General features: G+C 34.2%; 6 protein-coding genes across 8 annotated transcripts; 4 read left to right on the top strand and 2 right to left on the bottom strand.

Annotated features, from left to right (window-relative positions):
* Positions 1 to 19660: 19660 nt before the first annotated feature.
* LOC126655779 (uncharacterized) lies at positions 19661 to 23479 on the bottom strand. Its single transcript, XM_050350081.2, has 6 exons — positions 23135 to 23479; positions 21966 to 22165; positions 21669 to 21809; positions 21478 to 21558; positions 20822 to 20949; positions 19661 to 19813 (listed from the first exon to the last, which is right to left on the bottom strand). Exons 1-6 carry the CDS (start codon positions 23358 to 23360, stop codon positions 19774 to 19776), a joined length of 816 nt encoding a protein of 271 aa, XP_050206038.1. The 5' UTR covers positions 23361 to 23479; the 3' UTR covers positions 19661 to 19773.
* A 12086-nt stretch (positions 23480 to 35565) lies between these two features.
* Positions 35566 to 42075, top strand: LOC126655777 (cytochrome P450 CYP82J17-like). The gene is made up of 2 exons (XM_050350080.2): positions 35566 to 36597; positions 41259 to 42075. Exons 1-2 carry the CDS (start codon positions 35647 to 35649, stop codon positions 41880 to 41882), a joined length of 1575 nt encoding a protein of 524 aa, XP_050206037.1. The 5' UTR covers positions 35566 to 35646; the 3' UTR covers positions 41883 to 42075.
* Positions 38859 to 40622, bottom strand: LOC130014870 (protein Asterix-like). Its single transcript, XM_056103839.1, has 6 exons — positions 40405 to 40622; positions 40230 to 40282; positions 40051 to 40101; positions 39640 to 39811; positions 39439 to 39539; positions 38859 to 39085 (listed from the first exon to the last, which is right to left on the bottom strand). The coding sequence occupies exons 4-6, from the start codon at positions 39796 to 39798 to the stop codon at positions 39076 to 39078; spliced, it is 270 nt and encodes an 89-aa protein (XP_055959814.1). The 5' UTR covers positions 39799 to 39811; positions 40051 to 40101; positions 40230 to 40282; positions 40405 to 40622; the 3' UTR covers positions 38859 to 39075.
* A 444-nt stretch (positions 42076 to 42519) lies between the features above and the next one.
* Positions 42520 to 44541, top strand: LOC126657116 (cytochrome P450 CYP82J17-like). Its single transcript, XM_050351749.2, has 3 exons — positions 42520 to 42633; positions 42772 to 43644; positions 43874 to 44541. The coding sequence occupies exons 1-3, from the start codon at positions 42520 to 42522 to the stop codon at positions 44501 to 44503; spliced, it is 1617 nt and encodes a 538-aa protein (XP_050207706.1). The 3' UTR covers positions 44504 to 44541.
* Positions 44542 to 46234: 1693 nt separating this feature from the next.
* On the top strand, positions 46235 to 49553 carry LOC126657115 (uncharacterized). 3 transcript variants are annotated; one of them, XM_056106457.1, is made up of 4 exons: positions 46235 to 46310; positions 47059 to 47125; positions 47287 to 47351; positions 47523 to 49553. In XM_056106457.1, the coding sequence occupies exon 4, from the start codon at positions 47557 to 47559 to the stop codon at positions 48166 to 48168; it is 612 nt and encodes a 203-aa protein (XP_055962432.1). In that variant the 5' UTR covers positions 46235 to 46310; positions 47059 to 47125; positions 47287 to 47351; positions 47523 to 47556; the 3' UTR covers positions 48169 to 49553. The 3 variants fall into 3 exon arrangements, with proteins under 3 accessions (XP_055962432.1, XP_055962430.1, XP_055962431.1); XM_056106455.1 differs by having other exon boundaries at positions 47059 to 47351; XM_056106456.1 differs by lacking the exon at positions 46235 to 46310 and having other exon boundaries at positions 46785 to 47125.
* Positions 48258 to 59383, top strand: LOC130014844 (uncharacterized). Its single transcript, XM_056103798.1, has 13 exons — positions 48258 to 48685; positions 48727 to 48794; positions 48837 to 49085; positions 49175 to 49363; positions 49473 to 49541; positions 49646 to 49852; positions 50160 to 50242; positions 50585 to 50618; positions 55895 to 56478; positions 56680 to 56980; positions 57233 to 57519; positions 57592 to 57975; positions 58177 to 59383. The coding sequence occupies exons 1-13, from the start codon at positions 48258 to 48260 to the stop codon at positions 59293 to 59295; spliced, it is 4002 nt and encodes a 1333-aa protein (XP_055959773.1). The 3' UTR covers positions 59296 to 59383.
* The last annotated feature ends 12127 nt before the right edge of the window (positions 59384 to 71510 follow it).

The following is a 71510-nucleotide window of genomic DNA, read 5'->3' as shown; positions in this document are numbered from 1 at the left end:
GCTCCCAAATTTGAAAGGATGGAAATTTTATTAAAATATTTTTCCGGATTTACAAATATTTTGAATACGTTTTCTAAACGATTGTTTTGGGTTCGACTTGTGTCACCCAATTTTAGGAGTTGAGCTTGGTAGTTGTAATGACTCGGCTAGCTCGATGACATGCTTAAGTGAATTACGGTTCATAGAATTCATAATATGTTGGTAATAAATTTGTTGTATAACTCGCTTGTCTGTTGGACTAAGTTGATTGTATTTGTTGTCATTTCGTGTGGAGTAACACGTGAGATGATTTACTCACGTGGTCAAGGTTGGCTTACCTTAATGTATGATTTGTGGATCAAAATCTTTTGGTTTCAATATCGAGGAAGATGGGGGAAATATTCCCGTGAATTGGCTGATGATTTCCGGTTATCCTAGAACGGATATTGGAAACTTTGAACCGAGAAGATAGACCGGTGTATTAATACACCGGTGTTTCCATCAAGTCTAAGGATGCGATGCTGGAGCTGGCAGTAAATTTTATAGGAACGTATATTATGTGCTATATTCTTTGGGGATAAGCTCAGTATAAATTGAGGTTAGTGGGATGTCCTATGTGGTAGAGTTGTAATGAAGCTATTAGGATGAGTTGTTATATAGCATCGAGTGTTGCTAGGTTGCAAGCAAGGAATTTGAGGAATTATTTTAGGATATCGAGTGCACATCTCACAGAGTGTAACGTCTAGCAAATATTTTATTGAGAAGTTGATTTCAAAGGTTGAACTGTTAAAAATATTTAAAAGATTTTCAACACGTAATTGTGCCAGACATATCATGAACATGCATCTTGAATGTCACAAATAGGTTTGCATTGAACACTGCATGCATAATAGTACATGCATCACGTGCATAGAAATGATTAGGGTTGGATGCAACTCTTTGGGGATGAGAGATGTCATCACCCTGGCGCACAATTATGTAAAACAGATTTTTCAATAAAGTGTTTTGAGAAATATATTTTGAAACGAACTCGCGAGTCACATTATGATAAATGTATTTATAAAGTTGTCGGATTTCAAATGATTTTGGAACTGCTACCGAAAGGTAGCTAGACAAATACTCTGTGATGATGGTGATGATTATTGGACGTTACGTTGTGAGCAATTGGTCTGCAGTTTCAGAATCTTGTGGTTAAAAGTAAGAATGATTTTGAGGCTGCACTCGAGATTTATTCATACCAAGTGCGGTGTATGATTAGATTTAGAATAGAAGGCTTTAGTGATAATTTCCAATTTGTGATTTAAGAATTTGTGGATTCAGGATGTTGGTTATGCTCATGTGTGTGTATACACTACGTTTTTAAAAAGAAACTTTATCTTTCCATATTTGAAATTGTCCAAAGTATTTTGGTGTATTGATATAAAGGAATGTTTATAAACAAGAGATTTACATTGCAAATTTTACCCTTCTAAGGAAAGGAAGGAACTTTATCAAATTGGATTCAAAAGGAATGATAGTTTTGTGGGCTTAATGATTTCTTCAAATAATGATTTTTTTTACAAATTAAAATTTGTAACTGACAATAAAATTTAAATGTTTTGAAAAAATTAATGGGTATTTTCAATACGAAGGATGTTTCCACGATTTATGTATTTTCGAAAAGGGGATAAATAGATTTTTGCAAGTTTGGTTTAAAGAGAACATAAATTTTGTCAGTTGAACTGTTTTATAAATTTACAAACGTATCGAAAATTAAAAATGTGGATATTTTGAAGATTTTTAAGGGTCTATAAACCGATGGATTTTTAACGGTAAAGGTATTTCGATTTTGAATGCAAAGGGAGGTATAAGACGTACAATCTTTTAAATAAGGTGGAAAATTTTGTATATAAAAATTTTGTATTAAAAGATTTTAAACCAACAGGGGTTGGTTTTGAGCATAACGGACAATCCGGTCGTAGTAAACTGGTCGTATTGATTTTTCAATGTATACGAGGATATAGCCAATTGAAAGAATAATTTTGAGAATTGAAGTTTGATTGGAATATATGAGTTAGTTGATTTGAGAATCGGGAATCACGGTTAATAGGATTCGACAATCATAATTGGTTGATCAATTTTGTTAATTATTGTAATGTTTAGGTCAGTGATTAAACCCTTGGTATGAGCGATAAAATTTTAGGTTGTGTAATTAAGTGAGATGCAACTGGTGTTTAGCTTAGTTGGGGCGTTATGTTTCTGAGTGATTGGGAGAATCAATTGATGGATATTGTTTATCACTGATATAGAAATTTTGTTATCATGAGAGAGGTTCGCTTTCTTCGAACTGCGATATGAGTTTTTGTGTTTTATGATTTACTAGTCAATGATATTATCGAGTTGGTACTAATCGTTAGGATTAGATGATTTATTATAATGTTTGTTTTGGAACCGAGATATTATCTAAGTTTATTGGGTTTTGTTATCGATTATTTAATGTCGAGATGTTATAAGTGGAAGTAAGAAATTGTTTTAGAACGATAGATTTTAGCAGCTATGTTTGCGGTATCCTTGTTTTTATTCGAGGCGAAAGAGTTTGGAATTGTAAGAACTGTAGTCGAGCTTGGTACTTGATCTTGTATTAGATGAGTTTCGACCTGGTTTTGAAAAACCATTCCGGTAAAGAGTAATTGTGACTCTCAGTTGGAAAGGTTATTGTTTTATAATAAGGAGAAGTTAGCATTAAGGCTTTTAGTGATCCTTGAGATCGATCATTATATGGAAAATTGTTAAATAGTTTAGTAATGCTGAGTTTCGTTCCTTTTCAAACTTCATGTTGTTTTATAAAATGAATTTCAGGATTTTAAACATTAAATTATATTGAGGTTTCTTTGGTTCGGGTTTGACTTGGGTCGCCCGACACGTGAATTAAGCTTAAAGTTTTGGCTGACTTAGATAAATACTTTTTGTTTTCTTTTAAGTTGTTCTACCAAATGGTTTGAAAAGGTTTCCAAATTATGTTTTCAAATGGAACTCGTTGGGGCTTAACTGCTGTATGGTTTGGGTTTTATTGATTACTTGGTAAAGGAATGTTCTTAAGAGGCAGTGTTTGTTACGCATAATAATTATTGTTGTTCTCCTTGTTTATCTTGAGTATCTGGTTCGTGAGTTTTAAGCTGGTTATGTGCGTTTTGTATGTTATTAATGTTATGTTTTCCGTTAGTTGTTTTTGTTTTAAATTCGAGGACGAATTTTATATAAGTTGGGGAGAATGTAACACCCCGTAATTTTTTTTTTTGTTAAATTTTTCGATGTGTTCTGAAAACAAAATCGATTCATGGCGGAGTCTTGGTTCGATTTGGAGTTTAGTTAATATTTCTTTGGTTGGTTGGGTTTGGTTAATATTTTTTTTGTTAAGGTCTCGTTCGAGACACAAGGTCACGAACGAGACCTTTGTTTTGATGTTGTGTATCGTACGAGACCTCTCAACTTAATTTAGCTGGTCTCGTTCGAGACCAGCAATCGTTATTTGAGGCCCTGTTTTGGCCTTTGCGTGCTGCCCTCTTCAACTGATTTTCTATCAAATTAATTCCTATAAATACCTAACGTGTTAACCCTAATCTTTTCCCCAATCATCAAACAAACAATAGCCGCCATTTCTTCTCAAATTTCTCTGAGATTTATTGTACTCTTCATCCTCCAAAGTCTTGTGATCATCGCTGAGTTTATGTACTCTTATCTCAGTTTTGATATTTATAAACGACACCTCCGTTCTTAACCGATAACTCTATCGTTTCAGCGCCAAATTGCATTCCGTTTGTTTCCTGAGATTGTAGACTCAATTCTCTACGATTCCGAACTTTATTTTCGCAAAAAACGGTACGTAATCCATTCGTTTCGCTCGCTGCCGTTTTACCGTTTTAAAGTTATTTCTGTTTCGGCTCTAATACGATACTTTCGTTTTTCAATTCGTTTTCCAGCCGTTTGGAGATCGAAATCAGTTCCGTTTATTGCCCGTGATAGTAGACTCGTTCCTCTACGTTTCTACACTTTTCATTCGCCAAACGGTACGTAAACGAACCCGTATTAATCGCCGCCGTCTCGCCGTTTTATTTTGACGTTAACTGTGAACATTAATATGCTTCTGCCGTTTTCTTATTGTTTGGATTCACTGAGTATGATTGTTGATTCTTGATTTATAAGTGTTGGCTGTTTTGATGTGTAAGCTATGGTTATTATTTGGTTTTGGTTTCAAGTTGTTGGCAGGGTGATTAGTTCAAACGTATATAGGTTGTTCTGTTTTTGGTGGATGGATTATCATGTTTCATGGGTTATGGATTTAATTATTGATTCATAAATATGATCTTGTTAATTGTTGTTAAGATTGATTTGTGAATGTTGGATTTCTTGGAATGGTTTTTGAGGTTACTGAAATTAGCTTGAGGTTGGCGGGTTATGATATTTTCTTAAAGTAAAGAAGATGGTTAATATACAAATGGGTCATGTGACTATTGTTTTGTTAATGGAATCATTATTATTTTATAACCAATTTAGTCCTTAGAGTTAATTGTTAATTTATTCAAGTTGTTGTTATTTCTAATTTAGGAATTTTTTTTACAATTTGAAATATAGCAACTAGTCAATATTATTTTAAAATTTAAAAAATAATATTTAAATTTATTTATATTTAAATTGCCTCTTATTATCATAATGGAAATTTGGATATTTATATTTAAATTATTTTGATATATTATTATTTATTGTTTATAATAAAGTGATAATATTATTATTTACAAATTACTTTTGACAACATCTTTTTTTTTAATCTAAGAATAATGTTAGACTTATTTATTAATTATTTTATTTCGATTATTATATTCGGAGATCGATAATTATATTTTAATCAATAATTTATAATTACTCGGGTAATTATTGATTCTGGAATTTTTGATTAGACGTGTCAATTGAACGTTTTAAGATTTTAACTTTTTTTTATTTACTTCAATAAAGTAAATTATTTGTAACTATTGATTACTTGAATTATAAGTTACTGAGTTCCGATTTAGATTTGACTTTTATTAATTAGTTTTAGTTTTAATCTACGGGTTTAGTTTCGACTAATAATTTGACAATTAGATAATATTATTATTTATAATATTTTAACTACTTTGGTATCATTAATTAAAATCTAGAATATATATTAATCTTATTATAATTTAAACGATTTGGATTTAAATTATTTATTTGATTTAATATAAAGGGAAATTTGATAATTTATCTAATATTTAAATTTTAGAAAATCTGCCTTAGCGTGCCAATTTGGCTAAATTTATAATTTAGCCTTTAAATTATTTATTGATTTATTTAAGGAAATATTTTGCCGGTAATCTTTAATTACTTGGGTTTCATGCTATTGAGTTCTATTTTGATATTAATTAATATTTTATAAAATTATAATTATAAACTGTGGTTTATAATTCTGAAATATCAGTTGGGTCGGTTTAGACTTAGGTCACCGACATGTGGGTTTAGGTTGGTAGTTTTAAGAAACTCGGTTAACCCACTATTTGAGGAAAGGATTTTATTTATTAATTTAATATTATTTAATTAATATTTTCGGATTGGATTTTTAAATATGAACTCAATAGGCTTGATTTATTTTCGGCATTATGATTTTATTGAGTATTGTGTTCTCTGTGTGATATTTAAGTCTGATTGTTTGTGCTAGTCTTACGTGGTGTCTAATATTCTTAGAGTTAGGGGTTGGAGCGATTTTAACGTATGATTTATTTTTAGACTCTTCGACTACTCGCGCTCCAGAGTCGAACCAGGGTTAGCTGTTTGCCGAAGTTTCACGTGGATAAGCAAGCAGTGAGTTTGTAGTGCTATTTACCGCTTTATTAAGTACCGCAATTTATTTTAATATTATAAATGCTTTTGAACTGTTTTAAGCGATTATGGATCTGGATTGAAACGAGCTACTCGATAAGCTTGTATCGAGACTGTGTGCACCGGTAAGTACTTTGGGAATCGGCAGACTAAAGTCTTGCTTACGCTGGTATATATAAATGACGAGGATTTGTTCCCTTCCACTCTGGGTTTATATTTTTCGGTATGATATGTCATACTCACGCTGGGATCATTTCAATACTGTATTTCCATAATCATATTATATTAGTATAAAATGTTTTGATTTAAGGGTTTTAAACTTAATAAATGTAAATAGTATTGCGAACTCATCTCAGTATATCTGACCCCGTTGTTTTCCCAAATTTTCCAGGTTTATGATTTGAAAGCTGGTCCACTCCGATTCTTTTGATTCTTCGGAGGTTTTTTTTTTACGTTATTTTAACTAGTTACTGTTTTCGAACTCTTAGACCGCAGTAGAACTAGTTTATTATATATATTACATTGATATTACACTCTGGGATTATCGATTTGATCGATTAATTATTATCAGCATGTTTACCCTGGATTACTTTAATATTATATTTAAGGCATGCTGTTGAACATTTTTGGATAATTAAGTTATTTATGTTAGAACTGTAATATAAATTGCTATACTTAGGTTGGAGTCTCGGTTGCCCCGAGCAGTTTTATGCAGGTTTAAATATTTAATTATTTTCTGCAAGGCTTGCTACGGGTTTTGGTACTACCATACCCATACCCTAGCGCCGGTCACGATTCATGAAATTGGATCGTGACAAATATATACAAATTTATTTATTTTTAACTGAATAACTTAACATAAACTTCTAAGCTAAATGCATGTAAGTTCATATGTATTAATTCAACCATAAAAACTTAACACTATTAACTCATGCTAATTTAAGCCAATGTTAAATAATTACGTTTATTAGTTAAATTTATTTCAAGTTTAATATCTAACATCCTCCTGTAAACTTGAACCTCTTGTAACTCCAAGCATCATTCTCATCTTCTCAAAACTGTCAAACTTCAAAGGCTTCGTGAAATATCAGCAATCTAGTCATTGGTTCTCACATACTCCAACCCAATTTCTTTGGTTACAATACACTCTTTGATGAAATGATATCTCGTACCAATATGCTTGCTTAGATTGTAAAACACGAGATTTCTTGCTAATGCTTGAGCAGACTTGTTATCTATCATACTCTTGGTCGGTTCTTCTTGCTCTAAATGAATTCAGTAACCTACATAATCAAATTGCATGACACGCACATGAAATACCTGCAACAAAGATTCACATGATGAAAATGCCACAATCGGTTACTTCTTCGAACACCTAGAAATTGCAATATTCCCTATTGAGAACATAAAACCACTAGTGGTTTCTCTATCGTCAATGTCTCCAGCAAAATCACTACCACAATAACCAATCAAGTAGAAATCATCAAACGCTGAATAAAAGATTCCATAATCAAGTGTACCTTTCAGGTATCGTAAAAAATTCTTGGCTGCTTTCATATGAGAAGTTGTGGGTTTCTCTATAAACCGACTTACAAGTCTGACCGTAAATAAGATGTCCAGTCTCGTGCAAATTAAGTATCTCAAATTTTCAAAGAGACTTTTGAACAAAGTTGAATCTATTCTTCCAGCATCTTCTTCCACTTTTGAAAGTTTTACTCCAATCTCCATAGGGGTGCTGACAAGCTTGCAGTTTGACATATTGAACTTCTTAAACCTATCTTTTGCATAATGCTCATGTGAGATGAAAACATCATCTTCCATTTGCTTCACTTCCATTTCCAAATTATAGGACATGATTCCCATATCACTCATCTCAAATTCACGTTCCACCGCCTTCTTAAATTCATTAAACATATTGGGATTAGTACCTGTAAAAATTAGATCATCTACATAGATATAGATAAACAATAAATCTCAATCATGCTCATTCACATAAAGAGCATACTCATGCATGCATCTGCGAAAGCCATTCCCTTGAAAGCACTTATCAATTTGACTATTCCATGCTCTCGGTGCTTGTTTGAGCCCATGCAGAGATTTGTTAAGTCTTAGCACTGTCTCTTCACAGCCTTCAACTACAAATCCCTCGGGTTGTTAAATATAAACTTCCTCTTTAAGAAACCCATTTAGAAATGCTGACTTAGCATCCAACTGGTGTATTTCTCGATGATTTTAAGCTGCAAATGAAATCAACAGTCTGATAGTCTCTATGCCAGCAACATGAGCAAAAACCTCTGCATGGCCCATGCCATGTCTCTGCTTGTACCCTTTTGCCACAACTCTAGTCTTGCATCTCTCTACTTCATCATTTGCATTCTTTTTGACTTTATACACCCATTTGACTCCAATTGGTTTATGAGTACTTGGATTAGAAACAAGGTTCCAAGTATCATTCTTTTGGATAGACTGGATCTCTTCATTCATGGCTTGAATCCACCTCTCGTCTTTATAGTTTCTTCAAAACTTAAAGGTTCAACATCAACAAGAAAACATAATAATTTCATGTCATCTAACCTTTCAGTTTTATTATAAATGTCTTCCAGATTTCGATATCTCCTTGGCATGTCACTTGAACTTGATGAAGGTGATGTTGATGTTAATGTTTGGGATGAAGGAGCTGGTGAAGCTGGTGGTGTGACTTCAGCTTCATGAACTATTGGTTCTCCATCTTTAAAGTAAGGTAGGAAATCATATGATCCTTCTTTTTGCAAACTCTAGTCCCACGATTGTTTTTCATTAAACTCGACATCTCTGCTAGTCACTATGTTTCCATTGTCAGGATTGAACAGTCTATAACCTTTTGAATTCTCATCATAACCGATGAAAAAAAACTTCTCACTTCTATCATCTAGCTTGGATTTTTGTTGCTTTGGAACACGTACATAAGCAACAAATCTAAAAACTCGCAAATGGGACACACTTGGCTTCTATTTACTCCAAGCTTCTTGAGGGATCACATCTTTCAAAGTCTTAGTTGGACACCGATTTGAAAGATACACAACACATGCCACGACTTCAGCCCAAAACTCTTCCAACAAATTTTTACTCTTCAAGATGATCTCTCCATATTTAGAATCGTTCTGTTCTTCCTCTTTGCTACTCCATTTTGTTGGGGTGATCTTGGAATGGTTAAGAACCTCTAAATTCCATGCAACTCACAGAAGCTTTTAAATTCATTAAAAGTAAACTCTCCTCTTGTATCAGTCCTCAAAAATTTTATTTTACAACTACTCTCTTTCTCAATAAGAGCTTTAAATTTCTTGAAAGAATCAAAAATATCAGATTTATTCTTTAAGAAATAAATCCAAGTCTTTCTAGTATAATCATAAATGAATAACACAAATAAAAACTTTTACCAAGCGATTGAGAATTAATTGGACAACGAACATCTGAATGAATAAGTTGGAGTGGCTTGGTAGCTCTGAATAGGGATTGCTTTGAAAAGCTCTTTCTTGAATGCTTTCCAAGTAAACATGCTTTACATAACTGTCCTGATGATCAATAACTGGAATATTCTTCATGATTTTCTTTCTTCCTAAATCTTTCAAATTTTCAAAATTCAAATGTCCGAATCTCATATGCCAAATCCATGATGTATCTTCCACACAAGCTTTCAAACACATAGATTCACCTGTTTTCATATCTAGAATGAACATTTTATTTGTCATCGCCACTTTGGCAATAAGATTACCATCACGATCTTTGAGCCATAGAGAACGCCCTTTCATATTAATTTTACAACCATTCTCCAAAGCTAACCAATAAAAAAAATATTGCTTTTCAATTTTAGAATATAATAAACATCTTGGAGTACTTTATGATCGCCATTTTTTGTCTCAAACAAAACTGTACTTTTTCCATGAATTTCCACCCTTGTATCATCGCCAAATCACACATTGCCACTAACTTTAGTATTGAGTGTCACGAATTTTCTTTTATCTCCAGTCATATGGTTTGCTTCATCATCTTGGCATTCTACAAGCTTTGTCTCCTCTTCTACTGCTTCATTTTGGCATTCCCAAGATTAATGGCCATACTTGCTACAAGAGTAACACTGTATTCTCGTTCTATCATTTTTCCTCTCGTAATTACTTCTTTCTTTGCCACGGCCTTTATGAAAATTTTTATTTTTATTTTCATTGAAAGAGTTTGTTCATCTCTTCCTTAATTACATCCATATCCATGACCACGGCCTCTTCCATGGAGTTGTCCACGACCACCTCTAGTTGAAGATTCACCTTTTGATTTGCTAAAGAATTCTGTTAATAAGGCATGATTAACATGTTCTTGTTTTCCACGATTCATTCTTTCTTCAAGGGCACACAAAGATCCACATAATTGATTAGTTGTCATGGTCTCAATGTCTTTCAACTTTTTAATGGCAACCACAACATGATTAAATTTCATATTCAGAGATCGCAAAAATCTTCTCCACTACACGGACATCATCTATTCTTTCTCCAAGTCTCTTCATTTGATTAATTACCACCAACACTCTTGGTATAATCTGATAGGGTTTCACTCTCCTCCATAAAGAGTGATTCAAACTCAGCCCTTTAAGTTTGAACCCAAACTTTCTTTACTTTATCAACTCCCATGATAGAGATTTGAAGAGTTTCCCAAGCCTGCTTTGTGGTACTATTAATCGCCACCTTTTCGAACATATCATCATCCAAACCTTGATAACTGATTGTGAGATTACTTTGATCTCTCTTTCTCTCCTTCTCCAAAGCATATTTTTGGACTTGATTTAATGCCGCCTTATCTTCGGTCGCCTCAAAATCATTTTCAACTATATCCCACACACCTTGTGATTCAAAGCTTTCATTCTATTTGACCAATTCTCATAATTGGTATTAGTGAGTTGAGGGTATTGAAAAAAAAATCCTCTCGTTGCCATTTTGCTATTATGGATTGGATACCACTTTGTTGAAAGTTGGTAGGCCTTTAGAATATAATACTCACAAATAATTAAAAACTCTCATACACTAAGAAAGAAAGAAAGAAGCAATATGTTTAAACTATTTGTATTTGCTTTTTGCTTGATCTTGAAATACATGCTTACATTGGTATTTATACTAGTTTGTAAATAGAACGTATACAAATTTATTTGTTTTTTACTTAATGACTTAACATAAACTTCTAAATTAAATGCATGTAACTTCATATGTATTAATTCAACCACAAAAACTTAACACTATTCACTCATGCTAACTTAAACCAACTTTAAATAATTACGTTTCTTAGTTAAATTTCTTTCAAGTTTAATATCTAATATTAGCCTTCTAGATAAGAATATGTTTCCAAGTAGGAAAGTGATTCTGCGACATATGGGTCCTCTAGAATCTTTATGGCATTTTACCGAATCTTACAGGATTATGTCTTCCTGTGGATTCAGGTGAATCTTCTTGAATTGTCTTTAGTCACGACGAATCCTCCATGACTTGGATACAACTAACTTAGGCGAGTCCTTGAATTCGCTCTAGTAAGAGGAACCTATACGACTCGGTTCATTATAGAAAGATTTATGTATTTACCTAAAAAAAGAAAATAATTTGAATAATTACCTCAACACGTAAAAGTTAATAAAAATACTCCATAATTTGGCCACTTTGATGTTTTTACTCTCTATATTTAACTTATTAGACTTTTACTCTATCTATATAATAGGCTTTCTCTGACACATTCTTCTCTCTTTCTTTCTCCTTTTCTCTCTCTTTCTCTTTCTCTCTCTCTCTCTTTCTCCATACCTGACGTCTCTTTTTTTTTCAAACTTTTATTTTGTTTACTTGTTTCAAACTTGTTTCAAACTTCTTTGAATTAGGTACTTTTTATTTTTTCATATTTCAAATTAACAAATTTGCTATTATAAATTACCAATAATTAAATATATTTTTTTCATTTATTTCAGTATTAATAAATATTTTATAATTTAAAAATATATACTACTACTTAGATATTTTATTATATTAATAGCATATTTAAAAATTGTATAGATTAAATAAAAAATCACAGTATCACGTTATCATATGATTATCAATATATCATTTTATCATATGATTATCACAACTTCATCTTAGCATGTAATTATCAGTGTCATCTTATTATCATGTCATTATCAGTATCGTATGTAACATATTATTATATTATTATATGATAATGTGATGATACTGCTGGATAATATTAGACAAAATCATATTATCATATGATTATCATAATATTACATTATCATATGATTATCACAGTTTCAACTTATCATATAATTATCAATATATCATATTGCATTGTCATTTTATTATCATTTCATTATTAGTATCATATGTAGCAGATTATTATCATCTCGTTATCAATAATTTTTCTGTAATTTTTTTTCATGTAGGTATCATATTATCATACCATTATCATTTTATTATCAATAAGAAACTTATCATACTATTCTATCTTCACATTATCATCACGTTATCATAATTTTTATGCATTGTTTTCCATATAGGTATCATATTATCATACTATTATCATAATTTTATTATTTAATTATCATCTGATTATCACTGGTATCATGAATTTTTTTGTAATTATATTTTCACGTACATTATCATCCAATTATCATAATCTTATCATATTTCATTATCATCTAGTTATCATACTGCAGTGTTATATGATAATATTATGATAATAACATGATAATCAGAGGTTATTTTTTTCCTGCGGTGTTATGGTAACGAAATGATAATACAATGATAATAACATGATAATCAGAGGCTTTTTTTAATTAAAAAAAATTAATTTTCTCTGCAGTATTATGATACTTACATGATAATGCAGTAATGATACTCATACGATAATCAGAAGCTGTTTTTTTTTTTTTGCAGAAAATCAATTTTTGTGTATAAAATCGTTTTTAATGCTAATTTTTAGATCTAAATATGAGAAAATTCAAGAGTAATTAAAACAAATCGAATTGATTACCACAAGTTGAGAAAAAATTACCAAAATTAAATATAAAAAACGACGGAGCGATGAAAGAACGACGGCGGAACGACGACAGAGCAATGAAGGACGGCGGTGGAGCAAAGAAAAAAAATAGAGAAGGAAAAACGAAATAAAAAAGAAGAAAAAAAACCAGAGAAGAAGAAGAAGAAGAAGAAGAAGAAGAAGAAGAAGAAGAAGAAGAAGAAGAAGAAGGAGAGAGAAAAAGAGATGGAAATATAAAAATATGTCAGCTGTAATATAATAGGAGTAAGAAAAATACACTTAGAGTAAAAACTTAATAAATAGTAGGTATAATTATAATATAAACATGTTTTAGAGTAAAAAAATAAAAACACCAAAATTGTGAGGTATTTTCTCTATCTTTTCCCTGTTGAGGTAGGAAATCAAATTATTTTTAAAAATGGAGTATTTATCCTAATTTTCTCTTCATTATATTACTCTAGAGTTTGGTTTCCATCAATATTGTCAAACTCGCTTTTCTAATCTAAAATCGGGATGAGTATTATAAACTCGTAACATAAAATCGTAACATAGAATCGTAAAATTCTACAGATTATATGAAATATATTTTTTAGAATATTAAGGCACAAATATTAAAGAATGATAATTAATTTTTGGTTCTATTAAATTATATTATTATTTTTATAGTTATTTTCTATTAACAATATGACTTAACTATTCCTTGCTTTTACATATTAAATGAATAAAAATTAAAAATCCATTCATTGAAATAATAGGCTATTAATAATCTATGACACTCCAACTTAGAGCCTCCTATCATCAAACTCCCTGAACTTTAAAATTGTCCGCTAAACCTCTTAAACTTTACCTAATGATCAATAAAACCCCTTTTGGCATAAAACCGCTCCAAAAAATCGCCCCAAACCCCTTTTTTCTTCTTCAGAAATGCCCAAATTACCCTTAAAATAAAAAAGAAAAACCAAGCCAACCAATCTAACCAAATCTAAAGTCACTCATTCAAACAAATCAAACATAATTCATCCATTCAATCAAATCATACCTAAATTTCCAATCCACCCAATTAAATCAGACCACTCAACCAGAAACCACCACCCGTCACCGCCGATTTTTCCGGCCATCACGGAAAAAAAATCGTCCAAAAATTAAATTTTTTTTTTATTTTTTTTTAAGATTGGATCCAGTCAACAAACCCACGCCGGCGTCACCGGTGGGTCTGTTCACCGGAATAATTTAAAAAAATAAAAAAAATTATTTATTCAAATTTTTAATATTAAAAAATAATTATTTATTTATTTTTGAAATGAATTTAGGTTTGGTTTTATCATATCTGATTTGGTTGCGTTATGTTTGATTTGATTGGATGTGTGATTTTAAATTTGGTTAGATTGAGGTTGTCTGGTTTATTTGTATTTTCTTATAGATTTGAAGGGTATTTTGGTCAATTTATGCCAAAAGAAATTTAATTGATTATTAGGTAAAGTTTAGGGGATTTAGCGGCCGATTTTAAAGTTCAGGGGTTTTGGTGATAGGGGGGACTTAATTTGGAGTGTTATAGCTGATTAATAGCCGGAATAATAGAAATACTTGGAGATAGTTTAAAATTAAAATTTGATATTAAATTTATTAAAAAAATAAATTCATATTAGTGTTAAAAGATTAATTTATTACATCTCTGCTTTTTGCAATGTAAAAAATTCTGTATATTTTCGTAAGATTTAAAATTATAAGAAATGTCTTGTGGCTAATAAATAGGAGTAGTATGATTAATTTTAAGAACAAAAATAAAATAAAAAGGAAAATAGTAATGAAAAAAGAAAGAGCATGGGCTTTTTTAAGTGAAGTTTAGGTATTTACTCCAAAAATAAAAATATTTGCACTTTATACCTCAACACGGAAAAGTTACAGAAAATACCTCATATTTTTTTCAGATTTATGTTTTTACTCTGAGTATTAAAATATTTATAATTTTACTCCGTTATCATCTGGTTATCATAAACACTTATGTAATTTATTTTTTTCGTAGGTTATCATACAATTATCATAATCTTAGCATACTTCATTATCATCTAGTTATCATACTGCAGTGTTATGATAACGACATGATAATGTAGTGATACTAACATGATAATCAGACATTGTTTTATCATAACATAATCATATATATTATCATAATATTATCATCTAGGTACCATAAATATTATCATCTCGGTATCATATGATAATATTATGATAACAACATGATAATATTATGATAACAATATGATAATCAAACATTATTTTCTCCAGAAAATCATTTTTTTTCTTGCAGTGTAATAATAACAACATGATAATATAATGATAATCAGACGTTGTCTTTAAAAAAAAATCATTTTTTTGCAGTGTTATGATAATATTATGATAATGCAGTGATACTCATATGATAATCAGATGCTGTTTTTTGTGCAGAAAATCGTTTTTTTTCATCATAAAATCGTTTTTTCATGCAGAGTTTTATATCTAAAATTGAGAAAATCAAAGAGTAATTTATTTAGATATAAAAATTAATGTAGATCGTATTAATCACCACGAATTTAAGAAAAACTAAAATCAAATATGAAAAGAACGACGGTTGAGTGATGGCGGAGTGATGGTGGAGTGACGACGACCGATGAAGGAGGGGCGAAGAAGAAGAGAAGAAATAAAAAAGAAGAAAAAAAAAGAAAAAAAATAGCGAAGAAAAACCAAACAGGAAACAAGAGAAGAAGAAGAAGGAGAGGAGAGAGGAGAGAGGAAAGAGAAAAGAAAGAGAGAAAAAAGAAAATAATGACAGCTGTCATTAGTTGTCACTTGAGAGTAAAAAAGTTATGACTAGAGTAAAATAATAATAAAATGTAGGTATAATTATAATATAAATATATGTTAGAGTAAAAAAATAAAAACAATAAAATGTGAGGTATTTTCTTTATCTTTTCCTTATTGAGGTAGGAAATCAAATTATTTTTAAAAATGGAGTATTTATCCTACTTTATCCCTTTTTTAATAAGCTTTTACGTCCATATTAAGTTAAGGAACGTGAACTTGTTTTTGTTTAATTTTAAACCCTAATTAATATAGTCATGGCCTTCCGTGATTACACACAAACTTGAAATCGTTAAATCAGGTAGCAAAATCGTTTTTTTAAACCGATTTTACCAATTTAACTCTCAATTTTACCCGATTTTATCAAAAATCGATTTTTAAGACTTGTTAAATCGTTGGATAGTTTTTAACTCGTGTACAAGTTAAAACGCGATTTAACAACATTAGTTTTCATCATTAGCCTCCCCGCAAGTAAGCTAATGTGTTGATATTTATGCCTTGTTTAATTTTAGCTTTCGTTTGGCGAGTTGTTTCATTTGCAGGGCGAGTTGTTTTGAATCTCCTTGTTCTTTTGATTTCTTGACACGTGTTCGCTAGAGACTTTGAATTCAAGCCAAATGTCAATTTGGTCGACATGAGGCGTTCATTTGTTGTCAGATGTATAATTTTTCCTTTTAAATTGTGCCTGCTCTTTTATCTTTTTCTTCGTCTTTTCCATTCTCCTTTTTTACTGGTTCTTTAAATTTCAGGAATTTCTTTCATTCTTTGCTAATTCTTTCAAGTTGACATCTTTTTATTTTCCTTCACTCGATTCCAGATATTTTTTCAACCCTTCTTGCATTTTGGGAGTGTTTTAAACCATCGTTTTCCCCTGCATTTGTCCCGATCTCTTAATATTCTTAGTGTTCTTTGTTTTTTCCTAATTCTTTCCTTGCTTTGGTCTTTATTTTCTTTTGAACTTTCAACTTTTGCTCTTTGTTAATTTTCCTCCCGATAGATGTCACTGAGGAAGGTAAATGTCGAGTTTGATTGCATGGCGTTTAAATAATCGTCCCTATAGGAGAAACATGTTTTAGAAATTCATTCTAAATATAACTTTCCTCCACATTATGGGGCTAAAACACATGCCTCTCTTTTTAAAGCACACAACTATTCTGTCTCGACCCAAGAGATAGTTCTCTTTAGGAGCAACTTCTAGCTCATATTAGGTCCCTTTAAATCCCTTTATTTTTGAACTTTACTATAAATTAAACGTCGCCATTGGGGAGCTTCATCTTTAGACAATCCAGTATCCAGGTTGTATAGGAATTTAAGATGGTAAATCTAAATTTAATTTTACATTTACATCCGGTTTAGACTTTATGCATGCAAATGGAAGAAAAATCCACATCTGTCTATTATATGTTAGAAACCCCAGGATTTAATGCTTGCTTAGAATTACATGCTACTTGTTCACATGCCAGTCCAAATCGAGTCATGTGCGCGTCTTAATGTAATGCATGTTTACATTTCCGCATGTACTCTCCAATCCTTTACTTTTTTTAGTTATTTACATTTCCAGATACATATTTTCAAGTATGCTGTTATTTGGATTTCCCGATTTGATGAGATGTTTTCTATCTGAAATATGTCTTTTAAATTGATAAAATCAATAAGTTAAGTACAAGATTTTTGGTTGTGCTCACGAACCTGATCTTTTGGTCTGACACACGATTTCTCATCCATAGGTGTGTGAGAAATTCTAGTCGGTATAAAAGGTGTTTCCTAACTGAGTTAAGTGGCGACTCCATTATTTCAAAACTAACGAGACCGAGGTCAAATATAAAGTTGGACGAGCGCTCCCGAAACCCGCTTGGCTCACATTGCCGTTTGTCGAACCCACACTTTGGTGCGACGGATTAAAGAGACGAATGGCAGCAACGTCAAATCATTGCCGCCGTTTGTCGATTGATAGTTAAACAAAGAATTAAGAAAAAAACAAAGAAGGACAAAGTTCCATGTGTACAGACGACAGAGGTGGTTAAAATCGTCGTTGGCGTGTTGGGAAGATGAAGAAGACTGAAAATTTACAAAGCGTAAAAAGGTCCCTAGATTTTCAAATAAAATTTTATATGATATTTAAATTTTTAAAATTTTAAAAGTTAAATTGATATTTGAAAATGATAAAGTGTTAGTTTGAGAAATGAAACCTTTTTCTATTTCATAATGGAGGGTGCAACACACTAAGAGGGGTGTGACTGACGAGAGGCTGAAAATGACATTTCTTATACAAAAATGCCAATTTCTGGATTGAAATGATCCACTTTACTCGAAAATGACGTTTTTGATGTTTTGTGTCAAATTGAGGAAGTAAACTGCTAATTGTTTATTTAATCTTTAAATTAAACCACTTTATTTATCACACTTTCAAAATTTTAATTTTGCTTATTGAAAATATAAACTTCTAAATTCTCCTATTTAACCTGTCACCGTGACATTTATTGAAATTATGAGCTTAATTGGTCCAGCATGAAGTTGGCTTTGTTTAGGAGAAAAGGCAGTAAAGTAAATTACAGATTTTTAAAGTAAAGTTAAGTACAGTAAAGGACGGTAAACGAAGGTAAGGATTGTGTTTAACCTTCCATGTTTGAGAAAATAATAAAGTAAAATAAGACTTTGTTTGGGAGAACGGGTAGTAAAGTAAAGTACGGATTTTTAAAGTAAAGTAAAATACAGTAAGAGACCGTAAAGGAAGGTAAGGGTTGTGTTTAACCCTTTCATGTTTGGAAAAATAATAAAGTAAAATATGTATTTTATAAAAAAATTGAGTTTAAAATAATTCAACACCCCAATTTAGAGGGTTGACATATGAGGGTTGAGAGAGGTTGCGAAATATTTTTCAAACCTTCAAAACCTTTAATTTTTTTTTCCAAACAGAGTTGAAATTTTCCAACTCCTGTCAATCTTTACTAACCCTCCTCAACCCTCAATCCAAATATAGTGTAAGAATTTATAAAAAAAATTCAGTTGAAAATAATCAACACTCCAATATGGAGGGTTGGCATTTTAGGGTTGAGGAGGATTCAGAAATATTTTTCAACTCCCAAACCCTTTAAGAAAAATAAATCCTAAATAGGAGTTGAAATTTTTCAACCCCCTATCAACCTTTACTAACCCTCCTCAACCCTCAATGCAAACATAATATGAATGTTTCATATACCAAATAAGCAGACATTTGCAGGCTAAATTACAATTAATTTTTTTACTTATAAATAACACGATAATGTTGTACAACCTAATTGGAGACAATAAAAAAAACCTAATTGGAGAGATTTCTTATAATCTTCTTCATTTATTCAAGATCAAATTCATGATATTCTTTTCTTAGTTTCTTCTTCTACACTGATCCTTCAAGCCTTCGTTTTAAAAATTTCTGTTATCTTTGGCTGCTGAAAAGGAGGAAGCAGCATTTTCACTTTAATAATTTTTTTAATTTAAATTTTAAGAAAATAAAACTTTCATTATAAAATTAATAATATTATACCTATAATTTAAAATAAAAAAATTATTTATTAATTTATCATTTGTTTGGTCCATATTATTAAATGTCTGCATATTTAATTGCTCTATATTTTAAAATAGTTACGTGCTATATAAATAAAAAAAAGCACGTTGATTTAGAAGTATTTTTTTTATCTCATCAGTTTTGTCTTTTAGCGCTGGACCCACCTAACGCTGGACCCATCTAGCGCTCAACCATAGACTGAGCCAAATGATATTATCACGATCTCTCTTTCCGCACCACTGGAAATTTCATCAACTTCTCCCTTCAATTCATCTTGTTTGCAAATGAATCAATGAGTGATTATCTTACTGCACCAACAGTCTCATATCTCTCAATCATAAATGAAAAAAGAGTAGAGAAAACCACAGCGCCACCACGTATGAAAAACTCATAAGCTTAAATTAAACTTCACTAATTTTCTTTTAATGAGAACAAACTAAAATGGAGACGAAAGGTACATAACCATCCTGTCTAAATAAAATTCTCATAATTATTAAACATCAGAGATTCTAAATAGGCATTCTCATCAGTAGCTGGCCTCCCATGAAACTGTCAATAATAGAAAAGAAATGGAAAAACATTACAGTGAGGATTAAAATGAATGGATAATGCTTATTTCATAATAATCTATAAATTCTAATTAATTGTATCACATTACTAAGATAATTTAATAATGTCTTTTAATATCATCGGCTCTGTCAAAGAATGATTGATGTCAAGCGAATCCTAAGCATAGGCCACATTGACCTATGCCTAGAGCCTCAATTTTAGAAGGCCACAATATTTTGTAAAAATTAATCGGATCACTTTATAATAGATGTCGTAGTCTTTGTTTTGACACGAGTTTAAGATTTAATATGATCCTTTTCCCATAAGAAATAAGGGTCATATATGCCTCTACCGTTTGGGTCAGGATCATTTATGCCCTGATGGTTCGGAAAGATGCAAAAATACCTTTAACGTTTTTAAATAGAATCATTTAGGCCCTTACACTTAACACGGTTAGGAGCATATATGACCCTTTTTTGAAAAACATTAGTGGTCTAAATGAGTTCATTTAAAAACGTTATGGGAATATTTGCACCTTTCCAAACCATGAGGATATAAATGATCTTGAGCCAAACGTTAGAGGCATATATGACTCTTTTCCCATAAGGGATAAGGGGTGTTGTAGTTTCTAACTATGCTAATAAATATACTCCATTCGTCTCATAAAGATAGAAAAAGTACTGTTACGTAAACACAAAATCAAAATGTCCTTAGAATCTTATTATATCAACATTAAATGTGCATCTTGATTTGTGCAATTCATTAATTCATAGGCTTATTTCAAAAAACTAAAAGGGGATAGTTGAGTAATGCTATCACAAATTAACTAAAATTAACTACCTTTTTAATTCTTGTGAAAGTAGTAATACATTTTCTATATTTACGGGACAAGAGTATGTTTTTAACTGTCTAAGGCATCACTCGATCTAAAGTCAGGTGATGTGGTTAGTCTGTGTAAGAATTTCCAAGATGTATGATAATAATGCTAATTTATCAACAAATGGTTACCTCTTGATATAATAGTAACAAAAATCAGCCAGTATAAATGTCTGAACACCTTCTGCAAGAAGTGCCATAGGAAACCAGAGGTATCCACTTCCAGCCAAGAATAGATACCGTCCGCGAGTCTCATAAACCTACAAGTGGATGGCAACCATGTTTGTCAATAATTTCTTTTTCTCTTACTAAATGCTGATTCCAAGTTCCCTAATTGAGGGGATACACTCTAAAATCAATGATCTCAACTTTTATTACTAGTGCTTACCAAATCAATATCATTGACTAGTTTTCATAAGGAAACAATAAAGCAATGTTGGTTCAGAATATATCGATCGACTGGTCCTAAAGAACCCGAGCTGCATATAAAGTGAACTTACAACTACACATGTGTAGAAATGATTAGGGATGTGCAAAAATATCGGTTTTAAATATCCAAAATTTAATTTTTCAGTTAAGTTTTACTTTAAAGTATAAATGATTCAGCTCACTTTTGATATAAATCAAACGGAAGCGAAAAAAACAAAAATGAACCGGACCAACTTGGCAAACAAAAAAGAAATTTGGTTCCGTTCGTTTTGAACGGTACACTCCTAGAAATGATGGTATTCAATTTGTAATTTAGAGAAGTATTAGCAAAAGGCTGAAAAAAATGGTTTCTTACGAACCTGTATAATCCAGTGCGCACAAGCTAAGAATCTCGCAACACCCAGTGCAAACACATAATGAGATGTAAACGGTTCAATCATCTGATAATTTAACATAAGAAGAGAAAATAAAAAACATCAGTACATGTAGTTTGATGGACTGCTGCAAAAATCATGGTAATACTAATAATGATGATTAAGACAAAAAAAACCTTTGCATTCTGCATGAGGCGAAGCTGCGGCAACACCGAGACAGACTCTAAGTACACACAAAATGCCCAAAGAATTCTGCTAATATATATATGTTTGGTATAAGGATGGATAATTGCAGCAAGAATGACAGAAGGCACCACCTATATGTAACAGAAGTTAGACAAAACAACGACGACAATGTTATTTAAGCAATTAATAAATATATAGAAGCTTAGATGGTTAGATAGATTCTCTCAAACAAGCATGAAAATAATTTGTTTGTCGGGTTTCTACTCGTGAAGTGAAGAATGTTTTACCAAGTAGTATAAGGGCATATTGTCAAGTTCCTTGATGTAAGTTGACTTCAACTTGAACCTTATCATGTATAATAACCAGAGAGTCGAAATTAAAGTAGCAAAGTCTAGAACTGTATGAATGTCGGCTTCCATTATGATGCTACAAACCAATCTTACTGCTAAAAACAGAGCTGTGAGCTCTTGAGTCTTAAGTGAAAGACCTGTTCAATGCAATGGCAACAAAATTAATGGACAATGGACACCGAAATAGAAAATGAGTTGAATTTTGGGAACTCCTCAACTCGGAAGTTCCTGATTCAAAGACAAATATGATTCTTATAAAAACCATTTACAGATTCATGCAAAAGCTGCATATGAATTGAACGTCATCAAATCATTAAAAATATACATATGGACTTTTTGAGTCCTGTGATTTGGCGTTTCGTTTCTCTTTCCAAAAATACTTTTGAAACTCTAAATTTATAACATCTTCTTGTAAAAAAAAGGCATTTTTAACAGTTTTTCATTTCAGCATTTCCGTGTTAACTCATAGATTCAGAGATAGATTTCTCAAAATTCACATATCCAAATACTATTGCTCGCACGCGTAACTTCAAAGTCAGCAATCTCATTTGTGAACGATGTCAGGAACGCCAATTTCCTAAAATACTTTCGGAGGTCACAAAATAGACAAGATTATTTACCTACCTAGCCAATTCAAAAACTCTTATCCATTTATTTTAGCACTCTTTCTTGATTCAGAAAGCATAACTTGATTCACAAACACAATCTTCATAACATTCATGCTTAAAAAAGTATGTGTTCATTTAATTTCAATAATTCTCACACATTACATGCCACAGCCATCATAAAATACTTTCCATCCCTTGAATTTTTCAATTGAACTGAAAAAATAACAATAGTGTGCCACAGCTGAATTTGCTGAATCAATCTTCAATATTCTTACTTTTCCGCAAATAATTATTCAATACAACAGTTGCGCCGCGTCATTTATGCAACAATCCAATAAGACGTTTGCAATGTTACGATATTTAATGATAAAAAAGTAAACAATAATTGATTTTTTCAATATTACAATAGTTCAAAATGATTTAGAACAAAACAACTGTAAAAAAAGCAGAACATCAGTGAAAATACAGCAAAATTTACTCAAGAAACAGAGAACAAACCAGAGCAGCTTTTTTGAGTGGCGAGCTTATAAATCAAAACAAGAATACCAGCAGCATGAATAGCCTCAGAAGCAATAAAGAAATGATTATGATCTTTCACTACAAACTTCAACCCCACCAAACAACCCAATGCAATCACCACTCCCAACAGCGTCTTCACCGTCACACTCCGCCGCCTCATCCACCCGAACACCACATTCACCGGCGAACTCCGCTTCCTACCCATCACTTGTAGAGAGAGAAATATTAGTGCAGTGTGAATTGTAAAATGTGATCTATGGATTAAGCGGAAACTGGTGCTGTTTTAGGAAGACACGAAGAGTACATGCATATTGGTTTTTTGTATTAGGTGGCATTTATTATATTTCCTTGTCTGAATTATCTAGTTAGGTGATATCATACGCCACGCCGTTTTGGTGTTTGTTTTTTTGATTTCTCCACCATTTTCGTTGCATTATTTGCCTGTTATGGAATTCTGATTTTGACAATTTTGTTTCTTGGGAATAAGGAAATAATACTTTTTGCCGGTGAAAATCATCAATTTTGACCTCCTAGATTTTTATACCAAAAATTTAGATATTGGTCCCTAATAGTAATTAGAGCAAATTATTCTGAAAATCCCGACATATATTATAAGCAAATCATCAAAAAAAAGCCAAATTTTTTATAAAATTTTCACAAAAATCTAAAATTTTGTGAAACTTTCATGCAAGTTTTGGCTTTTTTAGTCATTTGCCCTATATTATTATTTAAACGCTGGTTTCTTTTTTCTTTTTTAAGAAAATCATACGATTTGGTCCTTTATTTTCATTTTTGTCAATGATTTACTTCTTCCGTCAATTTTTGGTATTAGTCAACCGAGTCAAATGATTAAATTAAAATTTAATTAAAAAAAATAATATTCTCTCTCACTTTTGTTTTTGTGCAGGATTTCGTCCCTCAACTTTGAAATTAATGTACCTCTAAGTCATTTGACTTGGTTGACTAATACTAAAAATAGATAGAGGGATTAAACTGTTGATAGAATCAAAAGTGAAGGGTCAAATAGTTTGATTTTCAAAAAAAAGGGAACAAAGTGTGAATTATAATAAATATGAGGGGTTTAAAAGTAATTTTCTCTAATAGTTAATTACTTTTGCTATTAGGCCCTCAAATAAAATTTATTACTCTCTAAAAAATTGTTTGTCCTATTAAACCATTAACTAGTATAATCGTTTTTCACCTTTGAAGAATTTTGGTGCTTTTGATTATCCATGAAGACAGTTTTAATTTTGTAATTAAAAGTAAAGAATTTTCTCATTGATCATAAAAGAAAGATCCAGCTACCTTTTGTAGTGTGATGGTTACAATAACAAATAACTAACTTTTACACTTGTCAAGCATTGATTTGTCTAACTAACTAACCAATCAACTACCACCACACCGATTGATCTCAGCTAAAGAAACATGAGGAACACACTTAACTTGCTGCTGAAGTTAAGAAAACACACGAGCTGCATCACACAAGATGTACTGAGATTGTGAAGTAAGTAAGCAGAATAAGAATCTGCTATTACTCAAGATGGAGCGAACAATATTCTGAAAATTCATCTTGAAAATTGCATGTTGGAGCTAAGGGTTTAGTGAGAAAATCTGCTAATTAATTACTGGAAGTTAGAAGAAGAAGATGAACCACTTTTGAGAGAACATTTTGCCCGAGTAAGCGACAATATTATCAATCTTTATGCGTTTTGTTCTTTCATGAAACACATGATTTTGAGCTATATGAATAGCAGATCGATTATCACAATAAAGAAGAGTTGGAGCATAATGTAAAATACCAAAATCTGATAAGAGACAATAACCATTGAATCTCACATGTGGTTGCTGCAATAGCACAATATTATATTGTGGTTTGTTTTTTGGATTTCCAAGACACTAGTGATTGTCCAAGAAAGATGCAATAGCCTGCAATTGATCTTCTTGTATCTATGCAGGAAGCCCAATCTGAATCTGAGAAGCCTTTGATAAAAAGATCTGAAGAAGTAGGAAAGAAAATTCCCGTCTTGGAGCCTTTTTAATGTATCGCACTAACCTCTGGATTTCTTGCATATGAACAGATGTAGGTTTTTCCATAAACTGTGAAAGTTGATGGACAGTGTAACTGATATCTAGTCTGTTTGTGTAGAGGTATATCAATTGACTAAGTATTCTTCTATATCTTGTAGGATCAACAACGTATTTGCTGATACTTGGCTGAGCTTTAAAGAAGAAATTATTGTAGAAATACGTTTACAACCAGTAAAACCTATGTCTTATAAAAAATCTAGAGCATATTTTTTTTGAGAAAGATTAATGCCCTTAGATAATAACTTCCAGTCCTAAAACAAAACTTCAAATCTCCCAAGTATTTGATTTTGGTTATTTGTTGTTATATAAACTGTTAGACTTAATTTGTCAATTAAGGTTTTGAGATAAGTCATAGATGAGCAAACTGCAGCAGATTTGTGGAAAACAATTGAATCGCTTTTCATGAAAAATAAACCTCACTAAAAAGCTTGTAGTGAGGCACCGTATGCATATACTCAATCTGTCAGAATGTACTGAAATCACATCTTGATGCCTTCATAATCATGTATTGGAAATTTTGGAGATTAAGTATGAGGAAAAGGAACAAGTCCTTATGTCGCTTCGTTCTTTAGCTCCATCCTATAAACATTTTTGTGACACTCTACTTTTCTGTAAGCACATTTTGACAGTTAAGAGGTAAAAGCGTCACTTTTAAAAAAAAACTCATGGATAATAAACTTTTGAGTAATAGTAATATTAGTAGTAGTAGAAATAGTCCCGCCGATAGATTTATTGGTTGGATTGAGATATTTTTTTATTAAATTGTACGGTTTTCAGGGCTGCTTTAAATTTTCAGGATATTTTGGTAAGGTGTCAGCTGATATGGAGGTCTATTTTTTTTAATGACAGCTTATCAATGATGACGGCCTTACGAGATGTTTTTTGCGGAAGGGATTTAATGAGCGCCACTATAAAACATAGAGGGTTTAGTGACCGTTTTTTTAATTTAAATAGTTTATTTAATGGGAGCTCCGGAGTCAGAGTTCATGGGTGATTATTAGCCTCATAAAGGTAAAACACATGAAAATCACAGCATCATGTCTATATCTAAATGTCTAAAGCCAAAGGAAATTCTAATCACATAATTGTTGAAAGACTTAACCATTAAAAATACTCTATTTTAAAAAAAAAAATTGTTTATGCCGCAAACTTTTAAAATATTTAATTTTAGTATCTTTATTTTTTTCAGTTTCAATTATAACCATTTGTTCAAATTTGAGTGAAACAAAATTTAATATAAATTTCACATTACTTCATATTTGTAAATTAAAACGAGAAAAAGATAAATTAAAATAATATAAAGTAATATTAAGAGCATATTTAAATTTTTTTCACTTTAATTTGACAAATGATTATAATTAAAATTAAAAATAAGAAATTGGCTAAAAGTTAATTTTTTTAAAAACAAAAAAATTAAGATATTTTAAACCTTGTTAAATGGACTAAATTATTGTTCTTATGGAATGGGCAATAAAAGTCATCATGACATATAATCAAGTTTACTTTTTGGTGCCAGGAAGAAAGGCGTGAATCATGCTCCTAAAGTTTTTCTTCTCCTAGGAATTATATGCTCAACATTTGGAATGTAGGCTCAATAAATACCGTATAACCGTACAGTCGATCCTGTGATAATTAATACACATGATAGATCAAAAATTTAATAATTATTAGAATTATTAATTTATTGAGTTTATATAAAAAAAATTATAAAAGATATTAAAACATCTACATTAATAGATCTAATATTAATATTATATTATAAAAAAACTAACTAAATACACTTTACAATCACTCAATTTAAAAGAAATAATTTTATATTCAATTTAAGAAATATCAATTGATATCAAATTAAAAAATAATTATTAAGAAGTTGTATTCATAAAGTAAAATAATTTATAATATTTTTTATATTAGAGATACTTTAATTACTTTAATTTGTTTATCCAATAACTTTTTTTAAAATTTCTCAAAAGAATAAGAAAGTCATAATTTGATAGTATTTTAACTTCCACTTTATGAATTAAGGTTAGTATTGCCTCAAATAAATCATCAATTGTTATATATTTCTTTAAAAAAATCTCTCTAATAATTAATATTCATGTAGAATATATTTTAAATTTTATTAATTATTAAATAATAGAATTATTAATTATCCGACGTGGAACGAAGTTGGTTCTCTCAATTTTCTATTAATTATTAGAATTATTAATTTATAGAATATTAACTATTAGAGGGTCGACTGTAATTGAAAATATTAATAAACTTAATTTTTATTTTTTAAATGACAATCTAATTTTATATATATATATATATATATATATATATATATTATTTAAAATAATTTAAGAGCAAAATAAACTCTTATTATTAAATTTTTAATATTAAATATTTCAAATTTCATAAAAATTGAAATTTTATCAGTTAACTAAACTGAAAAAAAAAACATTGAGTGCAGTCAATATATCATACAGATCAATTTAGATGATAAAATTTTGTTCAACAGGATACAGTTGTAGATTTTTAATTTTCATAATAAGAAAAGTTAAATTTCAGAGTCGGAAACATTTCTATTACTAGACTACGTTTATGGAAACACGAATTGTAAAACTTAAGCATAAAACTTACTTGTATTGAAGATTTGTAAAGGTGCTTTACAGTTTTCCGTAAGACCAGATTGTAAAATAAGCTACTGCTTATTACTTGTAAAGTACAAAATTAAGAAAATGATTGTAAAAGCGAGATACAATTTCTGGGGGTTTGGGAGAAGAACTGATTCTAGAGCTTTTGAATATGTCACTCCAAATGAATGAAGATTGAACAACCCAAAAGCCTATTCGCAATTCTCTTTTCTTTTCTCTCTCCAAAAAAAAAGTGTGTCTTGCTAAGGCCTTCCTCCCTCCTTTTATAGAGCCTTCAGTCTTGTAAGATGTTCCTCCACTAGTGTAAGCATGTGGTCCAGGGCCATGTGCTTCATTTTGGAGGCTTGTAACGATTGGTAGCTGGCAGTGCCCCTCTTGTCATGAGTGGTAGCTGTCTGTCACCTTCTTTTGTAATGTAATGAATAATTGAGCTTGAGTGGCTGGCTGATGGGGCCTTTGTCTCGAGTATCAATTATGCTTGTAGAAGATAAGGCAGCACTCCATGTGATGTGGTGCTGTCACTTGTCGTTTTATACTTTTTTTTTACAATAACAAACAATAATAAAACATACATTCAAATGGTAGGGCCTATTTCCTCTTAGAAACAGGGGAAAAAATTCCAAAACAATCATCTCCATTGTCATCGCCTAAATTTATGATAGGCTCAGAGTCTGTGTCTGATTGTGCTGATGCAGTAGACGAGTTGGGCCTAGTCCCAAGGAGTTGCTGCATGATTGTAAAGTATTCCTCTTCGCTTTTGGCTTGGGCTAGGAGAGTCTGGGCATGAGACTTCTAGGCCAAAAATGTTGAGGTTGCTGGATTTGTAATGGGCTCAACATGGGCCTTCTTGACTAACCAATTATGTACCGCTGATGTGTAACATTCATTGATAGTCTTGTACTTATCCCACCATTTAACCTTGAACTTTCGGGTCAGAATGGTAAGACCATTGGGCTTTGTGTTGTAGTCAAAGTACCAAGCCAAAACCCATGGCGTAAAAAATTTCGAACAGAAGTGAAAAAGGCTGGATAGCTTCTTTTCCTGATCTGTTGGCTTGTAAGTTGTGCAAAAATAGTTATATCCGTTCTGGGCCCGGGAAATGAGAATTTCTGGAATGGCCCCAAAATAATCCCACCATTGTGAGAACCAATTTGGAACACTTGTAATTGGGCTTCTCTTATCAAAATAGATAAGCCAAGAGTGGCTTCCTCCAAAGTTTTGCATAAGGAATGTGTTGAACCAGGCTTGCTGGTAGTCCCAATAATTGTAAAATTTGTAATGTGTCTGGGTAGTCTGGAAAGAAATTGAAAAAGGTTTCGGTTTTGCTAATTCTTGACCCCATTGTTTTGGAGACAAGATTTTTTGTATCTTGCAGGTGGAATATGCAGGATCTTCATGGTCCTTATCTTGAAAGTAAAAATGTTTGAAGGCCGCAGAATTTGTCACCTCCAAAATTGCTTGGTAGTAGGGCTGGGGTTTTTGTAAATCCCATGGTTTGAAATACCAGTCCTTTGGAAAAACATTTTGTACTGCCACGAGGGGGTTTTTGTGAAAAAATTCTTCCTCCGTGGTTAGTACGTTTTGGAAATTTGTTTTCAGAAAATACTGAGAAACTGATTTTGTAATTTGTTGACTTAAAACAATCTGTGAAGATTGTGTTGAGTCGCTTTGTAATTTTTTTTGAGAAGCGGGTTTTTGTACTGAAATTCCCTTCTCTTTGTTTGTAGAAACAAGTTCAGTTGTCATACCTGATGTTTCTGCTGGTGTTGGCTGACTTGTAAGATTTTGTAATGCCAGTAGTATTTCTGGCGACTTGGAAAGAGATGCTACCCAGTCTTGGATAGCTGAAGAACTTGGTTGAGTACTTGAAGAAGCACTCTCTTGTAATTTATTTTCATTCTCCCCTTCTATGACCATATCAATCCATGATTTGATTGGTTTTGTAGAAGGCAATTGTAAAGGTTTTTTGTCCTTGCTCTTTTTGGGAGGCATTAGGACCTGTTTTGTAAGAACTCTCTGGTTAGGAAGTCTGTGATGAAATTTGTATCTCCTTTGATATATTCTATATCAAAATCAAAAATACTCAAAAAAGCTTGCCAACGAGCAAAAATTTGTTTAGAAGCTATATTTTGGACATCCTTTTGTAAAACTTCTTTTGCAGATTTACAATCAATTCGTAGTAAAAATTTCTGATTGAGTAAATCGCTTTGAAATTTTGAAATGCACTTGACAATGGAAAGAATTTCCTTTTTTATTTTTGAATAATTCTTCTCGATGTCATTCCAGTGTGCAGATGTAAATTGTACTATGCATTCTTTTTCGTCTTGCAATTGTTTTAAAATTCCGCCATAATCTAAATCTGATGCATCAGTTTCAACAATTTTAGGTGCAGTTGGATCAGCAATATGCAAGCATGGGATGCATGATACTTGTAATTTAATTTGTTGGACTATCCGAGTGTGCTCGTCTGTCCACGGTGCCAGATTTGTTTCTAACCTATCATGTAATGGTTTAGCAAGGCGATTTATATTTGGACAAAAATCCAAAACATAATTCAAGCTTCCTAAGAACCTTTGTAATTGTGTTTTTTCCAGTATTTGATCTGGAAATTTATTTGTAAATTGTAATGATCGTTCGATTGGTGTGACAGTTCCCTGGGAAATATAATGTCCGAGGAATCTAACACGAGTTTGAAAAAGTGATATTTTTGTCTTGGAGACTACTAAACCATTTTTCTTTGTAACATGGAAGAATGTTTCAAGATGTTTGAAATGTTGTTCTATTGAATTTGAATACACTAGAACATCATCAATGTAAACGATGCAGAATTTGGAAAATGGATTAAAAATGTCATTCATGATTCTTTGAAACTCAGAAGGTGCATTTTTCAGTCCAAATGGCATGACGTTCCACTCGTATTGTCCAAATGGGACTGTGAATGCAGTTTTGTAACGATGTTTCTGATCAATCTGTATTTGCCAAAATCCAGATTTCATGTCAAATTTTGAAAAAATGAATGCAGAATGTAATTTTTGTAAAAGATCCTTTTTATTGGGCATGGCGTATCTGATCCACCTAAGGACTTGGTTCAGCGGCTTGTAATTAATAACCAATCGTGGAACACCACACTCTTGCTCTGATGCTTTAGAGACATAAAAGGCTGCACAACTCCAAGGTGATCTAGATTTGGAAATCAAACCTTTGTTAAGTAAATCTTGGATTTCTGTTCGGCAGTGTTGTTCTAGGTCTTGGTTCATTTGTATGGGTCTAGCTTTTGTAGGGATTTCTTTTTCATTGAAATCAACTTCATAAGGTAGGTCGACTATGTGTTGTTTTCTATCCCAAAAAGCGTTTGGTAAGTCTGAACAGAGAACTTTTTCAATTTGGTCTTGAAAATTAGAAATCTGTTGTTTTGTAGAGGCGTTTTGTAATTGTAATTCAATCCTTTGTAATGAAACATCCTTTTTCAAGGTTTGTAAATGGAAATCTTTTCCTTTAATCAAATTGTAAATCTCATTTTCATAGACAGAATGTGCTTTGATGATATTGAGATTTCTTGTATGTGGTTTTTGTATGAAAGGAAAAGTAATTCTTGTATTCTTTGCTTTGCAGGAAATTCCATCATGATTAACCTTATAAGGTGTTATAAGGTTAATAAAAGGTGTGCCTAGGATGACACTATGATGCATATTTCCTATTAAGACAAAAGAGGTTTTAACAAAAACATTTGTATTGGAGACAGAGGCCGAGGCCTTGCTCTTGATTGTCATTTTGGAGTTGTTAGCTGCTGAGAGCTTTTCTTTTGTAAATTCATGAAATTTTTTAGGGACTATTCCTTCTTTAATACAATTGAGGTCTGCTCCTGTATCAAATAAGGCGATAATATTGATTTTGAAATCTCTTGAAAAGACAATTGTAACCTGAATGAGATATTTTCTAGAAGTAATTTGTTCTAAAACATTTAGAAAATCTTCTGGAATTTTCTCTAAACTTTCAACCTTGGAATCATCATGTTGTTCTTCATCAGATTCCTCAGTGTCATCAAGTTGTTTTTGTAAAAGCATTTGTATGGTTTCGGAATGCTGAGCATGTTTTTCTTTAAGTTCCTTCAGCTCCCCTTTTATGACTTTGATTTCTGTTTGTAAATCTTGAATTGTAGAAACATGACTCTTTTTCTTTTTTGCCAAAATAGTTGTAAGGTCATACGTAGTAGGTCCTATACTAGGTAAATTAGAAGGTGATGGTTGTTCTACAGGTTTTGGATCAAAAGACTGGAGGAGTTTGTCCACATAGTCTTTTTGTGCATTTGAGTCGTGAATGTGTTTTACTAGTTCTAGGAGTATTTCCTGGTCCTTTGTTAAAACACTAACACATTTTGTAGTAGATTCTGTGTCTGAGGTAGATGAGGAAGTATTGGCTAGCTCATCTATTTGTAAGGGGTAGTCATCTTCTGAAGAAAATTCATGTTCAGAAGAACTGGTTGTAAGGAGGGCTTCTATTTTAGACAAGACCTCTTTTTCCCATTGTAATTCTTGTATTTTCCTACGGACTCTACAGAATTTGGCAATGTGCCCCTTTTTACCACATTTGAAACATGTGACATCTTTGGATTTGGACTTAGACTGCTCTTTGTCCTTTGTAAAAGGTCTTCTAGTCTTCCTGTTGTATGGTTTCTTGTAATAGTTTTCATCTCTAGGCTTCGAATACCTAGAATATCTATGAAATGTTCTTTTTTTGTAAGGCTTAATTTTGGAGCAATCTCCACCACAATCTTGTGGGGATTTCTCAGTGGAAATGTCAAATTGTTTGCAGAAAGAACCTAACTCTTGTTTGGTTCTTTTAAGTTCCCATTTAAGAGTTTTTTGTAATTTAAGGTCTTGACAAATTTGTAATCCTACCCGTTGGGTTAGGCTGACCAACTCGCCATATGTGAGCATGTTATAAGGTATTGGTTTGCCAAACTTTTGTTTGATGAGGTCTCTAACCTTAATGCTGAGAAGGGTTGGGAGGCCCGCTAGGAACTTTTCTTTCCAAAAAGGCTGATTTGAATCTTCCCTAAGCATGACTCTAGTTAGGAAGGTGTTTTTGTAATATTGGAAATCACTCAACTTTCTACACCTGAGATTGGATAAGAGTTCAGTGTTCTTATCTTTGAGGTGTGTTGGATCTCCAATGAAATGTAAAGAGATCATAATGATCAAGGTGGATACTGCATCTTGGAAGGGGTTTCCTGACTCATCAAGGATAGGGGTGCCTTCCTCAGTAACCCGTATGGCATTGAGAATGTCTAAATGTTGCTTTTGGGTTAAATGGTAGTCCCACCAACCTTTAAGCTGTCCTGAGAATCCTGCTATGAGGAGCTCAGCAATGGCTTTGTCTTGGACATTTGTTTGGGTTTTGTAAGCATTGGCTGCCATAGTCATCTGTTGGAGAAGACTAAGGATTTTGTATTCCGGAAGGCCATCTAGGTTCCATTCATAAACAAAACTGGAATTGAACCTTGACTGTCCAAGAGTCATGACAGGAGGGCCTATGTCTGAGTTAGCAGAGGTTTTTGCTAATTCCCATTGTAATTTATGAATTGTAGGTTGAGACTCTTGAAAAGTCCCTATGTCTGAGGAACCTATGTCTGAGTCTTGGCCTAAGGCATTGATGATTCTAGGGCCAGTGTTATTTTGAGTAGTGTCTTGTACTACCTGATTTGTATTTGACGCGGAGGATTGTATCCTACTCAATCTATCTCTAATGGCTGAGGTAAACTCTTGCCTATTAGTCTGGAAGTCCAGCTGGGTAGTCCTAGACACTTGAAATGGCTTAAAAATTGGATTTTTAAGTTTCTTGTCTAGTGGTTTCTGGCCGACATCCTGGGTAATTACAGTTTTCTGAATATGCGTTTCGATTCTAGAAAGCTGGTTACCTATGGAATGTAAATGAGTATTTGTAAAATTGTTTTGTTTGACAATGTTTCTAATATTGTTAGAATCATTTTCCAAAACATTCTTGTAAGGTGTGGCTTCTATTGGTTGATCAAGATGGGTTATTGTAAGCATTCTGAGGGGTGGATGTTCTGACTCCACTGTTCTCCCATCAGCTAACTCCCATTCAGGGACCTTTCTTCTCATAGTGACAGGATTTGCAGATTTTGTAAAGAATGGATAAGATATTTTAGGCGATGACAATGAAAATGATTGTTTTGGAATTTTTTCCCCTGTTTCTAAGAGGAAATAGGCCCTACCATTTGAATGTATGTTTTATTATTGTTTGTTATTGTAAAAAAAAAATGGTATAAAACGACAAGTGACAGCACCACATCACATGGAGTGCTGCCTTATCTTCTACAAGCATAATTGATACTCGAGACAAAGGCCCCATCAGCCAGCCACTCAAGCTCAATTATTCATTACATTACAAAAGAAGGTGACAGACAGCTACCACTCATGACAAGAGGGGCACTGCCAGCTACCAATCGTTACAAGCCTCCAAAATGAAGCACATGGCCCTGGACCACATGCTTACACTAGTGGAGGAGCATCTTACAAGACTGAAGGCTCTATAAAAGGAGGGAGGAAGGCCTTAGCAAGACACTTTTTTTTGGAGAGAGAAGAAAAGAGAATTGCGAATAGGTTTTTGGGTTGTTCAATCTTCATTATATATATATATATATATAAATATATATATATATATATATATATATATATATTGTCTGTTTGTTTGAAATAATGTCCGAAATATTGCCGAAGCGGGATCGGTCCTCAAAAAAAACGTTTCGGGAAAGAGAGGATATTAAACTCCCTGGGTCACTAGTGTTATCTTGAATTACATAATGATCACGAAACTTTATTTTGTTACAAAATGGTCACTGAACTGTACCTTTTATTACAAAGGGGTGTCACTCATATAAAACGCATCGTTTTCATGCTTAAGTTGTTACAAAAAGAATACTAAACTTTTCATGAATTACAAAAAAGTTATTGAGTTATACTTTTTATTGCAAAAAGGTCACTGAACTATGTACCTTTTTGTAATTAAAGCTTGCCATGTAAGCAAAAACGTTGCGTTTTATATGAGTGACACCCCTTTGTAACAAAAGGTATAGTTCAGTGACCATTTTGTAATAAAATCAAGTTTAATGATCATTATGTAATTCGAGGTAACTCTAGTGACCCAGGGAGTTTAATATCCGGAAAGGGATATTAAACTCCCTGGGTCACTAGTGTTATCTTGAATTACATAATGATCACGAAACTTTATTTTGTTACAAAATGGTCACTGAACTGTACCTTTTATTACAAAGGGGTGTCACTCATATAAAACGCATCGTTTTCATGCTTAAGTTGTTACAAAAAGAATACTAAACTTTTCATGAATTACAAAAAAGTTATTGAGTTATACTTTTTATTGCAAAAAGGTCACTGAACTATGTACCTTTTTGTAATTAAAGCTTGCCATGTAAGCAAAAACGTTGGCCTTTTCATAGTAAGCAAAATATTTACATAATCAAAGGTTGACATAGTTAAATGACCTTTTCATAATAAAAGGTATAATCCGATGGATTTTTGCAATCCATGAAAAGTTTAGTGTTCTTTTTATAACAACAAAAACATTTACATAATCAAAGGTAAGTTCATTGACCATTTCATAAGACAAATTTTTTTAGTGACCTGAATGATTAATGTTTTTTTTTTCTCTTCTGGATCAATATCGGAGTAATTAATCTAGTCGTCCATTGATCAAAGTCCGCAAATCAAAGGTATATTTATTATCATGGACATAATTTTCAGTTCTAATTTACTAGCAATTTCCGGTATTCTAACATCGCTTTTACTCTATAATTTATGGAAGTTCAAAGTAAAAAATCGAAGTTACAAAGCTGAAAATGGCTTATCATCACTACCTCCAGAGCCATCAAGAGCACTGCCGATTTTAGGTCACCTTCATATACTCGGCAAAGAGAAAACCCTTGCTCGAACCTTAGGTCGCCTGGCCGATAAACACGGTCCCATCTTCACGATTTGGCTAGGAGTGCATCGAACGGTTGTAATCAGCAGTCCCGACGCGATTAAAGAATGCTTCACTACAAATGACAAGGTTTTGGGAGCTAGGCCAAGATCAAGCCACGGGCAATACCTAAGTTACAATTATGCAGCTTTTGGTTTCGCATCGTACGGTCCTTATTGGCGAAATATGCGAAAAATGGTACTCATTCAACTCCTTTCGAGCCATAGGATCAAGTCGTTGAAGCACGTTCAGGTCTCGGAAGTGAACCTCCTGATCAAGGAATTGTACTTAAAAAGCAAGACAAATAACAAGATTGTGATGAGTGAGTGTTTTGAGCATCTTACTTTGAATATGATTACGAAAATGATCGCGGGGAAGAGATATTTGAACTCTAATAGTGAAGAAGAAGAAGGGAAACGAACTGGAAAACTTATGAAGGAATTTATGTACATTTCTGGGGTTCTTGTTCCTTCTGATTTAATTCCATTTCTAGGGTGGATGAATTTTCGAGGTCCGGTTAAAACGATGAAGCGTTTATCGACGGAATTAGATTCGCTTATGCAAAGCTGGATCGATGAGCATAAATTGAAGAGACTTAGAATGGATCATCACTCTGTAAACATTCAGGATGAAGACTTCATTGATGTGATGCTTTCTGTATTGGAGGATGACTTTTTTGGCCATTCAAAGGAAAGTATTATCAAAGGAACCGTAATGGTACGTTACTATACTAAAATTGCACAAATATTTTTTTAACTTTAATTTTTTCTGCGTTTATTTTTGTTTAATATTTATAATTTATTTTTGCAAAACCAAATCTTTGAACATTTTTCATTTCAATGTTTCTGATATCATAGTATATAACTATTAAGATTATATGAATTATTTTGGTTTTCAAATTCATTTAATAAATTTGATACAATCGGGGGCGAGCGAAAGGTTAGTTTCGCTACAAAACCTCCATTAATAAATTTCTTTATCTTTCCAACCGAACTAGCTGAACTAACTAAACTAGTTGAAATCTAAAAATATAAAACTGAATCGACCCAATTAGTTGTTTTTTTTGAATAAATCAGCTAAACTAATAAATATATGAATGATTGTTAAATTAAAAAAAAAACTACTTTTAATAATTTGATTAACCAAAATTTCAAAATTTTAATCATAACCAAACCGAATTTGTTTAACCTTATCAAACCTAGTGAACTAATAAAAAGAATTAAATTATGAGTAATGCTATATAATTCTCCTATTTAACCCATGTTATTTAACCCACCTTATCCGGCATTAAAAAAGTGGATGTTTTAAAAGTTGGTTTTGGGATATAGACTTTTCGAAGGGGATTGGACGAATGAAATAATACTACGTAATAGATAAGGTGAGTTAAATAATAGGGTTATAAAACATTTTCCTTAAGTTATTCCGTTTAATCAAATTTTCGCTCACCCTCAGCTCCAATTAGAGTCAAAATCAAGACCACACAACCACTACAACAAATCTGCTCTATAGGGGCGGTTTTTATCAGGTGTAGGGGCGGTTATAACCGCCCCTACAAAATTCAGAGATGGTTTTCCAAACCATCTCAAATACGCCGTCTTTTTAGCCGCCGCAAGAAACTAGAGGCGGTCATAACAACCGCCGGGGTAAGTACAGCGGATTGTATAACCGCCCCTATTGCATATTTAGAAAACATTCATTTTTCCTCTAGAGACGTTTTAAACCGTCTCTACTGCCGGCTTTGATACAGAATTTTAGCACCTTAATTGTTTTATAGAGACATTTAAAACCATCTCTACCACTAGTTTTGATACTAAATTTTAAATCTTTTGGATTTGCAAAATTTTTAATTTCAAAGTTATTATTATTCCAAATACAATTTTATAAATTTATAGTACTGGTAATGCTTATGGTAAAAAATTGATAAATTAGATTGAATCAGTGACTTCAAAAAAAAAATTCATATTGAATTCAAGAAAAAACAAAAGAGTCTCTAAAAGATGATCTTGCAATCCCACTTGCATATTTATCAGTCGAATCTTTTGCATTTTCCCCCTGACAAACTATTCTGTTTCCCTTGCACTCTTACTGTTTATTTGTTTAATTTAGCAAGTCTTCTGTTTTTGTGAGCCATGAAGTCAACGTATGGAATTATTCATCAGACGGTGCTCCCAACCTCCACCTTCCTGCAAACAAACACACTGGAAAAATCAGATGTTAAAATTACTATCCCAAAATTACGTGAGCTCATTTGTTAAAATTACTATCTCAAAATCATAACAAAAGAGTCCTACATCAAAGCTGCTAAATTATCATACAAATCTAGGTAAATTAAATGATAAAAATTATTTGGAAATAGATTAGGATATTAAGAACATACCTTCTGGTGTACTAAAAACTTGAGCCTCACAGCAAAATAAAATAACGATAATAATAAATGAGCAAGCAAACAAACACATCAATAAAAATTGCATGGTATATGCATACAGATTAAATAGAGATAAAGATACGTACCATCAATAATTTTTTATAGCTGCAATGTGAAAGTAATAGCATTATCAATCTGTACAGGTAATGCGGAAGTAATAACATTATCAATTTTCCATTATCAAGAGGAAATTAAGTATTGAAAACCTGCAAGTTCAAATATCAAAATCATATATGCTTATCATCAAGAAAACTGCAAAGCCAGAAAAAACAAAAACCACGGAAATTAATTACTACAAATTACTTTCGGTTTTTTCTTTTGCTGAGCAACGTAAGCACTAGCACTCAAACTCAAGACTCAACAAGCAAACTGAATTAATGAACACAACCTCAACTGCCATAAAAAGAATGGAGTGTATGCCTTGAGCTGCCGATTACCATCAGTCGACCAAACACCGACAACTATGGTTGGTAGATGCTCTAACTGCGGTCAAGCAATTAATGAACATTAAAATAAAACCAAATCAGTAAAATTATTACAGACCAAATAAATTACAGAGCTCCATTAATCAAATATCACTTGGAGGGATGCAACAAAATAGACATGACAGTTTAAAGCATCAATAAAACAGCAGTCTTGATGCAGACAAGAAAACAATTAAGAAAGCTAACCACAGATACACTAGCAAGGGCATGTGAAATTGTAAAAACTTACATCAAAAAATTTGATGAGCTCACAACACTTGGGACCAAGGGGACCAGCATAAATTGCTAATAGAATCTGCAAATTAAAGAATTAAATTAAATGACAGCTCCACTAAACTTGTATAGATGAACACAAAAGGCTTAAATTTTATTGTTTTAATAGAAAAACATAACACCATCATAAAGGCTGAACATAAAATCTTCGAGAAAATTGAACTCGTGATAAGAAACAAACACATATCAACACATCTAAACTCCATCCTAATCAAATCTCTAACCACTAATTTTTTAAAACAGATCTACATTAGAAAAACCGCAATGCATAAGATCACATGCAACGAGATCAATAACATTATGTGCATAGCATCAAAATTAAACTCAAAATTCGAGAGAAAAAGATTAAAACAATGAAATTAATAGCAAACTTACATAGTAGCCATAGAGATCTTTTTCGGATCATTCTCAGCATTTCTCATATTGGATAGAGATTGTGCACAGAATATTATTGCAAGCCACAAGCATGCCTTATACTGCCAATACATTATAAATGTAAATTTCAGTAAATAAATTCTATAAGCAATGAACACGAATTAAAACAATTCAATCGAGCACAGCAGAAGATTTACGAACCCTAATCATGACGCCAGCAACACCAAAAACAACAGCGATGAAACCAGCGTAATCAACCGGTAGATCTTGTGAAGAAATCATCGGTGCTACGTAAGGCTTTGCTGACGCTGGCTGACGTGGACCGTTTGCTGACGAAGATGTATTGTGTTGAGACAACATCTCCAATCTATCTCTGTGATGGACAAAAGCAAAACAAGATGGTTTAGACTTTAGAGACGACATAGAGATTTAATTGAAATAAAATACAGTTTTCTCATATTTCAAATTTTTAACTTCTACAATAAAAATTAATGCTAACTTTCTATAATAAAAACTAATGCTACATAGAACATCAATCATGAAATCTCATGGACGAAGGAAAAAGCACAACTTCATAACTAAAATATAAGCCGGAGGATGCCAATATCTTACCAATTCACTAAGCTGAAATTGCATTCTTACCTCAACTTTTTCAGCTGCTTTCTGCTAAAAAAAAAAGTAATCCAATTTTTTCATTCGTTCTCTATTAAAAACTACAAAAATGCAGAGGAATAAATCGATATCCCTTCCTACTTTCAAGCCTCAATTTCAAAGGTTTAAAACCAACTTACAGTTGACATCGAAAACATTTCACCGCTTCTGCTCATCATATTCTTCTGCAAAACTGAAATAAAGACGAAAGAGATAGAGACACAAATTAAATTACAAGTTACAGGGCATATATATGCTCAATGTCATGTATAACAATAACGGAACTATGCATTGTTGATCGTCAAATTTCAATACCTAAAATAACTTGCTTTCCTTATCAGAGATTCCGAGTTAGACGGTGATCTGAGATTAGTAATAGTGCAGATTATTCAAAATCAAAACTAAAATCAAATCAATCCATTAAAACCTAAAATCAAATCTAAAATAAAAAATACAATCAAAATCAATCTTTTAAAACCTAAAATCAAATCTAAAATCAAAACTACAATCAAAATCAATCTATTAAAACCTAAAATCAAATCAAAAATAAAAAATACAATCAAAAATCAATTTATTAGTACCTAAAATTAAAAATTATATCAAAATCAACCTATTGAAACCTAAAATCAAGACTCTAATTTAAATAATAAAACTTCAAATAGATATTTAAAAGCAACGATTTATATCAAAAGAAAAAAAACTAACAGAAATTACCTCGTAAATGTTTTGATTCACCAACAAATGTAAGACTGATAATCTATTCAAAGAAAATCGCAATTTTCTTTTTAGATCAAATGCTTACGAAGAAAGAGAGAGAGAAAAAGAAAGAGAGAGAGAAATTTAGATCGATCAAAAATATTGGCAAAAAACAGATTCTGTATTTGATTGATATTTCCATTTTTGTCCTCCACGAATTTTACAGACGGTTTAGACTGTCTTTTAATTCCTTCGAAATTAACAACCATCTCTAAAAACGCCGTTATTTATAAAATACACAAATCCAGCGGCACCTTTAGAAACCGTCACTATCACTTCGTTGCTAAAACCTGTTTTTCGTGTAGTGAACCTTGGAAACGACTTTAATACCATTATAGAATTAAACATAATAAAGGTTTTTAGATGAATTTTTGTTCTGTAACTACATATGATTTGAATTGTTTTATGTGTAGACTCTAATTATAGCAGGTGCTGATACAACATCCATCACGCTGACATGGATCTTATCCAATTTACTAAACAACCGAAGAACACTGGAGCTGGCCCAAGAAGAACTAGACCTGAATGTCGGTCGGAATCGGGTTGTTCAGGATTCCGATATCCATAACCTGAATTATCTTAAAGCAATTGTGAAAGAAACGCTGCGTCTATACCCGCCAGGTCCGCTAGCAGTTCCTCGTGAAGCTACAGAAGACTGTTCAATTGCGAGCTATCACATACCGAAAGGCACACGAGTATTTGCAAATTTATGGAAGTTACATCGAGATCCAAATGTTTGGTCTAATCCTGATGAGTTCATGCCTGAAAGATTTCTTACGCATAATCAAGCGGATGTTTTCGGTCAGAATTTCGAGTATTTACCATTTGGATCAGGGAGACGATCATGCCCTGGAATGAATTTTGCGATTCAAGCAATAGAATTGAGTCTTGCTAGGTTGCTTCAGGCATTTAGCATCAGAACGCCATTGAATGTGCGGGTTGATATGAGCGAAGGACTCGGGATTACCTTGCCGAAGACTAGTCCCTTGGAAATTCAGATCTTTCCTCGTCTTTCTTCTCAGCTATATGAATGCTAGAAGGAAAACAAGAACAAATAATCACCACTCACTACCACATAAGTCACTTTCAGTAACACCGGATAAGTGTCGCTATTTATATAAATATTTATTTTCATTAATTATTTATAAAATACACGCGTTTTATTTTTTTCATAAAAATACGCTCCATTTTTTACTTTTTCTTTTTACAAAAATATATTTTTCATAGATCTTGGTACATGTTTAAAAAGAGTATGTTTGCAAGCAAAAAGAATTACAAAAAACAAAATTTAAAGTCAAAAAATACATATAATTTTTTTCATTAAATAGATAAATAGAAATAAACTAGGCCCCAATCCATGAAAATATATACAAATTATATATTATCTCTGTTGACATTAGTTAGAAACTGCATATGTTTTAGTAAGTAGTCTATCTAATTTTTAAAATACCATTACAACACCTATTACTAAAACGCATGATAAATATATATTTAAAAAATAAATTAGTATATCTATTTTTAAAGGAGTTAAGATAATTACAGGGCCCTTTGAAAGGCTCTAATTATTAAAAAAAAAATCTAGTTAATTTTACAATAAAAAAAGCCATATTGGCGTAGAGAAGGTTTTGATTTGAGATGCAAAGCCATATCTTTTTTCTATTTTTCCTATCATGCATGGAGAAACAGAAGCTTGAAGAGGACCATGACGTGGAGGCCATGTCATCATTTATGGCTTTGGCCTTGACATGGAGGCCATGTCATCCTGTAGCTTACGTCCTCTCAGTTATTGTACCCATATCTTATTTCATTTACTGAGACCAGAACAGCTATAATTTAGTCTGCTGCTTCTTAAATCCTGAAACAACTCATTCAACTTAATTATCATGGATATCTTTTACAACACAGTTGCAATTTCAGTTGCTGTAGCTTCAGTACTGTATCTGCTATTGCATTTGCATACTCTATGTAATAAAAAAACACAGAGGAAAGTTAGTTCCAGAAGTACCGGGTGGGCTGCCAATTATTGGTCATCTCCATCTACTCGGCGCAGGCGAGAAATCTCTCGCGAGAGCCTTGAGTGAAATGGCCGATAAACACGGCCCTATCTTCTCTCTGCGGTTGGGTGTATACCCAACAGTTATTGTCACAGATCATAAAGGACTGAAAGATTGTTTCACCATCAACGACAAAGTTATCGCCTTTCGTCCTCCCTCAGTTCAAGGTAAGATCATCGGCTACGATAATGCTGCTTTAGGTTTTGCTCCTTACGGTACTTACTGGCGTAACATGCGTAAATTAGCTACGACTGAGCTCCTGTCTAACCACAGGACTAAAATGTTGAGTCATATTCAAGTTTCGGAGGTGAATCACTTGATCAAAGATTTATACTTGTGTTCTAAGAGCAATAACAAGATCAACATGAGTGAATGGATTGAACACACTGTTTCGAATGTGATTATTAGAATGGTTGCTGGGAAGAGATTTTTTGACGTAAATGATGAAAGGGGGAATCCAATCAAACATGTTATGAGGGAGTTCATGTTTGTTGCTGGTAGTCTTGTTCCTGGAGATTTAATTCCGTTCATGAAATGGTTTGATTTTAAGGGAATGGTAAAAACTATGAAGCGTGTTACGAAACAAGTAGATGATATTGTCCAGAGTTGGATTGACGAACATAAGCAGCAGAAGAACGAACAAGGTGAACCAGAAAACGATTTCCTCGACGTTTTGTTGTGTGTTGTTGAGGATGATGAGACTATTGGATTGAAGCGTGAAACCATTATCAAAGCTACAGCAACGGTATAATCTCTCTTTTAGTTTTGTCATTTTTGTTTCTTCACATTAGGACTTGAACTCAATGATTTGAACTCGAGATCAAATGGTGCTGCGTCGTTTCGTTAAAAATAAGTTTCGAACTCAATTCCTAATTGAAACGAAGAGGGCAAAGGTTTCGTACCATATAGGCTAACAACCTTTTAATTTTTCCATTTCAACATAAATTTGATCTTTGAAACTCCAATTTTTTCAGGCTATTATACTTGCAGGTTCGGATACAACTGCAATTGGTACAATATGGGCTTTGTCCAACTTGTTGAACAACAGACAGGCATTAGAGCGTGCTCAAGAAGAACTAGACATCAAAGTAGGGAAAGATCGACGAGTTGAAGTTTCCGATATAGAAAAACTGGTGTATCTCAATGCAGTAATTAAAGAAACCCTGCGATTGTATCCACCAGGTCCACTAGGAATTCCGCGACAGGCAGCTGAAGATTGTTACATCTCGGGATACTACATTCCGAAAGGCACTCGTATCATCACACATCTATGGAAGTTGCATAGAGAGCCTGATGTTTGGTCAGATCCCGAAGAATTCGTACCTGAGAGATTTCTGACAAGCAAAGCACATTTGGATGTTACAGGTCAGAACTTTGAGTACTTGCCATTCAGCAGGGGAAGAAGATCTTGTCCTGGAATCAATTTGGCAATGCAAGTAATGCATTTGAGCCTTGCGAGATTGATTCAGGCATTTGATATGTCAACCCCATTAAATGAGCCGGTGGATATGAGAGAAGCTCCAGAAATAGTTCTTCCGAAGCTAACTCCGCTTCAAATCGTTCTTACCCCACGCCTTGCTCCTCAACTTTATGATGCACAGTAGGAAGTACACTACTGTGACGCATATTTGTGGCGGAAAAAACTGTCACAAATTTGTAAGAAAATTATGACGGGGTTTAAAATATTGAGATGGATAGTGTTGTTATAAAGTTTTTATTACCGTAGTTTCCTTCACATATCAGTTATGAAGGGCGGAACCAGGCATATAGTACTTTTTTTTAATAAAAAATCCCTTTTAACTTTTTTTCTTTATAAAAAATCTAATTATTTCTATATATTTGGCCTCTCAAAAAGAAATAGTATGCTAGTTCCACTCGTCTGTCGTAATATTTTGTGACGGAAAATACCGTCATAAATCCATTATAATTTGTGACGGAATTAAAACCATCATAAAGCCGTGGTGGATATTGGCATCGATGGAAAATTTCAGTATGAATCGTCAACAATTCTGAAGTTATGTGATTGACTTTAATCCCTGATATGATGGCAGTCAATGATGGATCATGTTGTCATTTATATTTAAGTTCCAACCATATATTTGTCTTTAATAATGCAGTTTCCACTGTGTATAAATGCGTAATTAATCGCAACTGAACAAGGCAGCGCCACTTGACCACTTCCATATTGAAAAAATTATTTATATGCAATTCTTGATGTATTAAAAAAATTTGCTCCTAGTTCATTAGGAAATGCCTTGTTAATTTGATGTTATCTTCTAAAAAAAAAATATTGTAAGAATTTGTAGAGATTCCGTGTTTGAATCTTTATACTACCACATTCATCTAGGTAGTAATATATTATTTTTATTATAAATACATAATAAATTTTATTATGTGTAATTCACAGCTTTTATACAGTAATTTATTTATTATAAATTTAATTGATAATTCTTTTTTGACATAAATTCTTTGATAAATATTTTTAATAAAATGTAACCTATTCAATATAATAAATTGATTTTAAAACAAATGAAACATGTAATTTAATTTCAATTAGATAATGATTAATGATAGAAAAAAACTCCGTGATTTTAACAGGGCCTAGGGTAGTTTTTTAGTTTTGACCAAAAATCTACCTCGTTTAATTCACTACACCAAATTGCTGCTTTCCCGGCAAATTATTAGAGACGGTTTTGAACAGTGCCAGTAATTTATAAAACCTAAGAGTTAACGGCGTTGTTTAGAGATGGTTTTTAATTTCGTAGGTAAATAGAGACGGTTTAAACCGTCTCTACGTTCATTAAGGGCAAAAAAGAAAATTTTCAAATCTCTTTCACGATGCTTTCACGATGCTTTCACAATTTTATCATTTTTGCATTAATTAAAAAATACGAACATTGATTCAAATCTCTTCGATCCTTTTTGTTCTTTTTCAGCTATACACTATTCATGGATGATTCAACAAGTAATTGATTCAGTGATGCTTCTCTATTGAGTTTTTCATCGATTAGCAATCTAAAGCGGTGCTCAAAGTTCAAATTACCTCCTTGGGAATCTATTCTGAGGTTAGTAAAGAGATTAAAACTGATTTTGATGTTGTTTTAGGTTTGATATTGATTTTGATTTTGTTTTAGATTTTAGTATTGATTTTGATTTTGTTTTAGGTTTTAATATTGATTTTGATTTTGTTTTAGATTTTAGTATTGATTTTGATTTTGTTTTAGGTTTTAGTATTGATTTTGATTTTGTTTTAAGTTTATTGTGCACTGATGTTTTAGGTTTTAGTATTGATTTTATTTTTGTTTTAGGTTTAGGTTTATTGTTCTAGTGACATTAAAACTACTGCTTACTCTCCTCTTACATTTGCAGATCCTATTTTCTTTTATATTTTTCAATCATCGTTTAGTTAAGGTAATATACTTTTGTTCTTATCAAATTTTAATTTATTTATAAGGTCTGTGATTAGTTTTGGCAACTTACATAATTTTACCACCATGATTACTTGTTACTTCATTTTTTAGAACGTACAGTGACCAATTATAACAATCTAAAATTCATTTTCTAATTGAGAGGTCCAGTTTTGATGATGTATACAGTAAATCAGCTCAAACCACAAGTTTTAGATAAATACTTGTAGGTTTTGTATTTTAACTGTTAATTTCCCTTTTTAGAAAACTAAATATTTATTAACTTTGGCGGTATTGACTATCTTTAATCTTTTACTTTTAATACATTGTTCTTAGTCTTTTTGTTTATGTGCCCTGTTACTTTATATTTCTACTGCCGTTTCTTCTTCTTCTTCATTGAAATTCATTTCAACTTTACTTAGTTTTGAATTTAATTGGTTTCAATTTGAAATGTGTAGTTGTTAGGTTTTGTGCCAGTTTCAATTTTTCTTGTGGATTTTGTTTGTTGGAAGTAAATTGAAGGTTAGTTCCTTACATTTTTTTCTTATGAGTGATTTTGACTTTTGAGTTTCATGTGGTAGGTTACCTATCTAAAAAAATTTGAATATCTTCTTCTTTTTTCTTATGTGTTGGAAATTATTTTCTGTTTGTTGCTATCTCTTACAAATTTCTGTTCTTATATGTGTTGTTATTGCATTATGTAGTGTTGATATTTTTTCCGACTTAAAACCTTTTTTGGTTTACCTTGGCAGCTCTTCTTACTACTGAAATTGTAAATTGCTGTTGTTTGTAATCCTATTACCTCTGCTCTAGCAACTGGTTTGTCTTTCCTTTGTTTTTTCTCTATACAGTGATCTGCTCTTTGTATAGTTTAGGACTTCAAGTTTACTGGCAGCCAGTCATTTTAATATACCTATGATTCCTTTCTATTTCCAGAAATAGGAATTTAAAACTCTACTTAAACTTTATATTTCTTACAGGTTGCTCATTCTCTGTTATCTCATAGTTACAACAAGCTTCTTTGTACACGTTGATCCTACAAGTGGTAAGTTATTGGAAGAACTTAATATTAATTTTTGACTGATTTTAGTTGGCTATGTTACTATATCTCAATTGAAACTGTATTAGTTTTTGACTGATTTTGTGTTGTTCTATTATTATTATTTTTAGGCTTTAATTATAATATTATTTGATAAGTATTTACCGTTTATGTTAGGTACTTGTTGAAATCAAATTAATTTCCTATTTTAATGGATTTGGTAGTGGATAAAAGTTGGATGATCAAGCCTAGGCATAGTGATGAATATAGGAGAGGGGTTAGGACTTTTCTTGATTTTGCTTTTCATAATGCATCTGAAGATGGAAGAATTATGTGCCCGTGTAGAAACTGTGTTAACCGGTATTTGCGTTCATATAATGAAGCTGAAATACACTTAGTATGTGATGGCTTCAGGAAGGGGTATACACAATGGGTATTTCATGGGAAGACGCATTTCACCAGCGGTACAGCATCTGCAGGTTTGCACACTTCTCCTATTGATATAGTGGAATCTGTTCAAGATTGCACTATGGCCGAATCGAATCCATGGACAATAGATGATGTAACTGGGTTGCTACATGATGCTTTCAATGTAGCTAGGAAAACGAATGAGGCTCCATTAGATACTGATAGGGTTTTTAATCCGGGAGAAACTGAGGTGGAAATAGACTCTGATAGTGTAAAAATAGCATCAGAAGGAATGCATCTTGAAGCTTCTAGTGAGGAAAACGTTAATTTCGTGAAATTGTTGAAAGCTGCGGATGAAGAATTATATCCAGGATGCAAGACATTTTCTAGTTTGTCCTTTATCTTGCATTTGTAGCATTTAAAATGCTTGCATCGGTGGACTGAGAAGTCACTTGCATCGGTGGACTGAGAAGTCATTCACTATGCTCCTTGAGTTGTTACTTGATGCGTGTGTCACTGCCCAAGTCTTTCTATCAAGCTAAGAAAATCATTCAAGCGTTATTGGATTACAAAAAGATTCATGCTTGTCCTAATCATTGTATGCTGTATTGGGGTGAGATTGAGAACCAAGAGCTGTGTCGCACTTGTGGGTCTTCTAGATGGGCAGTTTCTAAAGGAAGTAACCAAAATGATACAACTAATGTTCCTCAGTCTTCTTCTTTCACTACCAAGAAAAAACCAGCAAAAGTCTTACGTTACTTTCCTCTAATTCCTAGACTTAAAAGGTTGTATGCCTCGACTAAAACCTCCAAGGATATGTTATGGCATGAAGAGGGTCGTAAGAAGGATGGTAAGCTTAGACATCCTGCAGATGGTGATGCCTGGAAAGCTATTGATGACAGATATTCAGATTTTTCTAGTGATCTCGAAATGTAAGGCTTGCTCTGGCTAGTGACGGTTTCAATCCATTCAGAAATATGACCACGTCATATAGCACTTGGCCAGTTGTGTTGGTCAATTACAATATGTCACCTTGGATGTGTATGAAGCAGACCTCTTTTATACTATCAATGATAATTCCAGGTGAGAAGGGTCCTGGAAATCATATTGATACTTACTTACAACCTCTTATTCAAGAGTTGCATGAACTATGGCAGGGGGTCGATGCTTATGATGCTTTTACACGACAAAAGTTTCGAATGCGTGCTATATTGATGTGGACTATAAATGATTTTCCTGCATATGCCTACTTGTCTGGTTGGAGCACTAAAGGAGAGTTTGCATGTCCTTATTGTGCCGAGCTTACACATTCAAGATGGTTATATAATGGCGGTAAGCATTGCTACATGGGTCATAGGCGATGATTACCAGTGGATCATTCTTATCGTCAACAAAAGGAAAATTTTGATGGTGGTGAAGAGGTAGGGATTGCACCGACTGCAATGTTTTGAAGCAATTAGATGACATTCAATTTTCATTAAGGACACCTTTGAAAAGAAAGCAGCCAAAAAGGAAAAGAAAGGTAGGTGATCAAGTAGAGGAATTGAATGAAGAGGAAAATATAGAGGTTAGGCAAGCTGCCAACGCGATGAATTGGTGGAAGAAGAAGAGTATTTTTTTTTATGTTTCCATATTGGCAATATAATCTTTTGCGTCACAATCTAGATGTGATGCATATAGAGAAAAATGTTTGTGATAATCTTCTTGGCACATTATTAGGTCTTGAATATAAGTCTAAGGATAATTTGAAGGCTCGCTTAGATCTTATTTCTTTGAATATTGATAGGAGTAAATTACTCCTATAATATAGAGTGTTTTTGATGCATTTTAGTGTCTCTTACTATGCACTTTGAGGTATTTTTATATCTTATTTGTGTGCTTAAGCGTTTCAGGATTATGGAGCGTTAGGATGCATCTTTGGTGTAAAAAGAGGGAGATTCAAAGAAAAGAAGCGAAGAGCAAAGCCGGAAGCGAAAGAATCGGAGAATTCTTAGAAGCCAGAGCATTGCACGGATCGTGCACCTCCTTGCACGGATCGTGCACCTTCCAGATTTGTGGGCAGAAGCTTTTGAGGACTCTTGCACGGATCGTGCAAGCTTGTATAAGTTGAGTTGCACGATTCGTGCAATGACTTATTTGAGGGAATCAAAAATCTGAAGAAAAGGACTAAGGCTTTTGCACATTTCCTCTTTTGGCCCAACATTCATTTGATAGGATGTTTTATTTCCTTTTTGAGACTACTATAAGTACTACTTTATGATTCAAATTAGGGTATGCAACATTCATTACTTTTATTCCTTTTGTGTTGCCTCCTAAAAATAGCTTAGAATCTCTTTAGAGTTGTGTGCTCCATCGTTTCCACCATTGTTGGTGAAGTTGAAGTTTTTAATGTTTTGATTGAACAAGGTCTCTTATTAATTAATGCAAGCTTATTTATTGTGGAATCTTCATTATCTTGTATGAGTTATTGTTCTTCCATTTTACTTAAGGTAACCTTTCTCTACCTTTCAATGTTTAGTTGTTTGATTAGTGCTTGTGTTGAGAACTCAAACATGAGTGGCTAAACCCCCTTGTTTGGGGGTTAATATGAATCCTAGTTATGCATGATTGGGTTAGGGTTAGGGTTTGTGTGAATGTTCTAATTGATGCTCTTAAGGCTTGCTTAGATTAGCTACCTAAGTATTGTTGGTTAGATTAAGACTCACCTTGAGAGAGGGTTTGTTAATTGGAAAGAATTGATTAGATGCTTAATTAGTGACACCATGAGAGTGGGTTAGCAATTAAGTGGCCTTTGGGTTGTGATTTATTGTAATTGCTCTAAATGCGTTTAGTGCTACGAGAGTAGGTTAAGCTTGATTAGGTGCGGTTTGTAGCTCTTTGAGGCTCGAGAGAGCAGGAGTTGCGACTTAGAAACGCTCGGCCTTCGTTTTATGACCTTAAACACGAAACCCGTGATTGCATGACCTAGGTGGATTGTTGACCTCCAAACCTCGTTTATCATTTGAATTCCCGTTAATTGTTAATTGCTTTAGTCTTTTGTAGTTAGTAATTAGTTGATTAATTGCTAGTTCTTTGTTAGTTAATTGTAGTTGTTAGAATTTGTCACCTAAAACCAATCTTTATTTGTGCTTTCCGAATTTGTAATATCCCGTAAAATTTTAAATTTATTTTTTTTAATTTCCGACGTGGTTCCGGATGTATTTTGTGGGGTATTTGAAGTTTCGTAAATTTTGTGGTTCGATTTAAAATAATTAAAATTTAAAAAAAAAAATAATATATTCTCCTTTGGGTCTTGGTTCAACCAAATGGTTGAACCAAGGGATAAACCAGGTCTCTTACGAGACCTGGTGAAATTCCGTAAGGTCCCGTACGGGACTGGGCCTGTCCCGTACGGGACTGTGCAAAATTTGCACTGGTCCCGTTCGGGACCAGGCCTTTTCCCGAACGGGATCAGGCAAATTTTTGCACAGTCCAGGTCTGCTTATGGACCCCTTCGCCCGGCCCTGTTCGCACTCGTTTTCGACCCGCTTACACTCGTTATTTAAAAGCGACTTCTAAACAGAAAATATTCACCACTCATCACTGAAACCCTAGCCGTTTTCCGCTTGTCATTTCGCTGAGTATCGAATCCGTAATCATCCTCCAAAGTTGCTGTTCGGTAAGTGTTCTTAATTCTTTGATTTCCAGATTTCGTTTTTGAACGTCATTGCGTAATTTGGTTCGTTCTTGCTCGTTTCTAGATCGAAATCAAAACCGTTCGATTCCAGACGATCTAGACTCACGTACCTACGTCTCCCTATCTCAGTTTCGCTGAACGGTACGCCGTCGATCTCGTTTCAATCGCCGTACGGTTTACGTTTTAAAGCTTTATAATTTCTTGTTTCAGTTTTCTGTTTCTGCCGAACCTTTTCCCTTCTCTTTTGGCTTTGTTTTTGCTTCATTCTTGTTGAATCCCTTGGCATGATTAGTGTTAAATAGTTATAGCTTTTGGTTTGTATTTGCTCCATCTTTTAATTGTTGCCGTGGTGAGTTTATAATTTCTGTTTTGGTGTTCTTGTTTCTGCCGAATCCCTTATTTGCCTTGGTCTTGATTTTGTTGTTTTATTGAATCAAATCACTCTTGAATGGTTAGTTGTTATTGATTTAAAACGTTGTTTTGTTGATGGGTTAGCGGAACTAAATCTCGGCTCCATAATTATGCTTTTTCCCGACTACCACTGTTGTGTGGTTTATGATTTTTGATTCAAACTATTGTTAGGTTGGGATTTATGATTTGGATTGAGTGTAGAGTTTAAGTTTTGATTATGTTTTGAAAGTTAAATCCCGGATAAAAATGGCAGTAGCTTAAGAAATTAAAGTTGCCTTATGAATCTTAGGTGGGCGGGGTTTATTTCTTTTGAATTGGAGATGGTGGTCAAATATCCTCTTTGGTCATCCAATAGTTTTGTTTGAATCAAATGAATACTTAATGTTAAACTTTACTAATGATTTGGATTTTTATTTTGAATTATAAGTTAAATATTAAAAACAACTATTATAATCATAAATTAAGTTAATATAATTACTCGGGTAATTATATTTGTTTTCAAATGTCGTTTTGTCAAAAATTGGCTAAATTACAATTTAGCCCCTAAAATTATTTTATAACTTAATTAAGTGGATTTTTGGTTAATAACTTTATTGTTGGTTTTAATTATAAAGAAAAGCAATAAATTGATTTCGGTTATTAATTTGGCTAAAGTGCAAATTAGCCCCTAATTGGCAAAAGTACCATTTAGTCCCTGCTTGGTTAAAATACAAGTTGGTCCCTGAATTTTTATTTGATTTATTTAACTAAGTTTTTAGGGTTGTAACTTGGGTTACTTAGAATTGAAGTTATTGAGTTCCGCTATTAAAAATGATTTATTATTTTATGGAATTTGTTTTATAAATATAAACTTGGGTTTATATTTAATAATTGTTTTGAGTCGGATTAGACTTGGGTCATCCGACAAGTGAGGTTAGCTTGGTAGTTATTTGGTAAACTCGGCAAACCCACTATTTGTAAATTATTTATTATTTAAAGTTATTAAATAATATTTATAAATTGGATTTTAAGAGGGAACTCAATAGACTTATATTATTTGGGCTTTATTACCTTTTGGTTATATTTGTGTTACGTTGGATTGTTATTTACTACGTGTTAATTGTGCTAGTCTTATGTGGTGTCTAGTACTCTTTAGAGTTAGGGTCTGATTTTAATAATTATTTTATTTGTCTAGACTCGTCTACTGTTCGTGCTTCTGAGGCGAACCAGAGTTAGTTGCTTGCCGGTATTTCACGTGGATTAGCAAGCAGTGAGTTTATATTTACTATTTACCGCTTTATTAAGTAAATTGTTATTTTAATATTAAATATATATACTGTACGTATATTTCGAACTGTTTTTATATTATGGCTCTTAGTTGGAACGTGCTACCTAATGGGCATCATTAGGACTGCGTGCGCACCGGTATTGATCTGGGTAAGGTATATATGGAAATGTGGTAACTCGGTGTGAGCATAGCTCTCGGGACCAGGTAGAGTAACTCGGTGTAGCTCAGCTCTCGGGACTCTGGTATAAGTGTGGTCAGTGGTAACTCGGTGTAGCTCAGCTCTCGGGACCAGACCTATTGGATTATGATTATTATATAGAATTGTGGTTTAGGGTTCCAACTATTATCCGTAATATCGTTATTAAATGTTTTAAACGTTTTAAAGGTTTTCCACTTAATAAATGTAGATAGTGGTATGAACTCATCTCAGTATATCTGACCCCGTTGTTTTCCCAATTTTCCCCAGGGTTATTATCTGAGAGAGTCTGGTGATCTCCGCATTTACTTTTCCTCGGAGGTTCCTTCTATTTTAATAAAATTGTAAAACTGTTTTATTCTTAGACCGCAGTAGTAACTAGACGTCCTTGTTATTATTATTTATTTTGTCGAATTGGTTCGACTGGTTATATTGCTTTGGCATGTTTTATTATTTATATCGGTTATGATAAATCTATTTTATAATCAGAATTGAATAAGCATTTTATATTAACTGTTTATTATTATAACTGCTAGTTTAGGTTGAAGTCTCGGTTGCCCCCGAGCATTGGTTTTCTGCAGGTTTATGTGTTTATGCTTTATAAGAAAGGCTAGCTACGGGTTTCGGTACTACATTACCCATACCCTAGCGCCGGTCGCGATTCATGAAAATGGGTCGTGACAAACTTGGTATCAGAGCTTTGGTTTCAAACCAAGGCCATTGCTTGCTATGTGTTTACTCTGTTAAGTTTGGTTGTGTCTTAGGAACTACTGCGGATATAGGATTCTGTCATGTCTTTAAAAACGTCATCTTTTGATTTTTAAAACATTCTGCCTACACCATTAGGATTGCGTCGAGTCAGTCATTATTTGTTGATTTGATGCTTTTAATTTTTAATGCTATTTCACTTGGGTGAACATTTTATTACTGTTGATTTCTTGGGAAATCCTATATGTTGCTTGTTTTGTTCATACTTGGGTATGAAATATGTGTTATTTAAATTGTTGTTGTTCAATCTTAGGATATGGACAACGTTATTCGTACTCGTGCTCGTGCTGCGGCAGAGCAAGAAGCTGTGGCTGATGATGCGAATTCTATGGAAGTCGATCAGAACCCACCACCTGTTCAGGCTAATGCTGGACGTGGTCGAGGTGGAGGTGCTGGCAGAGGTAGAGGTGCTGGTAGAGGCAGAGGAGCTGGTGCTGGTAGAGGTGGAGCTAGAGGGCGCGGTGCAGCAGGTGTTCAGGCACCGAATGTGCAGCAGGCACCAGGGGTGCAGCAAGCACCAAATTTGCAAGCGTTCGACTTCACTACTTTCTTGGCTGGCGTTGTCGAGATGCAGAACAATCAGGCTCTACTGCAGAATCAGTGTAATATACTGGGTCAGTTAGCGCAGCAACAGCAACCTCAGGTTGGTGCTGTAGCTGGTATTGGTGGAATTGCTGGTGTCGGTCATGTCCCAGCAGACAGAGAGTTGGTGATGACCTACTTGAAGTTGAGTCCGACTTCTTTTGATGGTACTGGGGATGCTCTTGACTTTTTGGAGGAATTTGAGTACAACAGTCAGAGGATTCAAGCGTCTGATCGTCAATCAGTGATGCTTGTGGAAATGTCGCTGAAGGGTCCAGCTAAGGATTGGTATCGCGATAACATCAGGCCAGTTATGGATACTTTACCTTGGGCTGATTTTGTGACCAGGTTCAGAGGTTATTATCTACCCTTCTCTGTTACTGAGAGTTTCAGAGAAAAGCTGCTCACTTTGAAGAAGGGGGATAGATCAGTGACAGACTACACTACTGAGTTTGTACGCTTGGGGCGGTTTGCTACAGATCTACAGGGTGATCAAGAGCGAGTGAACGACCGTTATGTTAGGGGTTTAGGCTCGGAGTTTCTTCCTTTGCTGATAGGGACAAACATGGAGTTTGCCCGGTTAGTGGATAGTGCGCGGCGGATGGAAAATTCGATGGTTCAGTTTGGGACGATCTCTGACCCTTTCCAGAATCAGAAGGGAAAGAGTGACGTTCCTAGTGGGGGGCAGCAGGCCCCAGTGCAGCATGGTAGTGGGAACTACTACAGTGGCTCTTCTCAGGCCAACAGGGGGAGTCGACGGACTCACAACAAAGGGAGGCATAGTGCCAGGAGTGCTCCGTACAGTTCCAGTAGCAGTGGGAGCAACCGTGGTTCAGGACGCGGGTACAGTGGTGGATCGAACATTCCGTTCTGCCAGAATTGCAGACGCAGGCACTATGGTCAGTGTCAGTTAGCTCCTGGAGGTTGTTTTACTTGTGGCCAGCCGGGTCATTTTTCTAGGGAGTGTCCGACATCTGGGCAGCAGATGTCTAACTCCAGTGTGGCGCAGTCATCTTATCAGCAGCAGAGACCTGCGTTTACACAGTCTGTAGGGTACTCTCAACCTGCAGCATCTTTTGGTGGCCAGCGGGGCCGTGGTTCTGGTGGCAGAGGTTTTGGTGGCCGTGGTAACGGCGGTAGAGGTTCCAACGGTTATGGTACTGGACAGAGTTCGCAGCAGCAGCCGCAGGGTCAGGCCAGAGTGTTCGCACTTACTCCTCAGGATGCGCGTGCATCAAATGCTGTGGTGCAAGGTACCATTCCGATTTCTTTTACTGATGCTTTGGTATTATTTGATGCGGGTGCGACCCATTCGTTTGTTTCTACTTGTTTTGCTGAGAAATTGGGTAGAGCACCATCTGTTTTGAATGAACCTCTAGCTGTGTCTACACCTATGTCTGAAGGTGTAGTAGTGGACGTTGTTTATCCTTCGTGTCCAGTGGTTATTCAGGGTAGAGAATTATGTGCTGATTTAATTGTACTTGACGTTCTTTCTTTTGATGTTATCTTGGGGATGGACTGGTTGTCACGCCATTATGCTTCTATTGACTGTCGAGAGAAGTCAGTCGAGTTCAGGATTCCAGGTGGTCTACCTTTTTCCTTTCAGGGAGAAAAGGCAGAGACACCTAAGAATCTGATTTCCGCCATCAAGGCGAAGCGGATGTTAGGCAAGGGTTGCCAGGGTTTTCTTGCTGTGGTTCGTGATTTGGAGGCTGGTGGTAGTGATATGCATAGTGTACCGATAGTGAATGAGTTCACTGATGTGTTTCCAGAGGAATTGCCTGGATTACCACCTGATCGTGATATTGAGTTTTGCATTGATGTGGTTTCTGGTACAGCTCCGATTTCGATACCGCCGTATCGGATGGCTCCTGCAGAGCTGAAAGAGTTGAAGGACCAGTTACAAGAGTTGTTGGATAGCGGGTTCATCAGACCGAGTACTTCTCCGTGGGGTGCTCCAGTTCTGTTTGTGAAGAAGAAAGACGGTTCCTTTCGACTCTGTATCGACTACAGACAGTTGAACAAGGTTACTGTCAAGAACAGATATCCTCTTCCTCGCATCGATGATTTGTTTGACCAGTTGCAGGGTGCGAAGTGTTTTTCCAAGATTGATTTGAGGTCTGGGTATCATCAGCTACGGATCCGTGATGCAGATGTGCCTAAGACTGCTTTCCGGACTCGTTATGGGCATTTTGAGTTTCTGGTTATGTCCTTCGGTCTGACGAACGCACCAGCAGCGTTTATGGATATGATGAACAGAGTGTTCAAGCCGTTTTTGGATCAATTTGTGATCGTCTTCATTGATGACATCTTGATCTATTCTCGGAGTGAGGAGGAGCATGCTTACCATTTGAGGACCATACTACAGACGTTGCGTGAGCATCAGTTGTATGCTAAGTTTTCAAAATGTGAGTTCTGGTTGGATCAGGTTACCTTTCTAGGACACGTGGTGTCGAAAGATGGGATCAAGGTTGATCCGAAGAAGATTGAGGCGGTCATGGATTGGCAAAGGCCAAGGTCAGTTACCGAGATCCGAAGTTTTCTGGGTTTAGCTGGCTACTATCGTCGGTTCGTGCAAGATTTCTCCAGAATATCTGCACCTTTAACTAAACTGACACAGAAGGGTGTCAAGTTTGAGTGGACTGACAAGTGCGAGGCGAGCTTTGAGAAGCTCAAGGAGATTTTGACTACAGCTCCGGTGTTGGCATTGCCTTCTGGCATTGATGGTTTCACAGTGTATTGTGATGCGTCTCGGATTGGTTTGGGTTGCGTTCTGATGCAACATGGACAGGTGATTGCCTATGCTTCCAGACAGTTGAAGAAGCATGAGGTGAATTACCCTACTCATGATTTAGAGTTAGCGGCTGTGGTTTTTGCGCTGAAAATTTGGAGGCATTATTTGTATGGTGCTACTTGTGAGATTTTCACTGATCACAAGAGTCTGAAATATATCTTTGATCAGAGAGAGTTGAACTTGAGACAGAGGAGGTGGTTAGAGTTGCTGAAAGACTACGACTGTACTATTCAGTACCATCCTGGTAAGGCTAATGTGGTAGCCGATGCGTTGAGTCGCAAGTCTTCGGGCAGCTTGGCTCATATTTCTGAGATTGGGCGTAGACCCATGGTTAGAGAGTGGCACAGTTTGATAGCTTCGGGTTATGGTTTTCAGATTTCTCAGACTGGTTGTTTGTTAGCACAGTTGCAAGTGCAACCCGTTTTGATTGATCGGATCAAGGCTTTACAAGCTGAGGATCCACAATTGAAACGGATTATTGAGGAAGTTCAGCAGGATGGAAATTCTGAGTTTACTTTTGTAGATGGTGTTCTGAGACATGGTTCGAGACTGTGTGTTCCGGATTCAGATGGTTTGAGGGACCAGATTCTGGAAGAAGCGCACAAGTCTGCTTATAGCGTTCATCCGGGTTCTACTAAGATGTACCATGATCTTAAGGGTACCTACTGGTGGAGCGGGATGAAGAAGGATGTCGCTGAGTATGTTTCTAAGTGTCTGACGTGCCAGCAGGTGAAGCTGGAGCATCAGAGACCTTTTGGCTATCTGCAGCCACTACCTATTCCAGAGTGGAAGTGGGAGCGGATTGCTATGGATTTTGTGGTTGGGTTACCACGTACTCGACGGGGATACGATTCCATCTGGGTAATAGTTGACCGTATGACTAAGTCAGCTCATTTCCTTCCGATTAAGGTTTCGTATACTGCTTCAAGATTGGCTCAGTTGTACATCGACAGGATTGTCAGTTTGCATGGTGTACCGGTTTCTATTGTTTCAGACAGAGGTTCTGTGTTTACTTCGAGGTTTTGGAAGGCGTTACAGGAATCCTTGGGTTCTCGGTTGGATTTCAGTACAGCTTTTCATCCTCAGACTGACGGTCAGTCTGAGAGGACTATTCAGACGTTGGAGGATATGCTCAGGATGTGTGTTCTCGATTTTCAGGGTAGCTGGGATACTCATTTGCCGTTGATTGAGTTTTCCTATAACAACAGTTATCATGCGAGTATCGAGATGGCGCCGTATGAGGCTTTGTACGGGCGTAAGTGTAGATCTCCTATCTGTTGGGAGGAGGTCGGAGAGCGTAAACTCTCGGGAGCGGAGATTATTCAGATTACCTCTGAGAAGGTACCGTTGATTAAGCGGAGGTTAGAGACTGCTTTTAGTCGGCATAAGAGTTATGCTGATCCGAAGAGGAAAGACATTGAGTTCCAGGTTGGTGATTTCGTATTCCTTCGGGTTTCGCCTATGAAAGGCGTGGTTCGTTTTGGTGTCAAGGGAAAGTTGGCACCGAGGTATATTGGTCCTTATGAGATTTCGGAACGGATTGGAGCTGTGGCTTATCGTCTGGTTCTACCGCCAGACATGTCGTTAGTACATCCTGTGTTTCACGTTTCTATGTTGAGGAAGTGCATTTCTGATCCTTCGCACGTGATTGTGCCTCAGAGTGTTGAGATTGACCAGGAGCTGTCCTATGAGGAACAGCCAGTTGAGATTGTCGATACGCAGGTGCGTAAATTGCGGAACAAGGAGATTCCGATGGTCAAAGTTCTCTGGCGCAATCATTCTGTAGAGGAGTGTACTTGGGAGACCGAATTGGATATGCGGAATCGCTATCCTTTTCTTTTTCCGTGAGGTACGATATTTGATTTTCTGTGACCTTTGCAGTTTTTACTTGTATTACGTGTTGTTCTGATGTGATTTACTTGTCGTGTTAAATTCGAGGACGAATTTTTAATTAGTTGGGGAGAATGTAATATCCCGTAAAATTTTAAATTTATTTTTTTTAATTTCCGACGTGGTTCCGGATGTATTTTGTGGGGTATTTGAAGTTTCGTAAATTTTGTGGTTCGATTTAAAATAATTAAAATTTAAAAAAAAAAATAATATATTCTCCTTTGGGTCTTGGTTCAACCAAATGGTTGAACCAAGGGATAAACCAGGTCTCTTACGAGACCTGGTGAAATTCCGTAAGGTCCCGTACGGGACTGGGCCTGTCCCGTACGGGACTGTGCAAAATTTGCACTGGTCCCGTTCGGGACCAGGCCTTTTCCCGAACGGGATCAGGCAAATTTTTGCACAGTCCAGGTCTGCTTATGGACCCCTTCGCCCGGCCCTGTTCGCACTCGTTTTCGACCCGCTTACACTCGTTATTTAAAAGCGACTTCTAAACAGAAAATATTCACCACTCATCACTGAAACCCTAGCCGTTTTCCGCTTGTCATTTCGCTGAGTATCGAATCCGTAATCATCCTCCAAAGTTGCTGTTCGGTAAGTGTTCTTAATTCTTTGATTTCCAGATTTCGTTTTTGAACGTCATTGCGTAATTTGGTTCGTTCTTGCTCGTTTCTAGATCGAAATCAAAACCGTTCGATTCCAGACGATCTAGACTCACGTACCTACGTCTCCCTATCTCAGTTTCGCTGAACGGTACGCCGTCGATCTCGTTTCAATCGCCGTACGGTTTACGTTTTAAAGCTTTATAATTTCTTGTTTCAGTTTTCTGTTTCTGCCGAACCTTTTCCCTTCTCTTTTGGCTTTGTTTTTGCTTCATTCTTGTTGAATCCCTTGGCATGATTAGTGTTAAATAGTTATAGCTTTTGGTTTGTATTTGCTCCATCTTTTAATTGTTGCCGTGGTGAGTTTATAATTTCTGTTTTGGTGTTCTTGTTTCTGCCGAATCCCTTATTTGCCTTGGTCTTGATTTTGTTGTTTTATTGAATCAAATCACTCTTGAATGGTTAGTTGTTATTGATTTAAAACGTTGTTTTGTTGATGGGTTAGCGGAACTAAATCTCGGCTCCATAATTATGCTTTTTCCCGACTACCACTGTTGTGTGGTTTATGATTTTTGATTCAAACTATTGTTAGGTTGGGATTTATGATTTGGATTGAGTGTAGAGTTTAAGTTTTGATTATGTTTTGAAAGTTAAATCCCGGATAAAAATGGCAGTAGCTTAAGAAATTAAAGTTGCCTTATGAATCTTAGGTGGGCGGGGTTTATTTCTTTTGAATTGGAGATGGTGGTCAAATATCCTCTTTGGTCATCCAATAGTCTTGTTTGAATCAAATGAATACTTAATGTTAAACTTTACTAATGATTTGGATTTTTATTTTGAATTATAAGTTAAATATTAAAAACAACTATTATAATCATAAATTAAGTTAATATAATTACTCGGGTAATTATATTTGTTTTCAAATGTCGTTTTGTCAAAAATTGGCTAAATTACAATTTAGCCCCTAAAATTATTTTATAACTTAATTAAGTGGATTTTTGGTTAATAACTTTATTGTTGGTTTTAATTATAAAGAAAAGCAATAAATTGATTTCGGTTATTAATTTGGCTAAAGTGCAAATTAGCCCCTAATTGGCAAAAGTACCATTTAGTCCCTGCTTGGTTAAAATACAAGTTGGTCCCTGAATTTTTATTTGATTTATTTAACTAAGTTTTTAGGGTTGTAACTTGGGTTACTTAGAATTGAAGTTATTGAGTTCCGCTATTAAAAATGATTTATTATTTTATGGAATTTGTTTTATAAATATAAACTTGGGTTTATATTTAATAATTGTTTTGAGTCGGATTAGACCTGGGTCATCCGACAAGTGAGGTTAGCTTGGTAGTTATTTGGTAAACTCGGCAAACCCACTATTTGTAAATTATTTATTATTTAAAGTTATTAAATAATATTTATAAATTGGATTTTAAGAGGGAACTCAATAGACTTATATTATTTGGGCTTTATTACCTTTTGGTTATATTTGTGTTACGTTGGATTGTTATTTACTACGTGTTAATTGTGCTAGTCTTATGTGGTGTCTAGTACTCTTTAGAGTTAGGGTCTGATTTTAATAATTATTTTATTTGTCTAGACTCGTCTACTGTTCGTGCTTCTGAGGCGAACCAGAGTTAGTTGCTTGCCGGTATTTCACGTGGATTAGCAAGCAGTGAGTTTATATTTACTATTTACCGCTTTATTAAGTAAATTGTTATTTTAATATTAAATATATATACTGTACGTATATTTCGAACTGTTTTTATATTATGGCTCTTAGTTGGAACGTGCTACCTAATGGGCATCATTAGGACTGCGTGCGCACCGGTATTGATCTGGGTAAGGTATATATGGAAATGTGGTAACTCGGTGTGAGCATAGCTCTCGGGACCAGGTAGAGTAACTCGGTGTAGCTCAGCTCTCGGGACTCTGGTATAAGTGTGGTCAGTGGTAACTCGGTGTAGTTCAGCTCTCGGGACCAGACCTATTGGATTATGATTATTATATAGAATTGTGGTTTAGGGTTCCAACTATTATCCGTAATATCGTTATTAAATGTTTTAAACGTTTTAAAGGTTTTCCACTTAATAAATGTAGATAGTGGTATGAACTCATCTCAGTATATCTGACCCCGTTGTTTTCCCAATTTTCCCCAGGGTTATTATCTGAGAGAGTCTGGTGATCTCCGCATTTACTTTTCCTCGGAGGTTCCTTCTATTTTAATAAAATTGTAAAACTGTTTTATTCTTAGACCGCAGTAGTAACTAGACGTCCTTGTTATTATTATTTATTTTGTCGAATTGGTTCGACTGGTTATATTGCTTTGGCATGTTTTATTATTTATATCGGTTATGATAAATCTATTTTATAATCAGAATTGAATAAGCATTTTATATTAACTGTTTATTATTATAACTGCTAGTTTAGGTTGAAGTCTCGGTTGCCCCCGAGCATTGGTTTTCTGCAGGTTTATGTGTTTATGCTTTATAAGAAAGGCTAGCTACGGGTTTCGGTACTACATTACCCATACCCTAGCGCCGGTCGCGATTCATGAAAATGGGTCGTGACAGAATTGGAATTCAAGATAATAATTCATTCACTTTAAACCTTTAGTACTCGTGGGATCGACATCCGACTTCCGGATTTACTACGAGTTGGGTTTTTTCTCAACAAATATTAGATCTGAACTCCACCCTCAAGTTAATGAGAATGGGAAAACTCGATTGCCTGCAGCTTGCTTTACAATGACAAAGAAGGAGAAAGACGTGTTTTATCAAGTGCTTAAGGATTTGAAATTACCTGATGGTTATGCATCTAACATTTCTAGGTGTGTAAATCAAAAGGAGCGTAAAATCAGCGGTCTTAAAAGTCATGATTGTCATATCATTATACAAAACCTTCTTCCATTAGCCTTACGTACTTGTAGTCCATCTAAACAAGTGACTTCAATTGTGATAGAGATAGCTTCATTTTTTAAAGCCATTTGCTTATCGTCTGGTTCTGCCGCCAGACATGTCGTTAGTACATCCTGTGTTTCATGTTTCTATGTTGAGAAAGTGCATTTCTGATCCTTCGCACGTGATTGTGCCTTAGAGTGTTGAGATTGACAAGGAGCTTGTAATAACCCATAATTTTTTTAAATTTCTCTGATGGATTTTCAATAATAATTTGAGTCGTTCGTTGATTTGTTCGCGGTTCGAATCGTGTTCATTGGGTTGAGTAGGTTTGACCATAAATTACTTATATTTACTAGGCCCATGCATTGGCCCTAGTTCATGTATCTTCATGCAAGCCCATCCAACTTATCTTGGAAAAAAAAAGCTTGTTTCAGCAGCTCTCAAATTCTTCACTCTGACGGATTCTTCATTCTTCATTATATTATACGTTTCTTTTCCTTTAACCTAATATCTTTCCATAACTCACCACAAACCCTAGCCGTCGTTCTCTATCGAAAAATGCTGAATCCTAACGCCCAAATTCATCATCTTCTTGACTAAAATCTCGCATCAAATCGAGATCCGTTTGTTCGCTGTTGTAGTTAACATCGTCCTCTTCAATCCTAAAGCTTTGGAATCGAATTTGATACGTTAATCTTTCCGTTTTAGACGCCGTCGTTTCGTCGTTTTTTTGATATATTTGGCTGCGATTCTGAATTGATGTTTGCTGATCGATGAGTTGTTGAATTGATTATGTTTATATGTTGTTCTAAGGTTAGAGTCCCTTGTGTTATGTTTGTTAATCGATTTACCATTAGTTGAGATTATCCCATCGTTTCGTTTTCTTACCATCGCTGGAACATGGTTTTTGAATTCCTTGCTCGTGAATTATTGGTTCGGTTTGTTCGTAATTCAGTTCCTGTTTGTCTTGGTTTCATTCTCATGCTGGTCTGGCACTTAATTAATATTGTTTACTGTTAAAGATCAGAGAATTGATCGCTCGTTGGCTTTGAATCTTGTTAAGTACCTCTGTTCGTTATTAAGTAAGATTCTGGGTTTTATTGAATTTCATGATTCTGATTGGTTAGTGATGATGACGGGTTACTGATTTGAATTATGGCGGCTAAGAAAATGCTTCAAAGTGGGGTTTTCTTTTGAGTTCAAAATGTGATGTGATTTTGGCAGACTTACGTGGTTAAATTATGTGGCCATGGTTTCCTCTTGATTTGTTTATTATTATTTCATTATGATTATAGGCATTTGTTTTTCTTTAAATATTATTAGTTGATTTCTCTTTGTTATTGTTGGCAATAGTGGCCACTTTAAATTGTTTGAGTTATTAACAATTGATTGGTTTATTACGGGTAATTTAATCTTTCTTACATATTATTAGTTGGATTATATTTGTTATGGTGATATGTTCTTTTACATGTTATTGGTTCGTTCTCATATTAATTAATCAAAAGTTTTAATTTGATTTAAATTTAATTATTTTGATTATTATAATTTTGAAAACGATATTTATTATAATTTTTTTTATCAGATAATTACTCGAGAAATTATTATTTTAAAAAAATATCGGATTCGCGTGCCAATTTGGCTAAATTACGTTTAGCTTTTATTTTATTTTTATTTTTTTTAACTATTTTAGTTTAGTAATTTGTCGGTAACTATCGGTTACTTGTGCTTTAAGCTATTGAGTTCCATTTTAATATTTAAATATTATTTTATCAATAAATATTATTTTGGAATTGTAAACTACGGTTTATAATTTTGATAAAATATTTGGGCCGGACTTGGGTCGCCCGACAAGTGAGATTAGCTTGGTAGTTATTGGTAACTCGGCTTACCCACTATTTATAAAATAATTATTATTTAAGGATTTTTAAATAATATTTGTAAATTGGATTTTAAAGCGAGAACTCAATAGACTTGTATTAATTGGGCGTTTCTACTTATCGGGTATTCTTGTGTTGTTCTGGATTGTTTTATTCCGACGTGTTATTCGTGCTAGTCCTGTGTGTTGTCTAGTACTCTCTAGAGTTAGGGTCTGTTTTTAATAATTATTTTATATTGTCTAGACCCGACTACTGTTCGTGCTCCAGAGGCGAACCAGGATTAGTTGCTTGTCGGTTATCACGTGGATTAGCAAGCTGTGAGTTTGTACTTACTATTTACCGTTTTATTAAGTAAATTGTTATTTTAATATATAAATATATATTGTACGTATATTTCGAACTTTTTTATCATTATGGCTTTTAGTTGGAACATGCTACCTAATGGGCATCATTAGGACTGCGTGCGCACCGGTATTGATCTAGATAAGGTATGTGAAATGTGGTGGTAACTCGGTGTGAGCATAGCTCTCGGGACCAGTAGAGTAACTCGGTGTAGCTCAGCTCTCGGGACTCTGGTTATGAATTAAGAGTGGTCGGTGGTAACTCGGTGTAGCTCAGCTCTCGGGACCTGGCCTATTGGATTATGGAAATATTTAGCATTGTGGATTAGGGTTCCAACTATTATTCGTAATATCATTATTAAATGTTTTAAACGGTTTTAAAGGTTTTCCACTTAATAAATGTAGATAGTGGTATAAACTCATCTCAGTATATCTGACCTCGTTGTTTTCCCAATTTTTCCCAGGGTTATGATCTGAGAGAATCTGGTGATCTCCGCATTTACTTTTCCTCGGAGGTTCCTTTTATTTTTGATACACTGTAAAATTGTTTTATTCTTAGACCGCAGTAGTAACTAGACGTCTTTATTATTATATTATATTTTGTCGGATTGGTTCGACTGGTTATATTGCTTTGGCATGTTATATTATTTACATTGATTTATGATAAATCTATATTAAACTCGGAATTGGATAAGCATGTCATATTAACTGTTGAATATTGTAACTGCTAGATTTAGGCTGAAGTCTCGGTTGCCCCCGAGCATTGATTTTCTGCAGGTTTATGTGTTTATATGTTAATTGATAGGCTAGCTACGGGTTTTGGTACTATATTACCCATGCCCTAGCGCCGGTCGCGATTCATGAAAATGGTTCGTGACAAACTTGGTATCAGAGCTTTGGTTTCAAACCAAGGCCTTATGCATGTTCTGTGTTTTTTTTATTTTGGCATGATAAGTGGGTGTCGCGTCATAGGAACTACTGCGGAGTTAGGATTCGTGTCTTGTCTTTTAAAACGTCATCTTTTATTTTCAAACTTTCAGCCTACATCATATAGGTGATGTCTGTCAGTCTTTATTTGGTGTTGATGCTATGATTGACAATTTATTTCACTTGGATGTTACTTGCTGTGTTTTATCATATTGAGGTTATTTCACTTGGGTGATTTTAATTGCGTCTGATTTCTCGGAAAATCTATTGTTGATGATGTTTTGTAAATTCATACTTGGGTATGATGTTGTTTGAAAAACTTTGGCTTTATGCCATTAATGTTCTAAATAACGATGAATTTATGGTAGTACATTTTGGCTTTGGCCGTAATTATTGGGTGCTATATACGCTAGTACCTATGAGGATACATTTGGGCGTTAGTCTTGTTTTCTAGTAAATAAATTTTGGGTTAAACTTTGAAACGCGTTTTGTGGGCGTTAGTCTTGTTCTCATTAAGGATTTCATTGAGAAAATTATTTTATTCGATTTGTGTTTTGACACAGAATTAAAAGAGAAGTTTGATTTTTAAATTCTTCAAAAGTTTGATCTTTGGTTGAGTTACCAGTAAAAAAAAAAAATTCTTGTATTTTGAAATGTTATGCTTGGTCTGGTGTTAAGAAGCGATGATTTCAAAATGATATTTTATGAGATGAGTCATTGTTTTAAGAATTTAACGTTGAAGTTATTTTATTATGTTGTAGTATATCAGCATTTTAAATTTTTGGGATTTATGGAATAGATGTTGAAATTAAAGATTTGTCACTTGAGTTTTAAATTACCGTTTAGCGGCTGGTTTAAGTTGAGCTCCCAAATTTGAAAGGATGGAAATGTTATTAAAATATTTTTCGGATTTACAAATATTTTGAATACAGTTTATAGACGATTGTTTTGGGTTCGACTTTGGTCACCCAAGTTTAGGAGTTGAGCTTGGTAGTTGTAATGACTCGACTAGCTCAATGATTTTATTGTTTGAGATACTTGGGTATCCGTTTTAAAGAAACAGACGAGTAAGAAGAGAATTTTAAAGATAGTGATTTTGTTTAACCGAGAGGCTCAATTAAATGTTTTGGAAATTTTCCTATTTAACTTTAAATTTCAAAACGAATTTTGAAGCGTACTATTAAAGGTTGATATAATTACATGGTGATTTTGTAATGCGATTTAAAAACAAATGTTGTGGCATGTCCCGATTTGTCTTTTAAGTATGTTTGGGTTAATTGTGTTCAATGGCATGCTTGGGTGAATTGTGGTTCATAGAATTCGTAATCTGTTAGTAATAAAATTCGTTTTATAACTCGCTTGTTTGTTGGACTAAGTTGATTGTATTTGTAATACCCCGTAAGTTCAGGTGCCGTTTAGTACGACGTGTCCGGTAGAGAAGGACCGGAGTTACAGAAATAAAGATATTGGATATTAAAGAAAAGGATAATATGGAGTAAGACGTATATGTTTGAGGATTAGAATAAGAAAATAAGGAAAAATATCAAGAAAAGTCACAAACTTTAGATCAGGGACTAAAGTGGTAATTTAACCAGTTAAGTCCGAAAATGGAAATTATTTCGCCAAGGTCCGCGAAATGTTTTATAGTATATGTGGTAAAAGTTTCGGGTCAATCGGAGACCTTTTAAAATTTGGACGCGGATGCGTTTGGGCTAAATTGTAACTTTTGAAAAGTTTCAAGGACTAAAGTGTAAATTAGCCAATTAAGCCTCGGGAATAGCAATTAGAAGATTATCGATGGAAATAATAATTTTGGGTTAGTATTATTTATTTGGATATAAATAATACGTAAGTAATTGAGTTAGAAGGATAATTTAACCATTTGGTTAATTATTAAAGTTTAAAAGAGAAATGGTTTAAGTTAAAGAAATGAAGGATCAAAGTTGTCAATTAGCCAAGATATATAATAAGCTTTCCTTAAGAATAAGGAAAGGAGAGGATGCGCAGAAGGTAACAGAAGGAAATGACGAACGATTACGATCCGTCGCCGTTTCGCCGTTTCTCGTCCAAATCGAGCGTTCTTTATATCGAATTGTTCATAATTCGATTCTCTATCATCGTTAAGCTTCAAATCGAGGTAAGCTTGACGTTTTTGTTACGAGAATTAGTAAATAAGGTTATTTCGTTTTAAACGAATTAAACGGATTGAAATCGCATTTCTAATATCGTTTTGATGAATTTGGAGTTGAGTGCGTGTTAGATTGAGATAGGAGCATGGCGGAATTGCGTTTTTCCACGTCGGAATGCCCGGAATTGAATTCCGGGGTGTGTGCGAAAGACCGCACACAAAAGTGTGCGGGGGCACACAATTGTGTGCGGGCGCACACAAAAGTGTGCGGGGGCACACAATTGTGTGCGGGCGCACACAAAAGTGTGCGGGGGCACACAATTGTGTGCGGGCGCACACTAATGTGTGCGGGCGCACACAAAAGTGTGCGGGCGCACACCAGATTGTGCGCACGCCCAACAGTTCGAGCATTTCCGACCTGTCTCAACCTAGATTTCCGACTTTAAGTACGTCGGACATTAAAAATGTATCACGGACCCCGAAAACGATAAATTTAGGTATCGAACATGGCGTATTCGATTAGGGTTTCGAGATAAAAGAAACCTATGATTAAGAATCGATGAATAGGAGATATAGCGAATATCTCGACTAAGCAATAAAGTAATATTAAAATTAAGAATCGTATTTAAAAATACGATTATATTAACCTAAGATTATAACTTAGGGTTTTGAGATTAAGTCTACGTTTATGAATTAAACGTACGTATGATTTGAATAGGAAAAGGATACATCGACGAGGTACGAGATCGACGAGCTGGAATAGTTAAAAGAGTGAATGACGTGTGGAGCTTACGTTTGGATATAAGGAATAGCGATCGTTGTGAGTGGCACTTTACTTTTGTGTATTATTACTTAAAACGCATCGTTTAATATATAGTTTGAAATATCGCTTATCGCATTGTTTTTATCGATCGTTAAATCGTTTATCGAATTACTATAGTTTTTAAAACTAGTATATGATCCGTGGGAAACAAGCTACCTATTGGGTGTCAATAGGCTGTGTGATCACCAGCGTCCGGGTAAGTCATAGATAGAGATTTCATGGGTCGTCTATCATACTTGTTTGTGCATGCGATACAGAGCCTATCTGGTTGAACTATCCCGGGGCCTGTATCTGCGAGTCGGCTGGTTGAACTATCCCGGACTCATATCGATCGATCGTTAGATGTTGTGATAATGTTCATTATGCATACTAAGGTATTAGGGTTTCGATCGGATCAAATGCTTGAAGTATAATATGTTTGTATATATGTGTTTGTTTTAAATGCGATGTTATTTTCTATAATACCCTAGTAATGTGTTTTCTCACTCAGTATTTCCCCAAATACTGACCCCTCACATTGATGTTTTCAGGTGTTTAGAGTCGGATCAGACAGACCGTCTTTGGTGTGCTGAGTACGAGTCCCCTTGGTGCTGCAGTAGTATACGTATGACGAGTCTTAGCATAGAATAGTCAGGTCTTATAGGTTGTGTACATATTTAATGTTTGTTTGATGTGACGTCTTTTGGTTGTCAGTTTTGTATTGATCGATAGACGGGCTAGTACGTACAAGTTACGGAAGTGAGATGCCCACTATGGTTGTATCGATGATGTGATATATATGATGTACGTTATGATTGTAAACGTGTCTTCTTATTACATGTTTATAGGATAGTTGTGTTTGCGTTTCCACGAAAAAGTTAGAGTGGTTTTAGGCTTGCTACGGGTTTCGGAGCTACCACTCCCATTCCCTAGCGCCGGTCTCGGCTCAATAATTTGGGTCGTGACAAAGTTGGTATCGGAGCCTGGTTGGTCCAGTTACCTCTGCTAATATATGATTTGAGTGCAGTTAGTCCATGATACCACTGCGAGTCTGTGATTGATGTTTGTTTGTTCCTAGGTATTAGGTCATTAGACTAAGCTAGGAACTACTGCAGCTATAGAATTGAGCCATGTCTGATCCAAGTCGTTTGTATTATTTGTTTTAAGATCGAGCTGATTGATTGTGAATTTTTGATTGATTGAGAATTCTTGTTTGTTTCATTATGATAAGTATGATCGATGGATTGTGAAACCTTTGTTTGTTTCTTTGCGAAATACGTATACGATGTATAGATGGTATCGAAATCGAATTATCGAAATGTCGAGATGTGCAAGAGGAAGGAGTATGAAGTTACAGAAGTGGAAGAACCTACCGTGTACAGAGTTTAAATGTCTAGAGAACTTACAAAACTCGAAGTTTAAAACTTTTTGAAAGTTGTTTGTTTAAACAATTTGGAAAACATAATTGTGCCTAGACCCGCGACAGTCATCGATAAGTGCCACGACATTGATAGAAGTGCATCACTACATATATCTGTACATACATCGATAGGACATGCATCATATGCATTATGTTCGGACGAAAAGGTGAGATGTGGCAACTCTTTGGGGATGAGAGACGTCATCACCCTAGTGCACAATTTTGTTAAAATGAAAATGAAATTTGATTTAAAGTTCAAGATGAATCGTTTTATCGAAAGAGTTTTGAAAGAGTTTTGTTTTCATGTAAGTATACCTAGACCAGAACTCTGTAACGGAAGTGAAGTGCTCGCGAGCAAGCTGCGATCAAGACCAAGAGGCGAATGAATACGTATAGTTGCGAAAACATAGACGTTATGCTTCTAGGATATGAACTTAGTTTCAAGTTAACGAGCTAGTATATAGTTAAGATCGTGAATACGTTGGACAGTGATATGTACCCGATTAGTGATGTGTTAGAAAGTAAGTATCTCTTTGACGGGATGTCAAGGATCTTAAACAAGGATATAAGAGAAGAAGTGGATATGAAGGATGAAGTTTGTATAAGAGAAGTGAATGATAGATGTACGTGAATAGCGGAATGAAAATGATTGGACGGTGAACTAGGACGTTCATATTGTATGATAGGAGTATGAAAAGAGGATAGTTGAGTATAGGAATCGATTTATAGTTTATACTTTGAAGATAGAAGATTGCCCTTATGATAAGATGAGGTGGATATTGTGTGATATTAGAAAGACGTCGGATTTAATAAGGATATCGACGATGGATGTACAAGGATAGGAGCGACGAGTCAAGAAAGCGTGTGATGGAATACAAAGTATATAGTATTGAATGTTAAACAAGGAACAAATGAAAAGGGTCAAGGGTTTAAGATAAGTAAAAAGGTTGTATGAAAATTCGAGGACGAATTTTTATAAGGGGGGAAGAATGTAATACCCCGTAAGTTCAGGTGCCGTTTAGTACGACGTGTCCGGTAGAGAAGGACCGGAGTTACAGAAATAAAGATATTGGATATTAAAGAAAAGGATAATATGGAGTAAGACGTATATGTTTGAGGATTAGAATAAGAAAATAAGGAAAAATATCAAGAAAAGTCACAAACTTTAGATCAGGGACTAA

Source organism: Mercurialis annua, linkage group LG7 (genome assembly GCF_937616625.2).
Source record: "Mercurialis annua linkage group LG7, ddMerAnnu1.2, whole genome shotgun sequence".
Taxonomy (NCBI): Eukaryota; Viridiplantae; Streptophyta; class Magnoliopsida; order Malpighiales; family Euphorbiaceae; genus Mercurialis; species Mercurialis annua.
The sequence above is the reverse complement of the archived record's forward strand: the minus strand, read 5'-3'. Positions and strand labels throughout refer to the sequence as shown.

Excerpts from the sequence above, each read along its gene's own strand:
- LOC126655779 (XM_050350081.2), bottom strand. The coding sequence starts at position 23,360 with ATGGGTAGGAAGCGGAGTTCGCCGGTGAATGTGGTGTTCGGGTGGATG. Across the intron at positions 21,559-21,668 it reads GCCTCATGCAGAATGCAAAG|ATGATTGAACCGTTTACATC; the intron begins GTTTTTTTTGTC and ends TTAAATTATCAG. Across the intron at positions 19,814-20,821 it reads TGTTACTATTATATCAAGAG|TTTCATGGGAGGCCAGCTAC; the intron begins GTAACCATTTGT and ends TATTATTGACAG.
- LOC126655777 (XM_050350080.2), top strand. The coding sequence starts at position 35,647 with ATGGACATAATTTTCAGTTCTAATTTACTAGCAATTTCCGGTATTCTA. Across the intron at positions 36,598-41,258 it reads TTATCAAAGGAACCGTAATG|ACTCTAATTATAGCAGGTGC; the intron begins GTACGTTACTAT and ends TTTTATGTGTAG.
- LOC130014870 (XM_056103839.1), bottom strand. The coding sequence starts at position 39,798 with ATGTTGTCTCAACACAATACATCTTCGTCAGCAAACGGTCCACGTCAG. Across the intron at positions 39,540-39,639 it reads TTGCTGGCGTCATGATTAGG|TATAAGGCATGCTTGTGGCT; the intron begins GTTCGTAAATCT and ends ATGTATTGGCAG.
- LOC126657116 (XM_050351749.2), top strand. The coding sequence starts at position 42,520 with ATGGAGAAACAGAAGCTTGAAGAGGACCATGACGTGGAGGCCATGTCA. Across the intron at positions 42,634-42,771 it reads CTTACGTCCTCTCAGTTATT|CTTCAGTACTGTATCTGCTA; the intron begins GTACCCATATCT and ends CAGTTGCTGTAG. Across the intron at positions 43,645-43,873 it reads TTATCAAAGCTACAGCAACG|GCTATTATACTTGCAGGTTC; the intron begins GTATAATCTCTC and ends CAATTTTTTCAG.
- LOC126657115 (XM_056106457.1), top strand. The coding sequence starts at position 47,557 with ATGGATTTGGTAGTGGATAAAAGTTGGATGATCAAGCCTAGGCATAGT.
- LOC130014844 (XM_056103798.1), top strand. The coding sequence starts at position 48,258 with ATGCGTGTGTCACTGCCCAAGTCTTTCTATCAAGCTAAGAAAATCATT. Across the intron at positions 48,686-48,726 it reads TTTTCTAGTGATCTCGAAAT|AAATATGACCACGTCATATA; the intron begins GTAAGGCTTGCT and ends CAATCCATTCAG. Across the intron at positions 48,795-48,836 it reads CAATATGTCACCTTGGATGT|GTGAGAAGGGTCCTGGAAAT; the intron begins GTATGAAGCAGA and ends TGATAATTCCAG.